General features: G+C 41.5%; 1 long non-coding RNA gene across 1 annotated transcript; it reads right to left on the minus strand.

Annotated features, from left to right (window-relative positions):
* Positions 1-2,398: 2,398 nt before the first annotated feature.
* Positions 2,399-29,870, minus strand: LOC144283912 (uncharacterized). Its single transcript, XR_013352408.1, has 2 exons — positions 29,752-29,870; positions 2,399-2,890 (listed from the first exon to the last, which is right to left on the minus strand). It is a non-coding gene; the product is annotated as an uncharacterized LOC144283912 (long non-coding RNA).
* Between the last annotated feature and the right edge of the window lie 42,219 nt (positions 29,871-72,089).

Raw genomic sequence — 72,089 nt, forward strand, 5'->3', positions numbered from 1 at the left:
TCGTTGTGCCCGACCCTGTGTTCTGAGGGACCTCCTTGTCTTGCAGCAGCAAGACTTTTTCTTTCCCCCCTCATTCCATGGCAGGCCCACCCCTCTCCATCAGGGACTATTTCTTTAAACATGTTGGTTTGGAAAAGGTGATGGGGATAAGGAAGGTCCAACACCCACACAAGGACCCTTCTGTTTCTTGCAGAGGACCACGTATTACTGGAGGCCCAGTCTTACTCTCAAATACCTAAGTGATTTATCAAAGACCCAGCATACTGATGGCATCACCTATATCCTATTTCTTTGTATCGACGAAGAGATGACAGTTTACAATAACTGACTTGGGCTCCTAACAATAGTAAAGAGTGAATATAAGGCTTCTAGACTAGTAGTGATTCGAACAGCCTCTCACAGTGACTGTTTTAAAAGTCCTGAAAACTTTGTATGGTGTTCAGTCAGTTCGAAATCAGGAAAAAGCAATTGTATCATTTAAGCCAGTACTCTTGGAGGCAGAGGACACCTTGGGATAAGATGAAAATAGAATGCAGAAGAATTCTTTACAGACTGAGTGTGCATGTTCATCCAAAACCCGTCCTTGCTCCCACAAACAATGCTGCTATCAGCAACAAACCCAAAGTATACAAATAATTACACCTTCTGAAACAGGAAATGTCTAGATCCGGCAGTGAGTTGGCATCAGACCATCAAATTAAATTTTGGAAGATAATGAAGTGGCTTAATGCTTTGAAAGGGCATTTGCAGTCGGCATTTTGTTGGATACACGGGGTAAATGCAAACCCAGGTAGTTGGGACAAAGCCTGTCCACTGGCAAGGGCATGAACACGTACAGGGCCTGGGTCCTCTGCTGTTCAGTCCCTAGGGTGCTGCTCTGTGACCTTTGCATATTACTCCCTATCTCAGAGTTTGAGTCTTCACATGTGTGAAATAAGAAGATGGATTGGAACATCCCTTAGCTCTTCCAATTTGGAGATTCTTTGATTTTGTATCTGATGAATAAGATTCAGCAAATGTTCGTTCTATGGTCTGGTCTCCCTTGGACTCAATGACCTGTTTTGTTCCTGCCCATGAGGCATGTGCATTTAATACTCTAAACCACCCTATGGAGTGGAGTCTCCAAAGGCAGAAATGGCAGTTCAAACAAAATAATGTTAGGGTCAAAATGAGGATGTGAGAAAACTACAGTTCAGACTCAAAGATCAGAGCTCTTTCTACTAACCAGTGCCACTTTAAAAAAAAAAAAAAAAAAAGCAGAGTATTTTATAAGGTGAAAAATGTGGGGAGGGACCCAAGGAAGAGATGTGGATGGGGACTGCAGCTCTGAGGACATAGCTTGCAAGCCAGACAGATGACATTTCTAACATGAGATTAATTCCACCCGTGTACGAACAGAAATTGTTCTCTCTTTGTCATGTCCCATCTGTCATATTTAAGCATATTACTTACCAGAAGTAAAGAAGAATTACCCCAAAAATCCCAACTGAAAAAGTTACAGGTTTCCTATTAAATACTAAGCCATTTTCCTCTAGAAATGAATGGGATTTGTAACATAAAAATAAGAAAAGTTCACTCCATTCAAACAAAACTATTATGAGGACAAATCTGTCCCTAACAGAATTTCCAGAAAGTAGATAAGGCGTATTTTAGCATCTGGTCTTAAAAGAGGGACTTAGGATTCAATTCAAGTTGCTTCATTACATCTTCCCCCAAGTAATTGTTAGCACCGTATGTAGAACCCAAATCCTAATAGAAAAAAAAAAAAAATTAAGCCATGAAAAAAAGATGTCAGAATTAATACTGATGTATATAAAATGACCAATAACTTTCATTTCACTAAACTTCATAACTCATGAAAGGAAAAATATTCCTTTGTTTAGTGCAAATAAGTATCTCATTTATTTTTTAAAGGAGCCACAGAGGGGAAAAAAATGCAGATGATTTATCTTTCTTCCACCTTAAACAGCTGCTGGCACAGGACAAAAAAAAAAAAAAAAACAAAAAACAGGAAAAGAAAATCTCTGGCTTCCACTGCTGCCTCTGAGGAGCCCCCCAGGGGTCCTTCCTCATGTTACATATCAAAACCCTTGTTTGAAAATTAGAGTAGAGACTGAGTTGAACAGTACACTGAAACAGGGATTTAAGATGTTACAAATAAAACAACTTGTTTATATTGTACAGTGAATGTGTTTTACATACTCTTAGACTTCGGGGGGGGGGGAATCGCTTTCATAAGACATGCTTATTCACACCAAACACATTTATCAATTAAACTGAATATAATCCCCCAAATCAAAATTAAATCTTGCGCTAAGACAGAACACCTTCACCAAATTACACCCACACATATGCACAGAAGAGGAAGATCATTCATTACAACTGACCAACAAACGCATATTTTGCAAGCTTATGTTTTATATGTCTTATCACGAGTAAGTGCACACCTTAAAATCAGATGACTTATCACCATGAGGAAGGTGGTGGTTGAGTTTCTCAAATGCAGGTATCATTATCTCAGGGGTTCGAAGACACGTGGTGGGGGGAAGAAGGACAAATTCATGACATTAATATTGTGCATCTTCCTGGAGCATCAGCTTTTCTGAAAGACATGGGGTAGGTTAGTAAGAATCCTTTCTCTTGCAGGTACCTGAAGGCCCAAACTCACAGTCTTAGGAAGATCTCATCATCCTACATGGCAGCGGGTCCACAAAGCAGGTGGCTCCAAGGTGGGTTAACCCAGAGACTCCGTGATACCACAACAGGTCTCTCCATTCTTTATCATTTTGCTTGGTCATGTTCCCAACAGGGGCCTTCTCCCCTGGCCGGCTCTCTAGTTTTACACGATAACTACCACAGGCCCAGATAGTGCATCCAGATACAAAAATGGCTGGAAAAGAATAGTAAGTCACTATTTTTTTTAAGAACAAGGGCAATTTTTCCAGTACTGCCCGTCCAAGTAACATGGGCACACCCAAGTATATGACTATATATAATGATGAAATTCCCATGAGCCACTTCGATGAATCAGTACTGACCCTGTGCTGGAGACAGAATCATCTTTCCCGTGTACATGGAAAGATACTGCAGGAAAGGACTCTCTCCGAGGGCCGGTACAATAGGAATAGGGCACCCAATAGAGGTTGCTTCGGGATGCTTGGGGTTAGGAGAAATGCCAAGGAAGTGGAAATGGAAATTCCTCCTCAGAGCTTCACAACCAGCCACATCGATAGGAACTCAGCAAGCAGGCGCTTCTGGCTGTAAGATGCTTCGTGGGACAGGACTCCGGAAAACACTTTTGGCATCTGCCCCGTGCCTTACCCTTGGCCTTAATTCCAGTCCTGGTTTGCTTCTGTTTCTTGACCCAAGAATCCTGACCACAACAAAATGCTAGGTCAACTCTTAACTTTCCTCTCAAGTCTCCACCAAAAGCAGCACTTGCTCCTTTTTCACTATTCCGTAATGTGTTCTACCTACGTATTCCATTCACAGCATCATCCCCTAGATTTTAGGAAAATGTGAGATGCCTAAAGAATGAATATATACATTATTAATAATCCCAAGAGAAGACCTATGTAGTGGAAAAAGCACAGCCTTCGGAATAAAAAAAAAAACTGGATTCACTGACTGGCTGTTTCATTTGCTGGAAACATAACCTCCTGTGAATACATTAACCTTTCTGGTCCTCAATATTCAAATCTTAAAATGGAATAGTAACAGAGGGCTTGCTTTTGTAAAGATTAAATTACAAGACATGGAAAGGACTAGTAATACATGGGGGTCGAAAATATTTTTGGGATACATATAAACACTCAGCTGTTGAAGAGGAAAGCAGCCAATGTTTTAGGTGTAGGTATAAACACTCATATTATCATTATATACCATCTGGCATAGAGTGTGGCTTTTCAGTTTGCAAAGCATTTTCACCTACACTGTTTCATTTAATGCCAAAAGATGCAAGATGTTCATTTTACAAATGAGGAAATGAGTTTTAGAGAAGTTAAATGTCTCAGCTAAAGTGTTGCAAAAGAAAAAAAAAAAAGAGTGTCTCCCCCCCCCCCAAAAAAAAAGCACTGAGTACTTTCTATTGCCTTGGTCCAGCTATTAAAATTCCCACAATAGCAAGTTATTTCTCTCAAACCGGAATATGAGGTCTTTGAAAATAGAGGTCATTTATGTCTGCGTGTCACAGGCACATAAAGAGTTCTCAATAATGATTCAATATGTGAATGAATAAAATAAAATTTTAAACAGGGAACAAAGTCAGATTTCAATATAGTAGGTAAAGGCCCTCACTCTGAAACCAGGACATGCAGGGTCCTACCCTTCCTTCACCTCCTACCAGCCATAGAACCCTGGCTAAGTTACCTCACCTAATTTGTACTTTGTTTTGTCTTTGGGAAAGTGTAAATAATAACCACATAGGTGTAGGAGAAGGAAAAAGAATTCATGGCTAAAATATGGTTAGCACTTAGAGTCTGGGACACAAAAAACACTCAGCAGAATAGGGGTATTACTCTATTACTACTACTATTCTCATCATCATCAATGAATTATACACCGTCTTAATCCGCATGGGCTGCCATAACAAAGTACCATAAAGTGGGTGACTGAAACAACAGAAATGCATTTCTCACAGTTCTAGCACCTGCAAGACTGAAATCTGGGTTCTAGAATTACCAGGTTCTGGGGAGGGCTCTCTTTCTGGCTTGTACATGGCCAGCTTCTTGCTGTGTCCTCACAAAGCAGAAAGAGGAGGAGAAAGAGCACAAGCTCTGTGATGGCTCTTCTTATAAGGGTGCTAACTTCCAACCTCACGACATCATTAGAGCCTAACCACATTCAAAAGCTGATCCCCAAACACCATCATATTGGGACTTCAACATAGGAATTTTGTGGAGACCCAAACGTTGAGTCCATGACACACAGCAATAGGCATCTCTCCCCCAAAAAAGCAAAGGCTAAAAGTCTAGCTATCCAGGAAGGACCTAGCAGATAGGTCAGAAAGACAAGAGGTTCATCCTTGGAAGGTCCCCAAGAGCCAGGAAGGGTACATGGAGTAGATGCAGTGTATTCAGACCACTAGTCCAAAGCCTATAGACCCAAGTTATCAGCAAAGGCAGCCCAAGCTAAGACAGCGGGCAGACTGCCACCTGTACGACTCCCCAGTGAGCACCTTCATACATATCCTTATGTGTAACTTCTTATAGAGATGATCACCTGGACTCCAAGGACACAGAACATTCAGGAACTCACAGAGGAAGCAGATTATCACATAGTGTCTTTGTTCAATAGACCAGCTGTCCTCTCTGACCCCACACAGCATCTTAGACCTTGAAGAACACTGAAGCCATTTGGCAAGAGGTTCCCTCCAGGTCTCTGCAAGTTTCCTCATTATGAATAAGCTACTGCCCATCCTCCTCCTCCTGCTCCCAATCATCTTGAGGCATGGCTTAGCTTGTAGTTTTTCCAAATCTGTCCGCAGACTCTGAGTTTCACTGCAAAGAATGCAAAGATCTTCATGGTTGACTCACAGCAAGAATTTGTCATAGCCCCAGCTTATCATGGAGGGGGAGAAAGCTCCACCAATCAACAAGACGACCAAAGATATTTTTTTCAGGCTGGTACTATAACCCGAAGAGAATACCTCCAGGCAAGGCAATCTTCAAGGATACTCCAAAATTTCCTGCAAATGATCAAAGACACAGACTATTGGCTTAGAATTGGTGCTGATGCTGAAACACCGCACACCACAGCCTCTGACAGCCTCGCGCACCAGCACATGTGCTCAGTGGAGACAAGGGGGTTATCTTCCAAAACAACTTTAAACAAACAACGATTTTACTGTTTTCCTTCCTGATTTAGTCATATAATGACTTGCATGGGTGAGGTTTGTGATCATTGTTTTTGATGAATGGTACTTGGTAAATAAACTTGGAATCAGAGAAGATTCAGTCTTGTGAAGCTCAAATGGAACTCAAGATGAAAAAGAATGGAAGATTAAAAAAAAAAAGATCACAAGGGAATAAAGATGCTCTGACCTGCCCAAGAAGGAAAATAAGAAACATCTGAAGCTTTTCCATGATACTCTCATAATAGAACTAGTGAATTTAATCTTCTGAAACTGAATAATCAAGTTACCTGCTCAATGGAATCAATCTCCTAGCAAGATACAGCTTCTAGCTACCTTCGTGTTAAGAGAATATTCCTAACATATACATATTACTCTTCTCTAGTTTGATTTTTTTGCTTTTAACTCCATAGTCTCATGCTTAGATCTACTGCACATCAACGAAGCTGAGAATCAAAATGCAAAACTTAAGTACAAACTATGCAGACAAAACACATAATGAATTGTCCATTCTTCTTATGTTATACTTGTTCTTGCTGATTTTCTCAAGTTTCTGTATTTCCTATGTCTCTTATTTATAGTAAGACTAAATATACCCAAATAAACATATTTTAATGAACACAAGAAGTAACCCAGGAAAAAAAAAAAAAAGTATACCATACCCAGAAAGAAAAGGCTACACTGGTTTTAAAGTGTCCTAATTCTCTTACCATGTACTTGAGATCAATACATGTCCAATCATTTACATAGCCTGCGGCATTCCTCAAATGACACTAAGATGTCCTGAATCGTTACTGGTCATAATAGGAGTAGAATAAGAGAGAGAGAGATTCAGTAGCTCTGTTTGCAAATGAGAATAAAGAAAGAGAGGGAGTCCCAAAGTGTCTTGAAGCATTCTGACGTAGAAATTCATGCAAGAGAAACATGAAAGAACAGAGTGTCCACCTGTTCTTCTGCAGGAGGCATTTGATAACCGCCAACAAGTCTGAGATCTCATTTACGGTCACACAGAGAAGCAAGAGATCTCACTTATGGTCACACAGAGAACCGTGACCCAACTAATCCCTTTCCCCCCCTTTTTGTCACTGCTTCTAATAGGTAGAAAGGCATCACGGATAACAATGCTTTCGCTCTCAGTGAACAGACTTAGGCAACGTTGTCGAATGTCAACTCGGTGACATCAAGCCACGGCAGGTGTGGGAAATGCAGAGAAAACCATTAAGAGTTTGCTATTTTAAGATTTTAGTGGCTCAGCATTCTGTGGCTGCAACACAAGTCAGTAATGACAACACAACGTAGACAGTATTGGAGGCCGAGGACAAATGTGAAGGAACAAGTCATTGTGAGGTTGAATCACTGGTTCTAATTTCACCCCTGTAATTCTGCATTCACATGTGACTTTGGGTTTGGCCACGTGGCTGTGCCTGATGAGTTACTACTGATGGGAACAGAGATTTAAACTGTGTTTGCAAGGCTGGGATGGCCCTCCTGCACTTCTTGCATCATCACTTTAGTCCAGGCTGATGAACAAGACCTAAGAGTGTGGGTCTGGGCCAGAGCAGGAGTCACACCTGGAGCTGGGATCACAACAGCCTCCACATCCCCCAGAGGAGTGGCCCAGTTGAACTGAATACCTGCTTACTCCCTTATGTCACTGAGTCTTCATGAGTATTTGCTATACACCCATGTGAATGATGGAGCCATTGGTATTGGGGGTGGGGGGAAGGGTAGTACAGTAACAAAACCCAAAATATGCTTTGGGGCTGGGTGAGTTAAAGGCCCATTCCAGAGAACTAGAAAATGATTCTCTGTGTCAGGTGGTGGGAAGAAAAATGGGCAAAACTCTCAGTGTTGCTAATTGGAAGATGAAAAATATTAACGAATACGTGGCTCTGGACGTGTTTCAAGGTCATATGTTTTACGTGAGAGCTGATTGTGATTAGCTACATCTGATAACTCACCATAAGAATAGACCATCCCAGAAAAAAGTCATCTCGCTGGCAAATGTGAAAAGAAAGTAGAGAACCCATATATATTCCAAAACTTTCTTCTTAAGAGATCGACATTGTGATTATGGAAAGACCACGTCAGGATAGAGACCAAATGAGGGGCCTGGTCTGCACACCCCGCAGTTAGAACGTCTGAAAGAAGTGAGCACCTCCTCCTATCGTTGGGCAACACACAGCAAAAGGTCTCACTGAACATCACAGAATAGCCTCGGAGAAACCAAAGTGTGGCTGCAGTCAATCACCACAACAAAGGGAAAAAAAAAAAGCATAACTTTCTGCCCTCTGGTTATTCTTGCAGCCATATTATTACCTGCTTATATAGTACACGCGTATACGTATGGACGACATATATAGGGTAAGTGTGTATGCCAACATGAGGCACTCTCATTGTTCCCTTCTATTTAGGACATTGTTGGGAAAATATACAATACCCTTCCCTACTATTTAACAACTTTCTTACATATATTTAAGTGTAAACTTGCGGTTTTCGATACCAAATAAACATGGGGATATTTTACAGTGGAAACATTCACTCCTGTGTTGTATTTCTTAATTTTTTTTAATTTTTATTTATTTATGGTAGTCACAGAGAGAGAAAGAGAGAGAGGCAGAGACATAGGCAGATGGAGAAGCAGGCTCCATGCACCGGAAGCCCGATGTGGGATTCGATCCCGGGTCTCCAGGATCGCGCCCTGGGCCAAAGGCAGGCGCCAAACCGCTGCGCCACCCAGGGATCCCCTGTGTTGTATTTCTTAATGGAAGTAATCCACGCTAATAATTGGCATGCAGTCATGTTTACGTCATTGGAACAGACCAGAATGAAAGCTATGCATTAATTTTGCTTCAAAGAGAATGATAAAGCATTATTAGCTCATAAAGGCAACCTACCTATCCACAGGTTTTTTAAGCACATGTTTGTGTCATACAAAATAAAAGATAATTTAGGGTGAAGACATTATAATGACATAATGCTCTGAGGTTAAAAAAAAAACAAAACAAAATGGCTGTATAAAAGCAAGCACGTAGGCCCATCTGGCACACTTATCCTGCTAAATGACAAGAGTTTGCCGAATATAATCACTTACAAGTAAAAAGTTACCTTGACCTTTACCTGTTTAATATTTCATGTTAAGAGCAGACCACCAATAAATGTAGGATAATTGCAGTATTCTCAAAGTTGAGAAAGATGATAGAACTAAATATAACCCAAACCACTTGGAAAAATTCTGGTGCCCATCATACACGTCCATACATGAATCACAGGAAATAACGACCAGGGACCCTTGGACGAGGCCATTGTACACATTCAGAGTAGGTGCTACACTGTCACTTGGGTCGAGGCAACAGGTGTCTCCATGTAGGCATAAGAAAATAGCATGGCGCACTCACTGCGGCTCTGGAGCTAAGGCCCAAGAACACTGAAGGAGGTTGCAGTGATTTTTCCATATTTAAAGAGGGACTTAGAATGCTACAATTTCAACCTCTGCAGGAAGAGCTTGGTTGATGCCCTCTTCTCTCTGGGATCACCTACATCAGCAGAAAATCCATTTGGTTCACTTTTGGAGGAGATTTCTAAGAAATGGATTTTCATTTCTGATTGAAGGAAGAATTTTTGCCATTCATCTTAACTACCTTTGTATCTACCAAAACCACACAAAAATATCTCAAATATTCCAAGTCGGGGCTTTTTAATAATAAAATTATCTAGGGCAGTATGTTTTAAATTATGTTATTAACTTTTTCAAAATACTGTAATATTGTAAGTTGATTTGTTGCTAGAATTTCCAGAGACTGACATATTATTACCAAATCAGCTTTTTGCAGAGACTACACAGGCACACCCTTGTCACACACACAGCCCTTGTTTTACTCCTCTATCAAGCCATCTGTCTCAAACAAAAAAGAGAAACTGACATTTTTAATTTTTGTTTTTTGCATTTTCTCTACTTCCCACTTTTTTTTTTCTTTTGGTTTTAACCTTTTCCATTCATGTTTGAAAAACTACTGCTTTGCTGGAGATTATCTCTGACGACAAAACAAACTGAGAAGTGTTAGTTTATATCCCTTGATAGAACTTCCTAAGTAAAATTGCAATCTTAAGGGATCGCTCAAAAATGTATGTAACATGGATTTTTATTATTTTCAGAGTAAAATTCCATTTATCTATAATCTTTATAGCTAATTATTTTTATTATTTTAGAGATTTACTTATTCATGAGACACACACAGAGGCAGAGACACAGGCAAATGGAGAAGCAGGGCCCCTGAAGGGAGCCTAATGTGGGACCTGATCCCAGATCCCAGAACCAAGCCCTAAGCCGAAGGTGAATGCCTAACCACTAAGCCACCCAGGCATCCCTAGCTAATTATTTCTAGATAAAAAGTTAATATATTTAATTTTTTAAATCCAAAAAAACCCAATATTATGAATATATTTATTTCAAAACATTACTACGTACATCTCTTCCATAGTTAATATAATTGTACCAAATAGCTGTCTTGCAAAAAAACAAAACCAAAAAAAAAAAAAAAAACACCCCAGCAACAAGGGATATTTTACATACACCATATTTAATATAGGAAATTGCTATAGAATTTTGGATAAACTGGAAAGTAAAGGATGAGGTTGAGATTATCCAGAGAACAGTGATGTCGAGAGGCCGCACTAGCCTGTATTGACCATACTAACCAGCAATCCTATTTGTGGGAAATTATCCAAAGGACTTGGAATCGCAATCTCAAGGAGATACCTGCACTCACACGTTCACTGAAGCATTACTCACAGCCTAGATATGCAGTCAGCCTGACTGTCCATCGATGGAGGAATAGAAAAAGAAAATGTGGCATACAGATACAGGGGAACATTCAGCCTTAATAAAATGGTAGAAATCAGCCATTTGCAACAACATGGATGGATCTAGAGGACATTAACTGAAACAAGCCAGACATAGAGGGCAAATACCATACGATCTCATTGGTATATATAATCTAAGATAATTAAATGCATGAAAGTAGAGAGTGGAATGGTGGTTGCTGGGGGCTTGGGGAAGGGGAAATGAGATGGTGAAGGTCAAAGGGTACAAAGTCTCAGTTCCACAAGGGAAGTAGGTTCTGGAGATGCACCACAAACCACAGTGCTTCAGCCAAGACCACCCTACTGCCTACTGAAAATTCACTTACAATGGTATATTTTATGTTGGTTCATACAAAAAAGAGAAGTGTCATTGGAGAGCAAGGACAAGAAAGGTGCATCAGTCACAAGTTAGTTTATTGGGCATAGTGATGGCATTTAATAAAGAAAGTATATGTTAAATCCATTGGGGTCATTTCGTAACTGAGGCTCAACCAAGTTAAACTATAGGTCCAAGGTCATTAAAATCTCATAACGGAGGCACAAATCCACATCTATCTGCGTCCAAAGATTGGCATCTAATCCTAGTTCTTTTCCTAAGAGTTATGGTCCCCTCGCTCAGGCGTTGGTTTTCCAGTTTACAAGAAAGACTTCGGATGATTACTGGATATGAGCCTTTTAATGCCTAGTTGATTGCTTCTATCCTTCAGAGGCAAAAGAGATATGTTTTTAAGATTTGGGAAAGAGGAAAATAGATTTGTTTTTATTTTCTTAAGCATGCTTACTTTTACTTATTTCACTTGTTTACTAATTTAAAAAAACATTAAACAAAACCATTTATTATTTAAACAACACAATGTGATGATTTTGAATATGAGTGAATGTGCTTCATTAAAAGAAAAAACTTTATTCCTTTATAAAATGGCAATTTAGAAATCTGGATCTAAATTCAGTTTGTTTTGATATTTACTTTCCTGGTTATCGTAAATGAAAAAGCACTGTTACTTCAAAAGTGGAAGGAAGGGATCACTGGCTACACTTACTCTCCTAATCTCCCAAACACACAAAAGTTTAGAAGTATGGCTATGAAGTTATCATCCTCCCTCTGGTATATCAATTTTTCTAATAAATTAGTTGGAAGTTGCACTTTAGGTTTGTAAGTGTGTATAAAACATACTGTGGTAAACATAAACAAAGGTAAGTCCTTTGATCATAGATTTCCTTAATATTATGTAGTGAAATGACACTTGACCTGTCTTCTTCCTCAGAAACCATCATCTCCATCAAACCAGGAAAAAAACAACATCAGACGAATCCCAATTTTTTGGGGGGCGGGGGATTCTAGAAAGTACACAGCATGCCTTAAAACGCTCAAGGTCATCAAAACCAAAGAAAGTCTGAGAAATTATCAGAGCCAAAAAGATCCCAAGCAGACACGAAAACTAAATTAGTGTGGTATTTTGGACGGCTGCCTGGAGCAGAAAAGAGCATGAAGTAAAAAACAGGGAAATATGAAAAAAGGATGGACCTTAATTAACAATAATGCATCAATATTGATTCGTTAATTGTAACAAATGTACCACACTCATCTAAGATGTTACTGATGGGGGAAACGCTCTGCAGGATACACGGAGACCTTCTGTACCAACTTGGCATTTTTTCCATAAATCCAAAATCGTAAAAAATAAGAATACTTAATATGCTTCATCATTTCAAAGATTTTGAAGTTTATCCCTATTTTCCCCCCATATATGACAAAAGCTTTGACAGCAGACATTTTCTGAAATAAAAATCATGAAATAGTGGATACAACTAAGAAAAGAAAAGGAAAAAGGATACAATTATCAAAAAAGGAAAAAGAGGGATCCCTGGGTGGCGCAGCGGTTTGGCGCCTGCCTTTGGCCCAGGGCGCGATCCTGGAGACCCGGGATCGAATCCCACGCCGGGCTCCCGGTGCATGGAGCCTGCTTCTCCCTCTGCCTGTGTCTCTGCCTCTCTCTCTCTCTCTCTCTGTGACTATCATAAATAAAAAAAAAAAAAAAAAAGGAAAAAGAAAAATCCCAAACCCTCTTTCCAAATTAATAGTCCCTCCCTCCGCAGCAGGTGTGCGATGTTCGGATGTGAAAGCATCCCCTACCTTGAAGGTCAAATGACGTCTGAGGTTTAGGATGAGCTCCTGCTATCTTCCTGACGTGCATCTGCGCTTGCCTCACTGCTGGTATCCTTGTTCCATAAATTCCACGTGGGAACACTTTTGTTTATTAGTTTTGAAGTCTTCCGAGGGCTGGTTTGGCTAAAATCGGGTCATTTACAGATCCACAGTACCAGACATCGACGACCCAACGTAAAAGCCGACCCATTGCCTGAGGCGCCCTGACCACTGTCCCCTAACGTGGAACCCTCTCTTCTGCGGGATGGCTCGGTCCTCACCACTAGACACAAGTCAGCTGGCCGTGCAACCAGGTGAAGGCACCCATGACCAAAGAAAACTAGTAGAAATTGTTCTATTTAGAAAAAAAATAATAATAATAATATGGGAATTAAGTTCTAATATTTTCTTTCTGTATCCAACAGATATTCCCGGGCAGTTCATTTTGGGGATCACCCTCCATATCCCTCGCTTCCGTTGGGTGTCATGATGACCAATAACATTCAAATACCTCTTTATTAGGCCAGCCTCGGCCTTATCTCCAAACTCTATGGAGTCTCGGGCTAAATCGCTTCCCGTCATCATCCTTCTCCCCAGTAGGTGTTAGACACATTTAGACATCAGGATAATTTAAAATAGAAGTAGGCAAGGATTTCTTTACTGAAAATAAACCAGTTAGAAAGAAACCAAGCAATTATATTAGAGCACAGAGTGTGTGTGTGGAGGTACATGTGTGTTTGCACACAAGTGAACAGGTGTATGTGTGGACATAGGTGGGTTCTGTGTGCTTCTGCGTGCACGTGTACTGTGTGCACGCACCTGTGTGTATGTGCACGTGTGACTGTGAGCCAGTCACGAGGGCCTTCCAGGGCACGCTCCACCTGCACCAGCAGAGGGGTTTGGAGCAGAGGATGGAGGGATGGAGGGACTGGACTCAGGTTGTGCAAGGATCACTGGGGCCACTCCGTGCAGAATGGGCTCCCCGAGGGATGAAGACAGGCAGAGGGGCCTGCTGCAGACGCGTGTAATGGCCCTAGTCTGGGAGCACCACGGCTTGGCCCAGGGAGGCTGAGAAGGATGGGAGAGGCTGAGCCAGAGTCCCAGGTGGAAGTCCTTGATTCGGTCACATATTAAGCGGGAGACCCTGGGTGGGGCACTGAAATGCAGTTTTCTTATCTACTCAATCTGCTTCAGGGCAGCACTACTGGATAAACTGAGGTGCCCGGTCACAAAAAACATTCCCTAAACTCTCAACATCTCTGTAATTAAGCATCTCGCTCAGGGTAGGACTTTTTGAACAGCAAGTCACATTAGTGGGTCATGACATTTGTTCAGTGGGTCTCATTCAGCATTTAAATAAAAAAATAACAGAATAAAAGAGAAGGGATTGCACTATTTGGAAAACACTGCTATAGATGGAAGAACAGGGTTAGAAATCAGACAGCCCGACACGCCACACTCTAGGCTGACGTTCTACAAGTCCATTTAGGCTTCGGCTCCAGGATCCTTATCCAAAAAGTTGACATGGTTTTTTTTTAAAAAAAAAAAAAAAAAAAAAGTTCTAACTCATGGGATTTTGTAATTAAATGAATGCACATAAAGTGCTCGGCAATATATTTGGCATATACTGAGCCCTCAGTAAAATAATTACATGTGATTATTAATTATGGGATAACATGTAAAGAAACACTTTGTAAATGATAATTTGTCAAGTTAGCACCTATTGTCCTTAGGTGATTTGAATAAACACGTGCATGATTTAGAAATACACGCTTTCAAGGATCTATACTTACCCAGTTCTCTTTAGTCACCCAGACCCTAAAGAATAGAAACATGCCTCACAGCATCGGTGGGGTTCCCATCTGTCTCTTATCTATCTTGCCATCTTGGTAACACTTGCAATTACGAATCCCAAGTGGAAACCAAAGAAAAGAACTCTGAGAGAACATTCCACAACAGGCAGTTATTCAAAGGATCCTAATTCCCCTGCCATTCTCCTCACCTACTGACACTCCCAGAGTCTGCTGAGCCTCCCGGTGCCAGATTCCCTCAAGCAGGTGAGCTCTCCGAGGCCTGGACCCCCCATGCACCAAGTCCAAATAGGACGCCGGGACTGCTTCATTTGACGGTGAGCTGAGCGTGGGACGGTCTTCCTTCTTAAGTGGTTGGTTCCAGGACAGCAAGGGGATTCCTATTTACCTTTTTAGTTAATTCTGGTCATGCCCCAGCTTTCTATCCTGTTAAATCCTACACGGAATGGTACCGTCTCCGTGGGAATTTTAACATGCACTCTTTCATCAGGCTGGACCCTCCCTGGTTCCCAAGGAGCTCTCGGGTCCTCTGGGTCCCTTTCTTTTGTTAACTGATGGGGTTGCAAAAGCAGTGGGCAAGTTCAAGGTCCTCTGTGCCATGAATGCAATTCCTGTTTTCCATTCTAGGAGTGATCTTTGATCCTTCTTCTCCTGGGGCCTTTGCCAATCTCCCAAATCCCCTGTGTCTCCAGAAACAATCCACTAAATGAGGTAGAAAAACAGCCCTTCACTACCTTAGGTCGCGGCCTAGCCCTAAAATGCTTCAATGGCGAATGCAGCCTGAAGTCTTCGCGGATGATTAATCAATTTATTATTTCTGTTGATACTTTCTCAAAGCTCACGATTTATGAGCCTTGCCTTGATTACAGCAATTAGTAAATGAAATTGTGTTTGCATTTCCGCGGGCATGTTTACATCGCACAAGCCCTGCTTTCCTCCAGGGGAGCCCGGCAGTAACAGCTCTAATCAGGGCCAATCCCATCAACACACCATCAACACATCTCTAGAAGAGTAGCACAGGTAATTCACTTTTTTCATGCTTTGGGCAAAATTAAGTTTCATGGCCCATAGCACCATGGATATTTCCCTTAGAAAAACCAGCTTGTAAAAATGACTTACTATATAACACGGTGATAAATAGGAAGCAGCACTCATTCACTTCATGTAGACCAACTAAAAGGATCTTTTAAAGCTCATGTTCCCCTTCGCATCTAAAATATATTACACCAAATAGCGTTAGCACGTACCGTTTTCTGAAACGCGCACAAGGCATATGCCTCTACACGGTGTCTCTTAAGTGGAGAATCTAAGACCATATTTAACAAAAGAAAGGAGAAAACGGACTGTTTTAAGATCTTAGACTCACATTAAGTTCTCACGATTTATTTTTCTCTTTCGTTAGGAGATAATTCCCTGTGCGTTCCATTACTTTTCTACAATTACACCCGATGATCACTTTCTATTTTTGTCTGGGAGACTAACACCCAGAGGTGTCTCTGGGTATTCCCGGACGGTGATATAAAATGTGTCGTCCATCCTTCACGTGCAAAAATAAAAAGAAAGCAAAATTGAAGGACAGTGAGCTTCCCTGGCTCAAGTGAAACATTCCATTCGGGTGTTCCTGTGGGATCGAGCCGTTCTTGGAGGCCCGATGGCTGTGGCAGTAGGAAGAGGTGGCCCTTTCCCAAGGCCAGTCCTGCACCTTCCACTCCACTGCTCACGAGCACTTAGAACACACCGTTCCACCCTAGCACCATCAGATTCTCGGGATACGCACTAGACAACGCTCACTCCCTAGGAGAGACCCACATGTAGTTTTTGTGTCAGTCTCTAAATTTGACTTTTACATTAGTTGGTGTAACTAATAACCAGGCAAATGTCCATCCAACTTGGCTCTACCTTTTGAGTGCATTTGCACGAGGGTTTGTGTGCGCAAACACGTACACACGTGTGCATGTGCATTTGCTTGGTTTCTCTGTGGCTGGTGTATTTGCAGTAGACAAGTCACCGTATAACTGCATTTTAAATTATCTTGAAGTCCAAATGTGTCCCACACGTACTGGGGAGAGGGATGGTGGGGTGCAATCAGCCTGGGATTCAACAGAGTTTGGAGATAATGCAAAGACTGGGTCTAAGAAGAACTACTGGAATTGGATTAGTCATCAAGACACAGAATGAAGGTAGAAGGGGAGAGGACTGGTCCCCGAAAGGCAGTGAACGAGCACATCCACCGGATGCAGGAGGAAAATGTGAGGACGTATTTCCTGCCTTTTTTGCTTAACTAAAATTATCGTCACTCTTTTTCACGTAAGGTCATTCATTGGCGCCCTCGCTTGGGAATAGGAAGGCGGGCTGGTGTGTAGCAGGGAGAGGAAGTGAGGCATCCAGTAGGGTGGGGTTCCACGACAGGCAGTGGAGGCTGGGGGCCCCTCAGGCACCGGGCTTGCGTGCAACGTGTGTGAAGTCACAGCAGCTCGCTTGTTCCTGCACAGCAAGCTCACACCTGTCCTAGAGCCTGTGCACTCACTCTTCCCTCTGTCTGAAATGTTCCTCCCTGCGTACCAGCCAGGCCCTAGCTCAGATCCCCAGGACTCCACGCACGCGTGGCACGCCTCGAGGCCTCTCCCCCTACCACCCCCGCTGCCCAGCCCCGTCAGCTTCTCTCTGCAACACTCCTGGGCACCTCAGACCCTCTGTCTATCCTACATATTTGTCCGTTCTCCCTACTTACAAACAGGACTAAGATACGTTCTCTCCATTTCCTGAACTACATACACTGGGCCCCATGCATAGTGGTTCTTGACATTTTTCTTTTTTTGTAGGAATGAAGTTGTACTTTATACATTGCAAATTAGTGGAAATCCACACTAAAATTTCCTAACCCTTGCCTGCTTGGTTGAACAACTTTTTGGATAGTTCTTCCTCTATATTTCACCGAAGCTTATTAGTATGTAAGTTAACATCTTTTACAGATGTTCAAGTCATCTCTACTCCCAACGCGGGGCTCGAACTCACAACCTTGAGATCAAGCATCTCATGCTCCTAACATAACACCTTTAAAGATAAAATGTATTCTGTGCCTCAAATGTTAGTGCATCCCCGCTGTTACATCCCAGGATGAATACTCCTGACTCCTCAGGCAACACGTTCCCTCTACAAAACCAAGACCGTAGAACAAGGCAACAGTTTGCTTTCCGCGGCTTTCTCACTTTCTCCCAATGCTTCCTGGCAAGACTCCTTTGGCTCTGCAATCTGCCCTTCCTTCCCCATCACTCACCCCCACACGCCTGGATGACAACCTCCAACAGGAGGAGCAATTCGCCTTCCCTTGAAGTGAACAAAGGCTCTCCCGATTGATGAGGAACATGCAGAACAAAGTCCCCCACGTTAGAATCCCCATGCTGGGAAGGAAGCGCAATCCTGCGGCAGCAAAGAGGAATTGACAGTCTCACACTCCGCTCATTCATTTACTCATTTATTCGTTTGTTCAGATGCGTCCACCCTGGCAAGCTCCGGGGCTGTCAGAGAGAACGATAATACGTAGTTCCTGTCGTCGAGAAACCCGCAGCCTGGCCTCCAAGACAGGCCACGTGTTGATCACGAGGATGTCTGAACAATCTCTGAAATACCCAATTCACCCTAACGGTGGGTCCTAAGATCCTATTATGCAGACTTGCTGGTTTAAAGGTAAATGCCACTTGATTACTAGTGGAAACTATCGGGAATTTCCTCCAGTGGTATTGCACACTGATTTTTTCTTCCCCCTTTCTATATAAAAAGCTCCAGCTTCTGCCTTTAGAGAGAACATGAGCCTGGCGACTAAGAATGCTTGACGAATCCAGCGTGCAAAGACAGAGCCAGTCGGCAATGGGGCCAGAGACACAGGAGCGGGAGTCTAGGGATGGCCACCATTGACCAGACCACAAATCCCAAACCTTGAGAAATAGGAAAGAAGGAAATGGGGGAACTGCCGGAGTTTGGGCGAGGAAGGTAATGATATAAAAATTGGTATAGGGATCCCTGGGTGGCGCAGCGGTTTGGCGCCTGCCTTTGGCCCAGGGCGCGATCCTGGAGACCCGGGATCGAATCCCACGTCGGGCTCCCAGTGCATGGAGCCTGCTTCTCCCTCTGCCTATGTTTCTGCCCCTCTCTCTCTCTCTCTCTCACTGTGTGCCTATCATAAATGAATAAAATAAAAATTAAAAAAAAATTGGTATACATGGACTGCCCTGGGCAGGGGGGTTCCATTGGTTATGTGTCTGCCTTTGGCTCAGGTCACGATCTCGGGGTCCTGGGATGGAGCCCTGTTCAGCCGGGGGTCTGCTTCTCCCTCTCCCTCTGCCCCTCCCCCTGTTTGTGCTGTCTCTCCAATAAAAAAATATTTTTAAAAACTTAAACATGGTGTACGTTCTTTGGTATACATCAATGCTTGAGACAAGCTCGCTCATGTTAAATACTAGCCCTGACCTCTGTTGGAGCTGAATTAGTCTGGCTTACACCACTCGGTAACTTATACATACATTTTTCTAAAGACCCCAGAAGCTCTGAGACAGAGTGAGAAACACACTTCTAAGACGACTTGCAAATACACTTGTAAAGTTTTAGAAGGCACGGATTCTTTTCTCTTGAACTGCCCAAAGTATTCAAAAATGTGGAGGAATTAATACTTTATTTTTGGAGTGGAAGTACTGGCTTGAAATGATGCATTAGACCATATGGACCTAACATATATTGAGAACATGCCATCAAAATACAGTGAAATGCACACTCTGTCAAGTACGTACGAAATGGTCTCCGGAATAGATCACCTGTTAGGCCATAAAACAAGTCTCAACTCAACAATCACATCATGTGTGTTTTCTGACCGCAATGGAATAAAACTTGAAATCAAACATAAGAAAAAAAAATCTGGAGAGAACACAAATACGTGCGGGCTAAAAAAACATAATACTAAACAGTGAATGGGTCAATCAGGGAATCAGAAAACACTTGGAGTCAAATCATCATGAAAACACAACAGTCCAAAATCTTTGGGATGCAGAAAAGCTATTCTAAGAGGGAAGATGGTAACAATACGAGCCTACCCTGAGAAGTATGGAAAAACTCAAATAAATAACCTAACCTTCTACCAAAAGGAGCTAGAAAAATAACAAAACCCAAAGCCAGTAGAAGGGAGAAAATAATAAAGATTAGAGCAGATAGAAACAAACTAAAAAAGAAAAAAAAATACAAAAAAAAAAAAAACTCAATAGGACAATGAAAGCAGGAGCTGGTTCTTTGGAAAGATACATAAAATTGATGAACCTTTCTTTAGTCAGAATCACCTCCACACCCCTTGAGGAAAAAAAAGCAGAAAATGGACTCAAATAAGGAAAATCAGAAATGGAGGAGAAAGAGCAACCAATGCAGTAGAAATACAAAGGATCACAAGAGAACGCTACAAATAACTACATGCCAACTACTGGCACAACCTAGAAGAAATAGATAAATTCCTAGGAACCTACAACCCTCCGAAACTGAATCTGAGAGAAATAGAGAATTTAAACAGACCAATTACTGGCAAGGAAGTTAAATCAGTCAACCAAAAACTCCCGACAAACGAAAGTCCAGGACCAGATGGCTTCATGGGCGAATTCTACTAAACCTTAAAAGAAAAAATTAATATGTATCCTTCTCAAACTATTCCAAAAAAATAGAAGAGGAAGGAAACTGTCCAAATTCATCCTACAAGGCCAGCATGGCAAGAAAAACAGAATTAGTACTTCATTTGTAGAGCTGATGATGGTTAAGTTTTCATCAGTGTAGGTAATTCTATTAATATTCCTATTTTCTGACAACTTGGCTCTCAGTGTCGCGTGTGTGTACACACACTTGCATATTGAGACTGATAACCTATCATCCAATATTGAATGAAAACCTGTAATAGAATGAAATAATTCCTGTCTTAGAAAAGACATACTGAACTACACATTCATGGCAACTTCACACTTACCCCAAAGCAGGTTCCAGACCACGCAAGATTTAGGCCGCACAAGTTCAGGGTTTTGGATCAAAGCCACATCCCCTGATGAGTGGCGTCTTTCTGCCCCCACTCGAATTTGGTTTCCTTCTCATATTCTCTCATAGCAACTTCAATTTTCCTTCACTATTCCTGATAGAATTTATGATCATTTTATATTAGGACTATCCCTGGTGAGATATTCTCTACTTCGTCAGGGAAAGGGAAGCAGAATTCCAAGAGTAAAGCTTACACCATCTCCAGCAAATCCTTTGTGCCTCGAGCTACTCAGACACGGTATTCCCGTCTACACATTCAACACCCGTCACTTGCTCGCTCCCGAGTCTTCTCTCTTGATTCTCTGTCCCTAGTCCTCTGGGCCTCAGTGGCCTTCAAAGGTCACCACTGCTTGACTGCCTCCCCGGACACCTGCCCTTCCAACTTTCAACCACATCCTGAATACCCTTCATCTCCTCTCAGGGTTGGAAGACAAGATGTTGGCCTGTTGGCCATGCAACTCCTGCTGGCCATGTGGCACCCCCTTGCCTGGGACCTTCCCCTCAGCTACAAAACCTGTTTAATTAAAAAACAAACAAACAAACAAACCCACAAAACCCTATTTAATAATCCAACTGCCTTCTGTTACAGTCACTTTGCTGTTGCCCCCCAGGGCCGTTTGGGTGACACCATTTCCCATTTCTGCTGGGAGTCAGGCCGGCTGAGGGAGGGCCATCAGCTCAGCAGCAGGTGGCCCCCATAGCAAGGCCGCCCGGTCAGGTGTGCCCCCACGTCTTGTGGCTTCCGCTGTATTTGTAGACCACAAACAGCACCGTCTGCTCCTGGGAGCCCGTGGGGCACGCGGGACCCAGGTGTTGCCAGCAGCCCTACAAGCGGCTCTAAAGCGCTATTTGAACGTGAAGTCACGATCCTGCAGGTGGCATGTGGCGGAGGGCAAACGGAGCAAGAGGCCCAAGCTCTGCTCCGCCCAGAGTACACGGTTTTCTTTCCAAATGCAGGATCTATTTAAGCAAAGGAACGCAATTAAGAGCCCGTGGAGTGTCAGGTTCACCTAACAGAAGAGGAATAGCTCTTGTCTTGCTTTTGCCGCCTGGGCCTCCCCAGGTGTCCTGAAGGGAGAATGATGGCAACAAGTTTAAAGCGCACTCCTGGGATTCTCGGCTCTGTGCCCCGTTGCTAAGTGCCCAGTGCTCGGGGGATTACCCGACCATCTGGGGGAGGTCCTGGGAAACTGGATGCATCTTTGCAGATGCTCCCCTGGATTATGCACCATCTCCCAGGGCAGTGACATGGCCTGGCCTCCCAGAGAAGCCAGGACCTGTCCACAGGAGGGTCAGAGTCGTCCCCTTATCCCTGGAATTTCTCCAAATGTCCGGCTTCCTACTCTGGCTGATGTCCACACGTGGCCGCCAGGCTCTCTGGCTCTGATCTCCCAGTAGGGTCGCCGCCACTGGGCCCCACTGAGATGTTGCCACACTCCTCACTGCTAAGACCCACGCTGCTGGATGAGCTTCGCAAAAAGTGGAATCTGAGCAACTTCAGGACTTTGAGTCTCTCTGTTGGGGGGTTGGCAGGGCATATAGATAAGCCTATAAGGAGTGTTTCAGAATTCTTACTTGCAAGGATCTGCCTTTCCTACCACCAGTAGGCTCCTCTCCTACCACGAGTAGGCTCCTCTCCTACCACCAGTAGGCTCCTCTCCTGTGAACAGACCTAGACCGTCCAACAGGTCAGCAACCATGACTTTCCATTTGGGTGGCTGAATTGGCGCGTTTCTCAGTCACCTGGGGAGCATGAACACCTACGCACGCCTGGATCCCAGCTCAGAACCAGATCTCTGGGTGTAGGAGTTGGCATCGGGGGAGGAGTTGCAGCAGATTCAAAAGAGAAGGAAGATACAGTCGTCTGTGCCTGGGAGGAGTTTAGAGTTGAGCGAGTGGGCACACCCGCACACCCCCACACACACATTGATCAGTGATAATAAAGACCATCACAAAGCATGCTGAGGGTCTGGAGGAGGGAGCAAGCTTCCCTACAGGCAGTGGGGAGTGAGGCACACGCTGAACAGGGTCTTGCCAGTAGCTGCCAGGCAAAGGGAACTACAGGGGTGTGGGCACACAGGTATAAACGAGCTTCCTGCAGGTGGAGAAAAAGGAAATTTTTCAGGATGCTGATACCCAGAATCCTATTTTCTTTTCTTCTTTTTCTCTACTTGTGCCACTCACTGCTAGTCCGGCCAACCAATTGCTTGGGTTTTAAGCGCCTTCAGGATTGGAGATGTCTTTGGTTTATCTGTCCCTTTCTCCCAGGCTGTCTCTCAGCCCCAGTGGAGGGGTTGGCCTGGCCCAGATTGAATCCACGCTGCTGCTGATAGACAAGACTTACTGAATCAACCAGCTGGCTCATATTTACAAGTAATTCCTTTTCACCAAGCTCTGGAGGAACAGGTTGTGCTGAGCCGCCTGTTAACCTGCCCACATTTGTTTTGTGCAGCCCACTAATTTTCCTTTGAACTAGAGTGTCTCCACAGGCCTTCCCACATACCCATCAGCTAAATATCCCCGTCCCTGTCTTCACGGGATCCCTGAGTGCTGCAGAGCCCCAGTGTGTGCCTGTTGACCCCAGATACGGAAATGGGAAAAACAAAAAATGCTCAAGCTATTCAAAGACACAAACTTTAAGAACTGGTCAAACATCCAAACCAAGATGGAAGAAAAACAGCAAAAACCTTCTGAAAATTTTCCTTATATTCTTACATTCGTTCAACAAATATTTATGGAGCTATTAAGATGTGCTGAGCACTATTCTAAGCTGAGAGAGAACACTGAACAAAGCATTTCAAACACACTGCCTTCGAGAAGACTATACTGAGCCAAGGAAGAAAATAACCAAAACCCAAGGCAGGAGGTGCAGTTCTTATGGGGAGAAGCGCCGTGGAGAGGGCAGGAGTGAGGGAAGGCTTGCTATTCTCCATCGGTGGTCAAGGAAAGCCTTGCTCAAAAGTGAACATTTGACTAAAGACGTGTACAAGGGAGGGAGCAAAGGAGAAGCCATATGAGCACTGGAGATGACAGAAACTGGGGTGAAGAGGACCTGAGATGAGAGCACACTTGGGGTGTTCAATAGCAGCAAGGAGGCCAGTGTGGCTGGAGCCACATGAGCTGGGGGGAAAGTCATTGGCAATGTAGTCCCAGCAGTGACGGGGCCACATCATTATGGACTTTATAAGGCATCTCTACCCTGGCAGTCATATAATTCCTTCTAATAATGTGTCAGTGTCCACCTTTCCAAGGGCAGAGACCAACCTTGAGAGCTGCTTTAATCCCCATCCCAGATACCTAAGCACAGTGACCATTTAATAGTACATACTTACTTAAAATTTATAAATTTGGGGGTTACGAGTGGCAATGGTGATCCAAAGGCCAATAAATCTTCAAGGTACACCAACCTCAAAGAAAGGATCTCCAAGATTTGAAAGAGTAGCCCTAGACTCGAAAAAGCCATGTCGATTAAGCTGAACACTCAACCAGGCTTGAATTTCAGGACTTTTGAGGGTCCTGTTGATGCAGGATTTGTTCTGTATCCAGATCCTGTCTAAATAATTCTTTGTAGTCTACTGGCAATCTCTGGGGTCTTGGAGAAAAGAAAGCAACACTGCAAAGAGGTCCTCCTAGGCAACTCCCTCAGTCAGACACAGCAAATGGCTTCTGCATCCCCACATGCATTGTATCCAAAGCAAGAACAGACTGGCAATGAGATGAGAACTTGAGGACAAAGCAGCGAAGAAGAGACTATTTTGGGAGACAGGCCTTTTGATGCACCTCAAAATACATACACATTCAGTCAAGGGGGGAAGATCTTGCCATGGAGTTCAACCATGTTTTTCTTTCAAACAAAGATGAAGTGTAGGCATACTAAACAAGATGAGAGATCTTTGGTGCACAGGCTGAGGGGAAAGACAGCTGACCTGCTCGGTTATGAAGATGTAAGCAGGAACTGAATGACTTTTCTGTAGCTCAAGAAGAGAAGAACAAAGTCTTGGGAAAGAGACCGGTCACACCATCCATGGAGAGGTAGGAGATTTAGGGAAGATACTTGGCCAGGGAGATCCCAAGAAAATAACACTTAATAAAAATCTCATTTCTAATATTTGATCAGAAAGTACAATCCCAGGACAGCAAATATATGGGAGAATGGGCATGAGTTAGGAAAGGATGTCGAGGAAATATGTGATGTGTAATTGAATAATTACATTCATGAAGATTAAAAAAAAAAAAAAACAGCCAGCATTCAGCCCCATGGTGTGTCTTTGGGCATAGTTTCATGAGACAGCATGCTGCCAGATAGTCCATTTATGGGAGAAATGGGGAGGAAATTTATCTGCCAGCAATCTCCCATCTCAATCCCCTATTGGTCAAGATGTGTCCCAAATTGTTTTACATTGTTCTATGACGTGGTCAGTCATGTGCAGCCACAAGGAGTCAGAGGAGAAGCTCAGAGAAACAAAGTCTGTTCTACTCACAGGTCCTAGATACAGGAGGCCCAGCATAGCCCTCGGGACCACGTGGGGAAGCACGAAGGAGGCTATTAGGAGGCAAGAGACAGGCAAGGAGAGGGCTTAGGCCATGACTTTCATTGGGGTTTCCACGCAAAAGGCAAGGCAAGGTGGAGTAAGGAGTTAAGGATTGGCCAGCTTACCTAATTATGGCAGGCTTTCAGCGATAGAGGCATTCTCCTGTCACCTGGTGTCTGGAGGCCCTTGGATGATTAAGACAGAATGATGCTGACTCCTGGGGTACACAGACCAGAGACAGAAGAAATGGCTCCGCACAGGTTACTTCTTCAAAGGCATGCTCCCAGCTGAGCCCTTGTTAGCTCTAGGAATTGGCTATCCCAGGAGCTGGCAGTCAGAAAGGTTTTCTTATGATGCCCAAACATTACAATATACAGAAAATACAAAATATATACACAACACACAATTAAAGCTGAATCTTTCCCCCTTCCAGCACGTGTCACCTGCTGGCTTCAGCAGCCCCAGTCCACCCTCGACTGCGATGCTTCCTCAGGGGAATGGTTACACAATGAGAGATTCCAGACGGAAAGCCAACTCCTTTCGCCTGCCCTTTAGACCAAACTTGTCAGCTGTTGGTCAGAGCCCACCCTTCTCCAGACAGGAAATTTCTCCTTTGAGAACTAAGAGTTCTAACTGGGAAGAACTTATGTTAATCTGGAAGAGAAATGGGAAACATAAACCCAAGAGTTGGTCACGGGGGGTGATAGTTGAATGACTTACATCCCGACAGGCTGTACCGTAACAGCCCACAGCACCATACTCCACAATTCCTGTACCAAGCATATACCCCAGAGCACAGTTCTCCATCCCCACAAACTTTGTCCCCGAGCTAACCTCCAACTGAGCATCCTAGGTCATCAGCAGCTTCTGCGTGGGAGCACGTAATAGGACTAGGGAAATCGACAGTCATGAGCCCAACAGGATAACTTCCTCACCTAAAAGTCAATCTCTTGGTTTAAGGCCGTGACATGCCAGGCATGATATTGATGGTGAAGGCCCTCCATACACCTTTGGGTGTCGATACTTCCAGATTATATTGCTGGCAGTGACGGCAGTTCAGTATCTAAAACACGTAGCAATTCTGGTACAAAATGCTGCCCCGCCTAAGATAAAACGAGCTGAATGCAAGACTGACCTACCACTAAGAGGTTGGAAAGTCTCCCTGCAAAAGGAGGCTTCACACTGGTTTCTGCTTCTAGAAGGATCAGCCTTGTGAGGTACCCATCGTCTTGCACTTGTATATAGTTTCCATCCCTGTTACTGAGGCCGCTCTATCCATGGACTCAATGCATAAATCTTGAGGCTGAGAGACATGAGAAGTCCATACACATCATACCCACCACCAGGAGCTCACTCACACATCTCTTCTCCAGATATTTTTGTTCCCAACATACCAATCAGGTTCCATCCAGGCTCCTGATGGTCTGACCGGTCCCTTGGCGACTGCCCAGGAGTTGACATCTGTACATAAGATCACCTTTCATTCTATACACTAACACTGAGACTGAAGAAAGAGAAATTAAGGAGTCAATCCCATTTACAATTGCACCCAAAAGCATAAGATACCTAGGAATAAACCTAACCAAAGAGGTAAAGGATCTATACCCTAAAAACTATAGAACACTTCTGAAAGAAATTGAGGAAGACACAAAGAGATGGAAAAATATTCCACGCTCATGGATTGGCAGAATTAATATTGTGAAAATGTCAATGTTACCCAGGGCAATGTACACGTTTAATGCAATCCCTATCAAAATACCATGGACTTTCTTCAGAGAGTTAGAACAAATTATTTTAAGATTTGTGTGGAACCAGAAAAGACCCCGAATAGCCAGGGGAATTTTAAAAAAGAAAACCATATCTGGGGGCATCACAATGCCAGATTTCAGGTTGTACTACAAAGCTGTGGTCATCAAGACAGTGTGGTACTGGCACAAAAACAGACACATAGATCAGTGGAACAGAAGAGAGAATCCAGAAGTGGACCCTGAACTTTATGGTCAACTAATATTCGATAAAGGAGGAAAGACTATCCACTGGAAGAAAGACAGTCTCTTCAATAAATGGTGCTGGGAAAATTGGACATCCACATGCAGAAGAATGAAACTGGACCACTCTCACCATACACAAAGATAAACTCAAAATGGATGAAAGATCTAAATGTGAGACAAGATTCCATCAAAATCCTAGAGGAGAACACAGGCAACACCCTTTTTGAACTCAGCCACAGTAATTTCTTGCAAGATACATCCATGAAGGCAAAAGAAACAAAAGCAAAAATGAACAATTGGGACTTCATCAAGATAAGAAGCTTCTGCACAGCAAAGGATACAGTCAACAAAAAACTAAAAGACAACCTACAGAATGGGAGAAGATTTTTTCAAATGACATATCAGATAAAGGGCTAGTTTCCAAGATCTATAAAGAACTTATTAAACTCAACACCAAAGAAACAAACAATCCAATCATGAAATGGGCAAAAGACATGAAGAGAAATCTCACAGAGGAAGACATAGACATGGCCAACAAGCACGTGAGAAAATGCTCCGCATCACTTGCCATCAGGGAAATACAAATCAAAACCACCATGAGATCCCACCTCACACCAGTGAGAATGGGGAACATTAACAATACAGGAAACAACAAATGTTGGAGAGGATGTGGAGAAAGGGGAACCCTCTTGCAGTGTTGGTGGGAATGTGAACTGGTGCAGCCACTCTGGAAAACTGTGTGGAGGTTCCTCAGAGAGTTAAAAATAGACCTGCCCTACGACCCAGCAATTGCACTGCTGGGATTTACCCCAAAGATACAGATGCAGGGAAATGCCGGGACACCTGCACCCCGATGTTTCTAGCAGCAATGTCCACAATAGCCACACTGTGGAAGGAGCTTCGGTGTCCATCGAAAGATGATGGATAAAGAAGATGTGGCCTATGTATACAATGGAATATTCCTCAGCCATTAGAAACGACAAATACCCACCATTTGCTTCGACGTGGATGGAACTGGAGGGTATGATGCTGAGTGAAGTAAGTCAATCGGAGAAGGACAAACATTATATGTTCTCATTCATTTGGGGAATATAAATAATAGTGAAAGGGAATATAAGGGAAGGGAGAAGAAATGTGTGGGAAATATCAGAAAGGGAGACAGAACATAAAGACTCCTGACTCTGGGAAATGAACTAGGGGTGGTAGAAGGGGAGGAGGGCGGGGGGTGGGGGTGACTGGGTGATGGGCACTGAGGGGGGCACTTGACGGGATGAGCACTGGGTGTTATTCTGTATGTTGGTAAATTGAACACCAATAAAAAATAATTTTATTATTAAAAAAAAAAAAAAAGATCGCCTTTCCCTCTATCAGCATAGATAACGCAAAGCCCTCCTCACTGGAAAGACTTTCCTTTCTGCTGAATTTCTAGAGCCTCCCTAAACTGCAGATAAAATGTGCCACTAGTACATTTGAAGCCAGCTAAATCTACAGGTTGAACTGTGTCCCCCAAAACATGTTACAGTTCTAACTCCCAATACCTGCGAAGGTGATCTTATTTAGAAATAGGGACATGGCAGGGGTAATCAACTGGAGATAAGGTCCTTAGGGTGGGCCCTAATCTGACTGATGTCCTTTAAAAGAAGAGAAAATTTGGAAAGAGACAGACACACAGGGAGGCAATGGCCACATGATGACAGAGGCAGAGATGGGCAGCATCTACAAGCCGAGGAACACTAGGACTGCTTACAAACACCAGGAGCTGGAAGAGGCAAGGAAAGATTACCCCACTGGATCTTTTAAACATATTTTTTGGAAGGTTTTATTTATTTGAGAGAGAGAGGGAGAGCACAAGCAGGGGAGGGGTAAAGGTAGAGGGAGAAGCAGGTTTCCCATTGAGCAGGGAGTCCACTAAAGGGCTCAATCCCAGAACCCTGAGATCATGACCTGAGCCAAAGGCAGATGCTCAATCCATGGAGCCACCCAGGGTCCCTTGTCCCCTGGATCCTATAGAGAGACCATGACCCTGCAGACCCCTGGATTTAGACTTCTAGACTCCAGACCTGTCAGAGAGTAAACTATTGCTTGAAGGCACCCAGTTGGGGAAGTCACTTACAGAAGCTCTAGGAAAAAAAGACATATGTGATGCCAATCCCCTAGGACCCAGACTCAAGTCCTTTTCTCTTCTCTGTTAGTCCTGGTTTGAGGGAGAAGAATAATTTAAACAGAATGCTGGCACGACATCACGCCTCCTGAACCTGCTCAAATCCGATCCTGAACGTACCACTTAAATCACACAACGGAGACCACTTAAATCACACAACGGAGACCCGCCAGGCCCTCCCCAACTTCGGCTCACTGGTTTCAACACCACACAGAGTATTATGATAGGCTTGGATCACATAATCATGCTGTGTGCCATGCCTCAGTCTATACTACAGTCGGAATAATAAAGCAAGCTGTTTCTCAAATTGAGAGTGTTTTAGCCTGAGAAGGGACTAACCTTGCTCGTGAACTCTAGGGAGACCAAGCTCCACATACCTCCCAGGGACTGATAGGCTTCACTCAACAGCCTCATGCCCCACAGTGAACCCAAGCAGGGAGAGGCATGCTGACGTCACGGCTTACGTGATAAAGGACGCAAATCACAGCCAGTTGTAGCTACAGGGTCCCCAGTTCTGTGCCCTAGAATCCGGGGGCCTTTGGGTCACCTGACAAAGGGATTAGAGCAGTCCTCCCAAACGTGATAGATACCCTGCTGCGAGATTCAAAGAGGCTGTCACCCATACAGCGGGCCAACAAGATGTTCTCCAGAAGGTCATGGTGATGAGGTGCGCTGCGGTATTGACTACAGGTTGTACCACTCGCCCCGCCGTGCGAAGACAAATCACTTTTCATTAGGCCTAGTGAATGGCATCGAGATGGAAACATCGTCCCGTCCATAGCTGCACACCAAGCCGACAGGCTATGTCTGCTCCAGCCAAAATACCACATCTGGCATTCAGCACGAGCTCCAACTCACGGGACCACCCCTTTTGGTTTAGGGCTGTCCACGTCTATTGTTCATGAAATTTATGTCACATATCATTTGTTCAGGAAATTTCTGTGGTACGACATCCTAAAGTCTGACATGTCCATCTTCTCCTTTTTGAGCCATTTTAATGTATCAGGGACCATACCATTGAACTTGTAGGACAAGCTCCAAGGGTTTCTAACAAAATTTTAAATCCTCAGTCATAGTGCATACCCCTCTGAATCCCCCATAAGTTCACATTTCTTCCCTACTGAACACACAGGAGGTCCAGTCTTACCTGTGACAACCCCCCTCAGATCTACCACCACGTATTATCCAGGTCCTGAGTACCTTTGGCCAACTAACCTATTTCTTTCTGAAGCAGGGATTGTATTTCCTTCTGGGTATCAATCAATGAGGTGAGGGTGCAATCTCTATCTTGTGAGGCCCCTCCTTTAGGAGGTATCACCACCTCTTCTCCAGGAGACATGAGGCTGTTTCTTTCCGGTAACTTAAAAGATCTGCTTCTGTCAACTGGAAGGATTCAGGGGAATCCAAGTATTCAAAATGCTCAATCTCATCCCTCAAGTGGCTTTGAGGATCTTTTGAGGGACGTGACATTGACACAGGAGCCTCCTACATCTGTGTGTTTAGATCCAGATCCTTTAGCACTGTGATCAGATGCTGGGTCTGGATTTTTAGCAGTGTCCTGTGGCTGCAGGATTGAAGTCTTCCAGAGAGGATATTCAGGTGCTCTCACTTTCAGATCATGTCCTAATTAGGCAATGAGTTGGCATAATTCCATTATTTTCTTTCTGCATTACCTCTAAGGCCATTGTGAAAAGTGACTTCATTCTGAATTTAATAAACAGAATAAATGAACAAAGGGAAAAACAGAGGTGAACCAAGGAGCCGACTCTTAACCACAGAAATAAAATGATGGTGACCAGAGAGGAGGTACGTGGAGGATGGTGATGGGATGAATGAAGGAATCTGTTGTGATGAGCACAGGGTGTTATATAGAAGTGTTGAATCACTATTGTACACCTGAAACTAATATTACACTCTGTTATAACTGGGATTTAGACTAAAACTTAAAAAAAAAAAAAAGATCCATCAGAAAGGTTATTTCAGTAATTCCTGAGTACATATAAAGCTCTCCCTAATGGTTAGAGAAGAGGTTTGTTTATTTATTTATTTATTTATTTATTTATTTATTTATTTATTTATTTATTTATTTATGATTTTACTTATTCATGAGAGACAGAGAGAGAGGGGGTCAGAGACAAAGGAGAAGCAGGCTCCTTGCAGGAAGCCCGATGTGGGACTCGACCCCGGGATTCCAGGGCCCATGCCCTGGGCTAAAGGCAGATGCTCAACTGCCGAGCCACCCAGGCGTCTCAAGAAGAGGTTTAAATCCTCTTAACGGCTCTGTTTTTTAACCAATTAAAGATATCATCCTGTAAGTTGAATATTATTTTATTTCCTGTTAAGGTATGGTCTAAAATAAATGGCTCTTCAGGTTAAACTGATTGTTCTAACCATAATTTTATCTCATCAGTTGATTCAAAAAACTAGTGAATCCGCTATTCTGTGTTCTCATCTAAATAAAACTCAAGCTCTATTAAAAAATAAATGGAAAAAAATTACAAGATATACCAACATGTTACTTCTAGTTACTTCTGAGTGTTATAATTATAGATATTTGTCATTTTTTACTTATAATTAATTAAAAGAAGTAACACATGCATACAACAATTTATTTATAAATTACTTTAGTTTTCCTCATACTTAGAATCATTCCTTTCCAGTCCTTATTCCTTTTACTTCTTGGGTTATCATTCTGGCTAGGATGTCTGTCTAATTTAACATTGAACTCAGGTAGTGACAACATGCACCCTTGTAGTTTATATAATCTTACAGGGAATATTTTCAGGGTTTTAGTCATTCGTCTTCTATTTCTTAGACTGCTCATAGATTGTTTATGGACAACAGAGGTCATTTTTTTAATTTAAATTCAATTTGCCAACATATAGAATTAAAACCCAGCGCTCATCCCATTAAGTGCCCTCCTTAATGCCCATCATCCAGTCAACCTTCTGCAACCCTTTGCTTCCCCAGAATTAGGAGTCTTTCATGGTTTGTCTCCCTCTCTAATTTTCCCCAGTTTCCCTCATTTCCCTAATGGTCCCTTTCACTATTTCTTATATTCCACATAAGAGTGAAATCATATGATAACTGTTCTTTCTCTGATTAACTTATTTCACTCAGCATAATACCCTCCAGTTCCATCCACATTGATGTAAATGCTAGGTATGCATGCTTTCTGATGCCTGAGTAGTATTCCATATATATCACATCTTCTTTATCCATTCGTCTGTCAAAGAACATCTCAGCTCCTTCCACAGTGTGGGTATAATGGACATTGGTGCCATGAACACTGGGGTGTAGGTGTCCTGCCATTTTACTACAAATGTAACATTGAGGTAAATACCCAGTAGGACAACTGCTGGGTCATAGGGTAGCTCTATTTTTAACTCCTTGAGGAATCTCCATGCTATTTTCCAGAGTGGCTGCACCAGTCTGCATTCCCACCAACATTGTAAGAGGGTGCCCCTTTCTCCACATCCTCACCAACATTTGTTGTTTCCTGTCTTAATCTTAGCCATTCTCACCAGTGTAAGGTGGTATCTCTTTGTGATTCTGATATGTATTTCCCTGATGACAAGTGACATGAAGCATTTTTTTTCATATGCTTGTTGGCCATGTGTAGGTCTACTTTGGAGAAATGTCTGTTCATGTCTTCTGCCCATTTTTTGACTGGATTCTTTATTCTTTGGGTGTTGAGTTTGATAAGTTCTTTATGGATCTTGGATACTAGCCCTTTATTATTTGCAAATATCTTCTCCAAATTCTGTAGGTCGTCTTTAATTTTGTTGACTTTTCCTGTGCAGAAGCTTTTTGATGAAGTCCCAATAGTTCTTTTTTTTTTTTTCCCCCTTGCCTTTATAGACGTGCCTTGTAAGAAGTTGCTGTGGCCAAGGTCAGAAAGGTTGCTGCCTGTGTTCTCCTCTAGGACTTTGATGGATTCTTGTCTCCCATTTAGATCTTTTATCCATTTTGAGTTTATCTCTGTGTCTGGTGTAAGAGAATGGTCCTGTTTCATTCTTCTGCATGTGGCTGTCCAGTTTTTCCAGCACCATTTATTGAAGAGACTGCCTTTTTTCTATTGGATATTCTTTACTGCTTTGTCAAATATTAGTTGACCACAGAGTTGAGGGCCCATTTCTTGATTCTCTCTTCTGTTCCATTGACCTATGTGTCTGTTTTTGCGCCAGTACCACACTGTCTTGATGATCACAGCTTTGTAATACAGCTTGAAATCCGGCATTGTGATGCCCCCGGCTTTGGTTTTCTTTTTCAACATTCCTCTAGCTATTTGGGGTCTTTTCTGATTCCATACAAATTTTAGGATTATTTGTTCCAACTCTGTGAAGAAAGTCCATGGTATTTTGATAGGGATTGCACTGAACATGTAGATTGCTCTGGGTAGCACTGACATTTTCACAATATTTATTCTTCCAATCTAGGAGCATGGAATGCTTTCCCATCTCTTTGTGTCTTTCTCAGTTTCTTTCTTAAGAATTCTGTAGTTTTTACAGTACATATACTTTACCTTTTGGTTAGGTTTGTTCCTAGGTATCTTATAGGTTTTGGTGCAATTGTAAACAGGATTCTTTAATTTCTCTTTCTACAATCTCATTGTTAGTGTATAGAAATGTAACTGAATTCTCTGCATTGATTTTGTATCCTGCCACATTGCCGAATTGCTGTAGGAGTTCTAGCAATTTGAGAGTGGAGGCTTTTAGATTCAAATGGAGATTAATTTTTATCAGTTTTATTTATTAAACTAATTACATAATTTCCTTAAGTTTTCATAACTTTTCTTAAGTTAACCTTTCACCAAAGGAATAAACCTAACTCAGTAATGATATGTTAACATTTTTGTACAGTTAGATTTTGACAGCTTGTGTATACGTGTTAATGAGTGAGAATGACCTATAATTTTCCTTTCTTGTGATACTCCTGTCAAAATTATTCTAGTAGCATATCATATCAGGGATATCATCTCCTTATCTATACTCCAAGATAGTTTAAGAGTGGATTTTTTTTGCTTAAATGTTTGATAAAACTTGCCTTTAAAGACCCCCAAAAAACGGCATCCCCCCACAAACTGTATAATCATCATTGCTCACATACTTAGATACACACTGTAGCTATTTGTTTTCCCAGGACTCACCCCTTACTCTAGCTGACTACAGGTGGAAGGTAAGAAACTGTGCTGCCCCACATGCCAAGAGTTGTGCCCTCACTGCTGTGCCAGTACTGCTCTCAGACAGAAGGCAATACAGCTGCAAGGTCCCACTTTGAGGGCCTGTTTTCCAGAATCAGTCAGGCAAAGTTCCCTAAAATAGCCTGAGGCAAAGCTTACAAGCTAATGCTTTATGAGGAGGCACAACCCTGGGGAGTAACAGGGAGGGACGGTAGGAGGAAAACCCTCATGATGCCTGACCAAGCTACCCAAGGCTTCTGAAGGAAACTCTGCTTGTCACATGGCCTTGAAGGCTATTTTCAGATGATTCTACAGAAACAACATGCCTTGGGATAATCCATAAAGGGGAAGGGAAGAAGAGGGAATTAATCTGCTGGCATCTTCAATCTTCTATCTCTTCGATAAAATTTTACCTCATGGAAAATAAGCTTCCCACACATGCTTTCACATTGTAATATATGAACAACTGATTTCTTGCCTTGTGGTAGGCACTTTACCAGAGACAGGGATGGGCAAGAGAAGCCACCTCAACAGATGTTACCATGTGGATTGTCCCACATGGATTTAATCTCAGTGGCCAAATCCGAGGTGGAGCAAGTGCATGTTCAAGGGCTCAGAAAAGACAGGAGACCATCAGAATCTGAGGCAGGGTCTTACAGAGCTCTGGACAGCTGCAGAAAATAGGTATGTTAAGATAGAGAAGTATCTAACATTTCACTGTTGCCCATACAATGTAATGCTGCGTCCCTTCCCACCACTACAGATCTTCGGCACCCAGTTCCACTATATGGAGGGTTTTCCCCCCACAACAAGCAATTCTCAGACACCAACTGGGTGTCCCACATTTACCACAATTCTGACACTATCTACCCAGAGAAACCATTGGATTAAGTGAAGTGCTCAGTTCCATAAGATCGTCTCCACCTTAATGCCAATTACTAATCTAGGTTGTCACCTGTGCTTCTGACTGCCCATAAATCAGGTTCCCATGATCCCTTCCTCAGGTTTGATTAATCTGTTAGAGTAGCTCACCGGACTCAGAAAACCCATTTACTCACCAGACTACTGATTTATTAGGAAAGATATTAAAGTAGAAGAATCAACATCTAGATGAAGAGATACAGAGGGCAAGAACTCTAACAAAGGAGCTTCTATCTTCCTGGAGTTTGGGTCAAGTACAGCCGCACATGGATGTTTTCTGACTGACCAACTGTAAGCTCTCTGAACCCCTTCCTTTGGGTTTCTAGGAGAGCTTCATTACAGAAGCAAAATGTATTAACTCATTGGTCATTTGTGACTGATTCAACTTCCAGCCTATCTCCTCCCTGAAGGTCAGTGGGTGGGACTGAAATTTGCAACCCTCTTACACAAGGTTGGTTCCCTTAGCAACCAGTCCCCACCCCAGGTTATCTAGGAGCTTTCTAAAAGTCACCTGATCAACCTAACAAAAGAAATCCTCAGAGGTCTAGGAGCTCTGTGCCAGAAACAGGGAAGAGGATCAAATATATATTTCTCATAAAAAAAAAAAAATCACAATATCACAATGTCAAAGTAAAACCACTACATTGTGAGAATAGTATTTGTAGGGAATCAAAGCAAAAGGACAGTTTCCACACCGGGGAAGTGTGAGGCAGAGAAATAAGAACATACCCTAGAGGAAGGACCTGATTAGGCTAAGAGTCTGGTGGTCAAGATCAGAATGTGATGTCTTCATGAGGATATAAATCCTTGGAACCTCAGAGAAGGCTTGGAGGAAGCCTTGGACTTTCTAGATGCTGAAGGATGGAGAACTCAGTCCAGTTCTAGTTAAACTTTCAAGGGCACATGACGCCAGCTCACATACGCATTTCACACACTAGCCCCTTAACAGCTTGTGTAGGTCACCAGGCAAGGGTGGAGTAAGCCAGGTTCATGTTGGGACTTGGTGGTTATCTGGGAAAGTTCATTCCCACCTAACTGAGACTTATCCCAAATAACTTGTGAGGGAATTGATCTAGATGCTACAAGACCTTCCAGTTCTGTAACTGTAGCTCTGATCCACTGAGAATTTTGGCAATCACATTTAAGTAGGGACTGATGTAGGAACAAAGGCAGAAGAAAAATTATTGAATGTCCTTACTATTCACAGCCCATTGACAAATCCTTGAAATGAAATCCTGGACATCCTCAAGGGACTCAACTTCCTTGATGTTAATACTTTGCTGAAGGTAAGAGGCAATCTTAAGCCAATCCCCAGGATCCTTTTGAGTCTACTTTAACATATAAAAATTCCTTTAGAAATTTCCTTTATCTCTAACTCCCCAAGGTGAATGTTGGCGATCATCCCCAAGCACATGGCCCACTGATATGTATCTGAAAGGTCTCATGACTCAGGTTTTATTCGATAGTAGTGAATGATCTCTTCCCAATAATAGCACGCCCCCTCGGGATCCTGGGAACCTTGCTTCCAAGTTGCTTAGAGACTTATGCTCTCCCAAATCCCCTCCCAATTTGAAAGTATATCATCAGTCACTCCTTGTGCAGCTTTCTACCCCCAGCCCTGTCCTCATGTGTTAATAAAATCACTTTTTGCACCAAGAATTTTGGCAAAGAATGCAACAAACTTGCCTTTGTGGTTCCCTTATAACCACTTAGGGGTTATAAGGCCAAGAATTCTTATTTGGCCCTTGGCTTTGAACCCTCCTATCTTTTCTTACATAAGGGATTAAAAAACAAAACAAAACAAAAATGCTCTAAGAGTCACTTTGCCATTGGGTCCAATCTCTTTGCTCCAAATCCCAGCTTCTTATCATGGAGGCTAGTAATAGAACTTCCTCCACAGCACACCACACTGTTATCTGGATCTGAAGCAGCTAGTTCTATTCAAAGAATGGATCATGACTTAATTAGCTGCATTAGTATGAATTACACGGTGTTTTAATTTAATCTCTGGGAGCCACTACAGGTATTATAACAAATTTGATCAAAGTTCAATCTTAGAGAAAGAAAACACATATATTGCTGAACGAGATTTCTATATTAAAGTGGCTGAAAGTCAGTGTAAGAAAAGACAATCATAACAAATGTCATGAATATGCTGACCTCATTTCTGATAAAAGCCCATATAATTTCAATGGGAAACCACTTCGAGGCTCTGAGAATTGCAATTAAGGTAAATGTACCTTGAGGTAGGAAGTCCCTCTTTGTTCAGGCTGAGAACTGGATATTGATGGCTTCCATTTGTATTAGCACCAAACACTACCTTCTAATTAATGCAAAGAAGTTTCTCATTGCCTACCACCATTCCCCAGCAAATTTGGCTTCGATATTTAAATGCCTAAAATGTTCAAGAGCATTCTGGGTTCTTAATTACTTCCCCTTGCCTTTTGGCCCACTTCTAAATAGACCGAGGAGGGTCGTCAAAGTTTAACTCTTCTTCAGGTGGCATTCCCCTAAGTGGTTATAAGGGAACCACAAAGGCAGGTTTGTTGCATTCTTTGCCGAAATTCTTGGCAAAAGTTTCAAAATTTTAATTAACCTCCATAATTTTTGTGCTTAATCTTTCCCTTTCTCTTAATATGGATAGAGTTGACTTTGAGTGGATTTTTGCTTATGGAAACTGATTTGGAATGGCTTCCTATTTTAAGTTTCAAAGAAACAGGCAAGGTGATAAAAGAGGACAAAAGAAACCAAAGAAGATCAGCTGTGGCTTTGTGTTCAGCAAAAAAAAACAGTTTGTCCTTCCTGCTGTACTTTGCTGTCTTAAAGCAACCATATTTTATGGGTTGACTAAATCCCTGGAACATTCTATATTCAAGCATAAAGTGACAGTGCTATGAATTTTCTTGCAGAGCCTGGAAAGTTCAGGAAACAAACTTATTAACCTGAACACAGGTCAATCAACTATTAAAAATTGTGGTGATGCAGTGGGCACAACTCAACCACTCACTCAAGTGCTTCCATTCTCTCCTGTTCCAACTGCTGTGTTGATTTGCAAATGACCACTTCTCTGCAAATAAGTGATTGCATTTATGTGATACCTGAGGAAAAAAGAATCTTTAATTGCCTCTCAGATATAACAAAGTTATAAATACATTTTGTGAGCCTTTATTTGCTGTGAAAACCAATAAAAACACTTTTTCTAAGGACTATAATTGGTCCTATTAAAAATATGCCGCAAAATTCATATACTTTGCTAATGGAGAAAGTTTTTATGTGTAGACTCTGATCTGATATCCTAACAGGTAGACTATTCCGAAGATAAGGCGTAATTCTGTATCTCTGTCACATGAATTTTTGGAGATATTTGATCTCACGGAATCTTACCTGGGGCCATTTTCCCCACTCTTTTCTTCATGATAATATCTGAAATTGTTCATGCCACTATAAGCTCGGTCATAAAAGCAGCCAAAACGATAATACACAGGTACAATGCGAAGCATGGAGGAGGCTTCTAGGCTCTGAAGATTTATTCTGTGCACTTGAGCTTCACTCATTCTTCAGGGATGTGTTTGAGTTGCTACATAATAGAACACTCCCAACTTCAGAGGCACAAACAACTTTCTAGTTGTGCACATGCATTCCGTGGTTTGGGATTTCAGAAAGGCACCAGCAACAGTGGCTTGTCTTCACGGTGTCTGGAACCTCAGCAGGGAAACCTCCAAAGCTGAGGATGAGGACCAGAGTCCTCTGAAGACTGGCTTAGCATTTGGTGCTCAGAGTACATACCCAATGTACAGACTCATCTAAGCAAAATTATACTTCACCTCTTGGAGGAGTGGCAAGCAAACGTCAAAAAACAAAAAACAAAAATATGTGGATATAGGAAATATTGTTGTGGTCATCTCTGGAAATCACAATTTGCCACAGTATGTGGAACCTTGGGTGGACTTCCTCATTGATCAATCTTGTGGTTTTCCAGAATATGGAAAAATTTACTGGAGCAGATAAGTCAGTCCTCTCCTAAGGAAATCTGGGCAGCTAACACAGGTGGAAGCCCAGCAGAAACCCTCTCTGACAGTCACTAGGAAGATGGCTAGCTAGCTACCTGTGGGATGCTGGATGAGCTAACTCATCTGTGCCTCACCTTTCTTATCTGCGAAATGAGAATAGGTAACATAGGATTTCGGCGAAGATTACAAAAAGTAGCTTTAAAAAGTTTTGGGCACTATTAAACACGCACAGTATTTTATATATAACTAGTAACATCATAAAAGTGGAATATTTTCACTGTTTTCCCCCCAGTGACTTCCGAAACCCCCTACACATTGGTCTTCCTAACTGGACTCCATGCAGTTGCTTGCAACATATACCTGAGGTGTATCTCTACTACAAAGACTCTCAGCCAAGAGAAAATTCTGGAAGTGGAGGCAGTCGCATTCAGCAGAAGGATGGCTAACAGTCCAGCTAACATCTTTTGTTATGGCCTAAACCTAGTGGATACAATCTGCTTTTCAAAATCTCTTGTTACACCTCTCTGATCTGGAGGCTGAACAGGTGATTTCCTCAGGGGGCAGAAACAAACGCACATGAATCCACAGGGATAAGAACATACTGGAGCCAGGGTTTGCCCTGAATGATTCAGGGGTCTATAACCCGGGATTTCTGGTGCCCTGAAGTCTGGGTTTAAAGGACGTGCACGATCCAGGAATAGAAGAGAAATCTGAGGCCACTGTAGGGGGAGGCATGAAGACACAGAGATACTTGGGGGGGGGGGGGACAGACAATCACAAGAACAAGACTTCTCCCCCCACTTCCCAAGGTAAACTACAGGAGTATGTTTCTGCCTCAAATTTACCTCTGGATAAAGGAAAAAACATATACACACACATATATTATTTACATATAAATAAATATATAAATATATATATAAATATATATAAATAAATATATATAAATATGTATATAAATGTATATAAATATAAATATGTATATAAATTTATATATATATATATATATAAAACCCCTGGAAATTCCTGCACATGAATCCACACTTAATACAGTACCTTCCCTTAAAAAAAAAAAAAAAAAAGAGCAAAGAAAAGTACAGTTTTATGTGAGCCTCCAAGTGATAAGCTATCAAGAAGCCAGCAGAAGCAAAGCTTTTCTGGAGAAATTCACTTTCAAATCAGGTGGCAGGAGACTGTGCTTCTAATATGAAGGAGGGAGTTCTAGCAAAACAACCTGCCTTCAGATAGCAACTGTAAACTCTGGGAAAAATGAAAAACAAACAGAAAACCTTTCTGAGTGAATTCAGGCCTGCACACAAGCAGGCAGATGGTTTGGGAGTGTGGAGATTGGAAGGAAGCAACTGTCTCTAGGTGAGCCCCCCTTGTTTGCAGCTCTCCCCTGACCGCTGGCTCAGGCAGGTGGCAGGGATGGGAAGGTTCTGCTGGACAAGCTGTCCTAGTCCTGGTTGAGGGAACCAGGACAGGGACCCTGGGACCACAGGGCTGCAGAAAGGAGAGCGCCATAAGGTTGAAGTCCCAGTTCTGGCCATAAACCCCGGGACCCCTGCAGCCCACCTATGAAGCCTGGTGTTCAGGGCAGGTGGGAAAGTGCAGAGGCCTGAGTGGCTGCCTGCCACGTACACAATGGAGCTTGGAATTTGGGTAGAGCCCATTCTGCTGTGTGTAGACACAAATCTTCCATATTTTTAGAAAGAACAAAGGAATCCAAATCTCTGCAACCTAACATTCGCAGGGCAGAGGAATCCACCACTCCTCAAGATATAGGGGCAGGAAAAGGTTTTCAATATACTTCCAGAGAAAAACGCAATCCATGGTGTGGTAACCTGCATGTCACAATGGCCAGGCGAAGACTTTCCAACAGCGATTACAATCATGGTGAGTGGGGCAAAGGGAAATAGCACATAAGTATATAAATAAGACATTAGTAAAGCTCAGAGATAGATCATATAAATATGCTTGAGTATCAATACACACGGATGTACACACAGAACTGAAAATACACAGTACCTGAATTTTTATTTAAAAAATTACTGAATGCATCTACAAGTGAATAGAGATGATAATGAGAGTCAATAAATTTGAAGGGGGATATATACAACCATGCAGTCTAAAGAGGAAAAAAATACAAAAAAATAATAAAAGAGCCTCAGAAACTTGTCACCACCACAAAAATTACAATGAAAGCACAATCAGCGCATCAGGAAAGAAGGCAGAGAAAGAGGAAGAACAATTATGGGAAAATAGTGACTTTAAACTTCTAAATTGGTGGCACGTATTTTAGATTCAATCGTGTCAGCAAAACCCAAAGGGGAGAAATACAAATAGCCCCACTCCAAGGCACATAAGAGGCCACGTACTGCAGATGACAGATGAGGGGAGAGCCATGGAGGCAGCAAGAGGAGACACCATTCTCACGGGATACCTGTTGTGAGTGACGGGACTCTCCTCAAACTGTGGGGCCCAGGAGTAAACCACAACGCCTCACATCTGCTCTACAAGAAGAATTAAAGGAAGCTCTCCAAGTTGAAGAAAAAGGATGACACGGGGAAACTCAACTCTGCAGGAATATCACCGAAAAGTTCAAGGATAAAAATGTAAATCCTAGAAATGCAAAACATACCCTAAACATATCAATTATAAACATGCATTAATATGCATACATGATTGTTTATTAATATGGCTTGTTTATATGTATTGCTAACACAATTATATAATATAAAAATAAACAGATTACTTTATCTTAAAATATTTAAATACACATACCTTTTAAAGCAAAAAGTATAATCATGTCATGAGGCTTTAATGTGTATAAATGCGATAGGTAGGAAATCTACGTTTAATGAATGACGGGAAAAGGAGTCGAATGAGGAAAATACAATGGGACAATACAAAGAGTACATCAATACATAGAAAAAATGCACTAAATATAAAATAGTATGTAAATACGTATGTGAATACAATTTTTTTGGTGTACATATATTATTTCAATGAAGTAAAATAGGATGATCACGTTGGATATAAAAAGCAAGAACTACATTGTGCCTATAAAAAATGCACTTTAAATAAAAAGATGCATAGTGGTTGAAAGTAAGCCGATACAAACGATACACCAGACAAACAGTATGAATAGGGAGGCTGCTTTATTCATATTTGATAATGTAGACTCTAGCAGAAGTTAGGGTCTTCCCAAATGCACTGATGACTGCATGATGATGTTGTCGTCAATTCATCACGAAGGCATAAGCACCATAAATGTGTCTGCACCAAAGAGCTTCAAATTATGTAAAGAATAAACTGACAGAAAAGACCTACAATATTCCATAATTAAAACTGGAGATTTTAAGATTCTCTCAGCAATTTATTGAAAAGTTAGGAAAATCAGTAGAGACAGAATATATAAAAAGCACAATTAACTACCTTAACTGCCATCTAGAAGAACCACTGAAGAATTGAAGAATAGGGACACCTGGGTGGCTCAGCAGTTGAGCGTCTGCCTTCAGCCCAGGGCGTGACCCCGGGGGGTCCTGAGATCGAATCCCACATCAGGCTCCCTGCATGGAACCTATGTCTCCCTCTGCCAGTGTCTCTGCCTGGGTCTCTCATGAATAAATAAATCTTAAACAAAATTTAAAAAAGAATTGAAGAATAAACATTTCAAGTGTGTAGACATGCTCACAAAGGCAGACCCATTAGATGGGCCACAAAATAAGTCTAAGTACATTTTAACAAACTGAAATTATACAAAGTGCATTCTCAAGTGTTAACAGAATTAAGATAAAAATCAATACCAATAAGATACATAGGAAAACCTCAAACTTTTGGAAATTAGACAATACATTCCTAAATCATCCATGAGCCAAAGGGGGAAAAAAAAATCACAAAGGAAATTGGAAAAAAAAAATGTTTACACTAACTAATAAAAAAAATTAATTTACATTAACATTTCTTCGAAACAGCTAGAGTAGTGCTTAAAGGGAAATGTAGTTTTAAATTTTATTAGAAAGTCAGATATGGGGCAGCCTGGGTGGCTCAGCAGTTTAGCACCACCTTCTGCCCAGAGCATGATCCTGGAGACCCAGGATCGAGTCCCACATTGGGCTCCCTGCATGGCGCCTGCTTCTCCCTCTACCCGTGTCTCTGCCTCTCTGTGTATCTCATGAATAAATAAAATCTTAAAAAAAAAAAAAAAGAAAGTAGGATATGGATCTGAGACTTTCTCTAAGTTACCGCCTCAAGATTAGAAAATTAAATATGAAGAAAGAAGATGGAAAAAATACCACAATGAGCAGAAATCAGTGAAATAGAAGACGAGTAAAAGAGAAAAGAAACAATGTCAATACCTGGTTATGGAAGATGATCAACAAAATTGGTATAGATTGGACTAACCTGAGTAAGAAAACAAATATTAGAAAAAAAAAAAAAAGGATAACTTCTCATGACAGATCATACAGAAGCTGAAAGGATAGCAAGAGAATTTATTATTACAAGTTTATGCCAACAAATTCAACATCTCAGATGAAGTGGATATATTACTTGAAATGTACAATCTAGCCAAATTGGCACAAGATAATCTATGGAAGAAACTGAATTTATTGTAAAAACTTGCCCCATGAAAAAAGCCATCAGTTAAAAAAAAAAAAAAAAAAGCCATCAGTACAGACATCTTTATTGGTGAATTGTGGTGCACATTATGAGTCTTCCAGGGCTCATAGAGAGAAACCTAGTGTCCTTTGGGTTTCTAGAAGTAAAAAATCTTCCACAAACATAAGTAGAGAGAACACAACAAAATAGTAAGAGGAAAATCTAAAGATAATAGAACTTCTTTTAAAAATATGAGGTTGCCTATCATCAAAATAGGAGTCAACAGGACTTTGGCATTCAGCCAAGCAATAGGGGTTGTATTTACCTGTAAGTCAGTGTCAAGTAGGAAACTGCACAAAATATTACAGACATCGAGAAAAGACTGAGTAGAACCATCATTCCCCAGCGATGGAAAATAAACAAATCATGCATTTACACCAATTGACGGTTTGGAAGGCAGTTTCTGGGGTAAAGATTGGGAAAACACCAAAAGAGTCAGATGGAGAATTTGCAGTGCGAAGCACAGAAGAGCCCAAGAGGTCTTCAGCGACAGCTCTGGGTACATGTGGAGGGGCTCGTGAGTCTGTGGTGAAGTTCTAATGGTGCACGTTTAAGAAGAAAATATCTACAGGGGAGAAAGAACCCTAAGAAGCATTATTCTAGAGCTCACAAGGGCTCCGCCCGTGGCAAAAACGCTTTGAGATGCGTAGGGCCGAATCTTCACAAGGATGCTCCTCACCACAGGAATAAGTTTATGCTAGACTGAAAGCTTCTCTGGAGCCACCCTAAAAAAAGCTTAACAGGAAGTCTTGAAAGATTCCAGTGACCAAGGGCACGCTAGAACAAAATCTTACGGCACATTAATGAAACAAAATCCAGTAACAAACAACATAAAATTTTCCAGGTCTGGCATCCAATCAAAATTTATGAGGTATGCAAAGCTGAAGAATAATATAACTCATGAGCACTAGTAAAGTCAACTATAGAAAGAGACCCATAAATGACAGAGATGATAGATCTAGCAGAAAATAAAACCTACTAATTAGAAATAGGCTCCTTATGTTTGAGAAGGCTGAGGAAAAACAGGAGTGTGGTGAGGAGACAAAATATATAAAAAAGAACTGAATAAATTTTCTAAGATATGATAACTTCAACACCAGGAATAAACTACACCACAGATGAGCAGATTAGACATCCCAGAAGAAACGACTGGAAAATTTGAAGACACAGCCATAAAAACTATTAAAAATAAAGCACTGAAAGAAAAAAAAAGTTTAAAAAAATCGTACAACAGACCTTGGTGTACCTTCGTGTATATTAGATTTATATATAACTGAGGGAAAACAAATATTTTAAGAATATTGCCAACTTTTTCCAAACTTATATAGAATCTAAACCCAAAGATTCAGCAAATTCAGCAAATCCAAAGCAGAACAAACATGCAAAGACCACTCCATGGCAATCCTGATCATGTCGCTGCACGCCAAGGGTAAAGAGGAAAATGTTATAAACGTCTAATGGGGGGCTGGGGAGGATGAGTGCATCACGCATCACAGGTGATTCATCACATACCACAGCCAGCAATCGAGGGCGAAACACTCATACCCTGGAAAGAGAAACGAAATGGTCAACCGAGAACCCTTTGTCCAGTGAACAAGCTTTCAAACTAAAAGCCAGACAATATTTATTTTCAGCCAAAAAAAAAAATTTTATATAGGAGATCATTGCTTTTCTGCCCTGAAATAAGTGTTAAGTGAAGTTCATCAAGAAACAGGAGAATTACAGCCACTGGAAATGTACGTAGATACAAAGGAATGAGAAGACATGGGGAGCTGACCCTCTAACATCCCCAGATCTCTACGTCCTTCCTCCCATGTTTAGGTCTTTCAAAGGCAGGACTTCCAGCTATGGCTGCACGAACAGGCTGAGGGATAGCCGACATGCATGGAGAAGTGTTTATTTGTGACATGCCAGCAGCATTTGGGTAAGCAAGGGGGAGGTCCATGAGCAGCTCACCCAGCAAACTACTTGATGGAGATGGCATCTGAGGGGAGCAGAGCTGGTGACCAAGAGAAGCAGCTTTACTGCATAGGGGCCAACATGACTTGAGGTGGGGACCAAACTCTCACAGCGGCAACATCGCCAAGATTATTAATTCTGTGAGAGATGAACGGGAAACATTTGCCTCTCTGCTGGCCTGAGGTCTGGTTCAGTTGCAGGAGTGAAGGGAACCCAGAGATGTAACAGAGAGAATCTGGAAGTGAGAGAGCCATGAAGCCCTCCACGCACTCCTGGCTGTCGGGGGAACACCTTGCGTGTGCAGGAGTGCTCGGGGGTACTGTACAGAGTTAACTATAGTGTACCCCTCCACCCCAACCTGTGCTCCCAGATCCATCTGCAGGGCCCTAAAACTCACAGGCTCCATATGATGAACCACAAGCCCTGCCCAAAACACAAAGCTATAAAGTCACAGCAGTGGATCCCTGGGTGGCTCAGTGGTTTGGCGCCTGCCTTTGGCCCAGGGTGCAATCCTGGAGTCCCGGGATCGAGTCCCACGTCAGGCTCCTGGCATGGAGCCTGCTTCTCTCTCCTCCTGTGTCTCTGCCCCTATAATTAATTAATTAATAAATAAATAAATAAATAAATAAATAAATAAATAAATAAATAATAAATATTAAAATAATAATAAAATAAAATAAAATAGTCACAGCATTAAGCCCTGGAAAGCAGGACTAAAAAATAAGAGTAAAAACTCAAAAGAGAACACAGACATTAGCAATGGCACGTACTTCTGGAAGACACAAGCTTTCAATATAAGCTAATAACAATAATAAATAGTCAAGAAAAAAATATAAAGACTCAAGATGCTGCAATACATTATCTGAAGTGACTGGTTTTCAAAAAAAATTTAGAAGATAGCCAAAGACAGGAACCTAGCAGTTCCAGAGCTTTCTTTGCTTTGTGTTTACATTAGTAATTTTCTTTTTTTAAAGCAGTTACCTGGGACCATTTATTGTAGGAGCAAGCATACCAGACTCTCAGCAGGCCCAGCGAGCATGGCATTCCCCCCCCACCCCCGCCCCGCAATGATGGATGGAATAGTCATCCTTGAGCTGTGCAAAGTCAAAAGCAGAAGGATTTTGGAGAGGTCTTACATAGCCTCTCCCAATTTTTAGTGAGGAAAGAAAGGTCACATTATAATACGTTCTTTCTTAAAGGTAGAAACATTTGTAATATATTTTAGGAAAATTTCTACCCAAAATGGTGGGGCCCTTTGAAAAGATTTAACACTTTCCGGGTAAAGTGAGACAATGTAGAAAAGTTATGTTGAGTGAAACGCTCCATTGTCCAGTATTGTTGGACTGATGCAAGCATTAATTGCTAATTGCTCAATAGAGAAGTTTGAATTAATAACTACTTCTAATATAGAACATGGGGAAACAAAGTCTTCCTTTCCCAATGATAAGCTGATAATGGCAAGAAATGGTTATTTGCTCTTGTCTTCCCACACCTCTCCCCGTGGGGAACCCAGCCTAATGCTTTAGAGTAAAATGTAATCAGTGAACTGAAGGAGAGTTCACTGAACCTACCCAAACGTGTAGTCTCTCATTTTCCGGTGCGGATAATGGTCAACATAACACAGAAAATGTCAATGCAACGCTTGTGATTAAATGTTCATTTTCCTGATCAATTTAAGAAGATCAAGAAGGGAATTTAGGATGATGATCCAGAGTATCCATGAAATAAGACTCCTCTGATTCCTCTTAGCCTGGGTAGAGGTTGGAGCTGCAAGGATTTGTTCGATAAAAGAGTAAGTGTAGTAGATGGGGGTAGGGGATACATGGTAGGAGGGAGGGAGGGAGGGAGGGAGGGAGGGAGAGAGGAGGAGAGAGATGCTGTCGGAAGAAGCACAATCAAGACTATGTCAAGTGCTCTTAGAAGCCATAAATAAGGGTGTTTTCAGGGCTATGATTTAATTGTATCAGCATAAAAGCAAGAGACTGACTATAATGCATCAATAGAGAATGAGATCGGTTAACCCAAGAGACAGGAGAAAAACAATGCTGTGGCGTTCACAAGGAAGCAGGAAATGCGCTGACAAGGGTACGGAGAAGAGGCACGATTGTGCATACAGTACAATGTCCTCCATGTACAAAGGGGGAAGGGGCGCCACACCCTGTCATGTCATTTTGACTCTTAAACACGTGAGCGCGCTGCAAACTCAACACATCACACCCACTCACACAGAGGTCCTCAGGTGGAAGGTACACCTCCCCGATTAGTACATGTGCTCCTTTGCTTTGCACATGTCCCACTTCTCACGTTTCAGCCTGAATCATGAATGCAAGATGGTCCATGGATGCAAGATGGCCTTCAACTCTTAAGGCCCCAGACCCAGCAAGGCGCCCAGAACAGCAGGAAAGAAGTAGTCACAACACACACGGTGAACGGTTTCCTGCTTGCATTTGTGGGCGGTGCACTGGCGTGTAGGAGTCTGTGAGTGTATGAGCCAGGAAAACAGAATACATATCATCTCAGCCCCTTCCCCTGCCCCCCGCCCCCCAACAGGGAGACTGGCTTTCCTGACTCGTGTGAAAAATTGGCACAACAAATCTAGAGCCCAAACCAAAGACACTGACAGGCCAGGTTGATTTACTTGGCAAAGGCAGAGAGTTTCCAGAGAAAGGTGTATAATTCATCCAGAAGTTGAGGAGACCAATGAGAAAGAGAAGAGTAAGCACAATTGGTTGTTTGCATAAAACAGGGAGAAGTATTTGAGGGATTACTACCAGACTGCTTGTTTTCCTTTTCTTGCTTTTTTTTGGGTTGACAGATTGGTGGTTGACTAGGTTTATTATTTTTTTTCTTTTTCTTTGAATATATTATTGTATAGACATGAACCCTAAGAAGGGATGAATGTCCAGCATACATACATATATGACCTGTAATAGGTGTGATATATATATTACAATGACCACATGAGAAAATACTAGATGCTTCCACAAAGCACTATCACATAATATTTTCTCATTTGTCATTGTAACAAGTTTTAAAGAAAACACTTATTTTTAAAAGGAAGTAAGGACAAAGTAGTTCAGTGACTTGTTCATTATAACACAGCTAATATCGGAAAGAGATAGAAATTAGTTCATGTATCCATGCATTCATTCATGCATGCATTCATTCATTCAAGAGCTTAGGGCCAAATTCTTTGGTTTGCTTTGAAGAGACAAAGTCTAGTCTCTGCCTTCAGGGAGCTCACGTCCTACCAGCGGGTGACGAAGGTCAGACAGGAAGGTGGTCAGTGCCATGGAAGAAGTGTACCAGTGTACCAGGCAGGAGGAAAGCACGAAGGCCTCACGTTCAGTGCTGCCAGATGGGCTACACAAGATTCGATGAACAAGGCCACCCGGAGCTGACCCGGAAAGCCATGCAGGCACCCCCGAGCTAGATGGGACAAATGGGAGAGGGAGAGGAGAGGAGGAGGGTATCTCTGGCCAAGGAGCCTCCTGAGTGTAAAGGGGCCGCCTGCTTCCAGGGAGTCTCACACAGCCCGCCACACTGAGAAGGGACAAAGGGCCGTGCTCTTCGGGTAGAAGGGAGTCAAGTCCCAAAAACCCTTCTGTCCCCAAGCCTGATTTCTACCATGGTCTCCAAACTTCAATGCACATAATATCACCGGGGTGATCACTGCCAAGTATCTGGGGCCACCTGGGGAGGTTCTGACTTCGATTCACACAGTATCAGCTAGAACAGAAGCCAAACTTCCAAAATCTTTGGGCCATGGAGAGATTGTGTGGTGCAGGAGGACGGCAGGTGATAGAGCACCGGGCACATCTGCCAGCACTGGCTTGACCACCGTGAGGTCCCTTCACATCTTCGGGCGTGTGTTTCAACATCTGCAAAGCGACCATGTGCACCAAGTGAGTTCCCAAAACCTGATTTTTGTTTTCATAGATGTTGTCGTTCAGACAGTTCTGACATGGAACAGGAATAAATCAGTAGCTAGTGTTGGGATTATTTAGATGTGAAAAGAACGAGGTCTCCTATTTCCTCTGCTGCTCGCCCAGGATACTTCTTGGGTTTTCCCCACACCCAACAATTCCCCAGCTCTCCAGACACAAGCTGGGTGTCCCGTAATTACACTCTGACGCTATCAGTCTGGCTGTCTATCTGCAGATCCCACATGTCAAGGGCTCAGTCCCACATGATGGCACCCACTTCAGGCGTCAAGCACCAGCACCTATAGTTGTCACCTATAGTTCTAACAAACTGTCTAGAAGTCAGAGTTCCCATGACCCGTCCTCAGTTTCAATGATCTGTAAGGACAGGTCACAGAACTCAGACTGCTTAGGTTTTCCACTCTATTATGTAATAAGGGATATGCTAAAGACTATAGATGCGCAGCCACATGAAGAGGTACATAGGGTGAGGTCTAGAAGGGTCCAGAGTGGGAGCTTTTGACTCCATGGAGTTGGGTGGGGGCTAGCTATCCTTCCAAAGCATGGGTGGGTCACCAAACCAAAAGCTTGCAGAACCCTGTATTTCAGGGATTTCTATGGAAGCTTCTTCACATAGGCATGATAGATTAGTAACTCAATCTCTAGTCCCTTCCACTCCCCAAGGACAGGAATGGAGTTGAGTATTCTAAGCTTCTAATTATACTTGATCTTTATTGTGACCAGCCCCATTCTAGGAGTCCATCAAGAGTCACCTCATTAGAACAAATGATGCTCCCATCACACAGAAAATAAGGGATTTAGGAGCTCTGTGTAAGACAACACTCAAAATTATAAAAGTTTCAGGAGTTCTGTGTCAGGAACCAGAGTCAAAGACCAAATAGTAGCAGTAACTAGGAACAGAAATCAATATACATCTCATTAGCTCACAGGAGGGAATTCTGGAACCCCACATAATCTCCATCCCTTTGATGGGACAACACCCGAGGCACTCAGGCAACGTGCCATAGCCCAGCTGTTCCATGTAAAGTCTTGGCATGACAGCGCACGTTGGTGTGGAGGGAGGACAGGAGTCTCCTATTAATCCCCCCACCATTGGCATGAGGACAGGGTTTAGAATACAGTGAATGATATAAAAGTCCCATATAAAGAAGGCATGGCTAAAAATTTCTCCACAACCTTGATGGGACACTACACAGAGTAAGTAAGGTTGACGGCACTGCAATTTCCCCCCATGAGTTAGCACATGTATCCTTTAGCCTCATAACTGAAAACAAAGAACTTCCCCCCCAGAGTCAGCCACCATGTTGGTTTTGTTGGATGTTGCATTTCCATCACACCGTACAGTGTTGGGCATTTTGGTTTTGCTCAAGAATATTTTCTGAATGGCAAGACGCGTGGAGAAGAAAATCAAAAGTGAACGTGTTCAACTAAACTGCATGAAAGAGAAGCAAAAAGTGGAAGCCTAAGTTCATTATATCAGACAATCACCATTTTTATGTGGGGAGAAAGGAGTCTGGGAAGGGGGGAAAAAAACAGTAGGTACATAAAGTCCTGACACTGTTGACCTAGCTAGAGTGTGGATAGCTAGGCCATCCAAAAACTTGCAGTGAGGTTAGATTGGACTGTGCCTCACACAATCTATCTGAAAATAGCCTGGGGAAACGCCACAAGAAAAATGGGCATAACATGTGTGCATCTCATTCACATGCATCTCTAAGTGAAAGTCCTGATAAATGATCACGTCTCTGACCTGTTTCAGATTTTCTCATCGAAAGTGATGAATTGGGGAAAGAAAGCAGCTCAGACATGGTTGGAATTACTTGGTACCTAAGCTGCATATTTTAGAGTTGATATTTACTTTGACCTACAAAGGGCAGCCTTGACCATTCTTACCCATTAGCACACCTCCTTCAGGGGCTCAGATATAGATCTTGATTTTTTTTTTTTTTTGGAGGAAACAGGTAAAAATTTATCTGGCTGCCCCTAAAATATATGAAGAGTCTGGACAAAAGAGAAATGACTTACACCACCAGCAGCAGGGGGACTTGATACCATGAAGGGGTTAAGAGATGTATTAATACAGAGAACAGCACCGAGTTGCAAGGCAAGTTTCCCTGAGTGATCCATCACTGGCCACGCATATGGCTCATAAAACTGCACAGGTAACCAAAGAGTACCCATTAGCACAAGCAGATGGTGAAGGATTGACAGCTCAAAGTTAGTAGAAAGCTCACAATTTGATACGTGTTGGCTTCTACCTAAGTGTGCAATGCCCAAAGGAGTTTACAGGGATTACACAGTAATTATTGAGTAATACATTTGAATCGCACAATCTTGATGCGCTCACATTATATTAGCCATGGTTTCCACGAAGCCAGCACAGAGTTGGTGCTTAATGTACATTGATGATTAAATGAATAAAGATGAAGGACTTAAAACTGGAAAAGAAAAATGAAGCACAATATGAAGAAATATTGAAATTTAACCATAAGATAAAGGAGATCACAGCTATCTTCTATAAACAATTAATAGCTGTGTTAATCTAATACTGTTGTCTGCTTCAGAGTTATTTAAGATTTTACTTCTAAGTAACCTCTACACCCAGTGTGGGGCTTGAATCCACAACCCCGAGATCTAGAGTCACAGGTTCCAAGGATGGAGCCAGCCAGGTGACCCTGGTCTGTTTCATAGTTTTATTTAATTATTATTTATTTTTTGTTTCATAATTTTAAGGCAATTAAAACCTGGACCATTTTCTGCCCATAAGCCTGAGTCTTTTAAATTACTTTAGCCACTTGACTTAAGCTCCTGTTTGTCTCACTGTCCTTCAGCAATTTGTCCATCCAGTCACTCGTATGTGTAACCATTCATTCACTTACACTTGTAATGCACTTTTCATACCTGTCTGTCTGCAGCTTTCTATCTCCCTCCCCTGTCTGAGGCCTCTGGAACCCTTGGAAAGTGAGCAGCTGCTCCCTCTTCATTGTGCACCTGCAATAAAACCCCTCACTACCATCCTCTGCCCCTCAAACCAAGAGGTCGCCCGGCCAACCACATGACATGATGCGCAAAACGCTGCTAAACTCAGAAATGTCCCCTTGCTGGCATCTTCTGAGCCCCTCAGAAGAGCTTCGGAGAGTCTGTTTCCTCGGACCACGTGAAACATGATAATCACAGTATCCATGAAGCCCCAGCCACAGAAAAATGGGAGAAAAGGCCTTTACGTCAAATTTGGAAAAAGCAAGCAAGCCAATTGCAGTCAGCCAGAATCATCAGTAAGCAATTTGGAACATGAGATCATTCTCTCATTTTTAACGTTGCTGAGAGAAAGAAAACAATTGGCCATTAGTGCTAATTGGCAATCCCAGAGCACAAGGGCAGCCTCCCTCCCAGGACAGTAGTGGGGACAAGGCAGGATTACCCCTCCCGCCCGGAGGCCTCTTCCCCCTTCCCTTGCTGGCTTTTACTTCTAAATATTAAGCTGGTGGGTGTCTCCTGTTTACTTACTCTTCTGGCTTTCAGTATCTATACCCACCCTGGGTTTGCAAAAGAAAAAAAAAAAAAAAGTTATTTCCTGCAGAAAACTTGTAAAGGCACTATCCCCACGTGCCTTCTTAGAAACAGAATATTTCATTTCCAAAGCGACTGTTCCCATCTAAGAAAAAGTATCAAGGGTCTCCCTTTCTTTGTATTAATTCTTAAACTTTGTTTTATCTTTCTGAGATTCCAGGGCTTTCAAGAATGTACCATGTGAGGAGATTTGCACTTCTTATCTTTTGCTTTAATACGTGTGCCTCGCTTGGTCTGAGAAGCAGAGAATACTCCTTTACTTGCCACGTCATCCAAATTCAACATCCCGATGCTTCAGTGCACAAGAAAATCGGTGTGCTCACGCCATAGGCTGAGAAGCAAATTTGACCTCCCTTGAAAAGAAAGGATTTAACCAGATTTTGTGAATTTTCTCAAGATCCTGCAGATCAGTCTGTGGAAAGCTTGTTAGATCTTCTACGAAGAGGGCAGCACCCTGATAAAGGACCACAGAATGGGATGGGATTTCTGTCTCTAAGTAACTGATACTCCTACTAGCTTATATACCAATAACCTTATACCCGGGGAGGGAGGGGGCGGGGGAAGCAATAAACGCTATAGTGGAAGTATGACTTGAGGAAGAGGTTAGTGGTCAAAAGCCCCGGAACCCTTCCCACAGGAAATGATATCTGAGCTGCATCTCAAATCAAAGCCACAATCATTATAGGCAGAGACTTTGGAGTCAAGCATCCATGTAGGATTGACTTTAATCGTCTCATATGCCTGGAATCTGGATGTCGGCAGGAGGGGGGGGTGGATGGGGACGAAAGGTTAGGGACATGAGTTAGACCAGAAGGAACAAAATGCCAGAATTATTAGTTGGGACTTTAATGAGTGGGCACGAAAGATTTCTAAGCAAAGAAATAACAATCACGATTGTGTTCTAGGATGATTTTGGAGCCAGAGTGTGTTTCTCTAGATGAGGAATGAATCTCAATTATGTTTAAATCATTGATGTACCTAATTCATAAAGATTTGTCGGATGGGATTGCATTACTAGAGGACTATTTGTGACTATTAATACTCTATATTTACAGAGCACTTCGTAGTTAAAAAATAAATTTTCCATTGAGTGCTCATTGTAGCTTTGCAATTGCCTCAAGAAGTGGGCGGCATCATCCCTGTTTATAAATAAAGAGTAAATTTTCAGTCCTGTAACTTTTCAAATACATCATAATTAGGAGAACAGAGACCAGAATCCAGGATTGTGAAACCAAAATCTGGTGGGATGTCGACAGTTATACGAATTAAATGTCAGTGCAAGGGGAAGGGAAGAGGGGACTTTGGAAATAACAGTGAATAAAAAGGTAAAATTTTAAGAACGTAGGTGCCAACTCAAGAACAATTTAATGATTCTACATTTGTTCTCCTTGGAACACATAATTTCACTTTAAGAGAAAAGAACAGGAGTTGACATAGAAACAGGGCACCTGGGTGGCACAGTCAGTTGAGCGGCCAACACTTGATTTCGGCTCAGGTTGTGATCTGAGGGTGGTGAGCTCGAGCCCCACATCAGGCCCATGCTCAGTGGGGGGGAATCTGCTCAACACATTCTCCTCTCCCTCTACCACTATCCCCATTCACATTCTCTCAAATAAATAAATCTTAAAAAAAAAAAAGAAGAAGAAAAGAAATAAAGAAAAAAGGTAGAAGAACACAGGTAGAAAGATAACAGAAGGAAGCGATCCCAGATTCAGGGTTGGCCAAATTCAGTGCCATTGTGCCATTGTCCCTGAAATAGGGCAGGAGACATAGCACATCTAGGTTATCTGGTTTTACCCATTTCCTTATCAGACTCTAGTGGTATCTGTCTGAAGACGCTCCCTTATACTACACTCACCTAAAATTCTAGGGGTCTGGGTGCTTATGTCCACGATCACCATAGTTTTCACAAAAGCCACTGTAGTTACTTGACTAGTAAACTCAGGATTTAGAATCAGAATGAATTTCTGAAGGACAACAATGGAGAGGAGTAAGAATTTCAAGATGTGCTCCCTGAGATTGCCGGCCCCTTGTGTACATGCATCGTCTCCAGTTATTCAATCAAACACTAATCTAGAATATTCCAGATGGAGGGGCCCCTGGGTGGCTCAGTCGGTTAAGCATCTGCCTTTCACTCAGGTCATGATCCCAGGGCCCTGAGATTGAGCCTCAAGTAGGGCTCCCTGCTCAGTGGGGCGTCTGCTGCTCCCCCATCCACGCCCCCTGCTTGTGCTCTGTCTCTATCACATAAATAACACATTTTAATTAAAAAAATTAGAATATTCCAGATGCAATTAAGGTCCTGAATCAACTAATCCTGAGATAGGGAGATGATCTGGGTAGTCCTGACTAATCGCCGGAGTCTTCTAGAAGCCAAGAGGCCCCTCCTCTTGCCGTATCTTCCTATTTGACAACACCCATACCCATATCCAGAGCCGGGCCCTCTGCCCTGTCCCGTTGCTACACCTTAGTTCACAGTAAGGCAATTTCACAGTCATGTGGGTCTGACCCAGAGGCAGGGGAACAGAATGACATCCAGGGCAGGACCGGGGCTGCAGGTTCGGTCTGCCATCAGTCTGCTTTCTTGAATTCCAAAACTGGGTTTCTGGAGGCCACTCCGTATCCCCCAAGATCCCCAAGTTCCTCCTTTTTGTGGTTTTCTTCATTGAGTTTCAGTTTCTACACTGGGACCTCTGATGTCATCTGCTAACAGATTATCTTCCAAGATCCCCACACATGACCTTTATGGCTCTAACGATGTGGTGCAGTTTATCTCTCGTTGTAAGAATGCCACTAAACTTAGGAGGGTATGTATGTCTACCGGTTAGTGCTTTTTGTTCTTACTAGTGTCAGTTGGCTTCTCAACATGATATCAGTTGGGATTGAGAATAAAAAAAATAAAAGTTTCAATTAAAACATCCTTTTGGGGCAGCCCAGGTGGCTCAGCAGTTTAGCGCCTGCCTTCAGCCCAGAGCGTGATCCCGGAGACCCGGGATCGAGGCAGACCATCAGGCTCCCTGCATGGAGCCTGCTTCTCCCTCTGCCTGGGTCTCTGCCTCCCTCTCTCTCACATTAATAAATAAAATCTTAAATAAATAAATTAAGCACCCTTTTACATTTGTGAAGGACAAAAAACCCCACAGGTCGTTAGATCCAAATCAGAAGTACCATTCTTGGTGGCAACACTAAGAGGTATCAACTACAAAAGACATTATGCCCCAAGCTGAAGTTCAGTTCAATTTAAGTGCTAAAATACACACACAAGCTCAAGTAAAAGGAGATCTTATTAATCTTTTTTATCAAAACCAAAAGATGTCCCATATTGGAGAATATTCAAGGCTTAGAAACAAGATTTTTATGACCTCACATTACTAATGTCCTTAAATTTTCTTAAGGGACTTGAATTTCAGTTAGGTTATCAATCTAAAAAACTTCTTCCAGCTGACTTTTACATGGTGCCTTGAATTAGACGATACCGAGTCATAGTGACATTTGTAAATATGTACACATGGTTTAATTTTCTTTCCAAAGTTAGCAACATGAAAATCAGCCCATTGAAAAATAACTAACTTGCTTTTATCAGCACATTTTTAAATAACAGCTAATCCAAGAGTAGACCTTCATTTTCTCTGAACAAAAACTACTTGCTTCATTAAACAATATGTTGACAGCTAATATGATAAATTTAAATAACAAATATGAATTTTACAAGCCCATTAACTGATAACAAAAGATGCAAAAGGGCATACTTTTGAAAAGGGTGATTACCTCATGTAGATAATTTTTGTCAAATTTACTTGAAATACACATAAAAGAGCATTGATGTTGCATAAATTACATAGTAATCCACTTTTTTTTTTTTTTGAGAGTGAGCAAGCACACCCAAGAGTACAAGCTTGGGGTGGAGAGTAGAGGAAAGGGGCAGAGGGAGAGGCAGAGAAAATCTAAAGCAGACTCCTGGATCCCTGGGTGGCGTAGCGGTTTGGCGCCTGCCTTTGGCCCAGGGCGCGATCCTGGAGACCCGGGATCGAACCCCACATCAGGCTCCCGGTGCATGGAGCCTGCTTCTCCCTCTGCCTGTGTCTCTGCCTCTCTCTCTCTCTCTCTCTCTCTCTGACTATCATAAATAAGTAAAAAAATTTAAAAAAATAAAAATAAAAAAAAAATAAAGCAGACTCCATGCCCAGCATTGAACCTGATGCAGGGCTTGATCTCACAACCCAGAGGACCATGACCTCAGCCAAAACCAAGAGTCAGACACTTAACCGACTAAGCCACCCAGGTGCCCCTAGTTTCTATTATGATACTGCTTGTAACTACACTTATAAAAAAAATTAAATATGAATAGCAGTGAAGAACAGAAAAGATAGGTGAAATAAATTGATGTTAAATGTATGGCCATGGTATTGAAAGAGAATTTAGTCCTAAAATAACATTTTATTAAACCAAGAAAGGAATAAAACATATATACTAACTCCTCAATTGAAACCCATACATCCTATTTTTGGAGATGCCTTCCTCTACTGCTTCGAGAATAAATTCTTCATTTTTTAGCAAGATATAAGCTCTTTGCCTCCCAATAGAATTTCAGTGAAAGTTGTGCACACACTGTGTTATTCTATAACAGGGAAATTTCTCGTTCGTGAGGCACCATCAATCTGGTAATAGATGAAGATGCTCCAAATAAAATTTTTCACTTATGAAGAACATCCTACTGACTTTCTTCCTTCTCTTTACCACCAATGCTGAAACGTTGCTGGCATAGAACATCCCCTGTGACTTCTCAGCTCTGTGGTGCCCAGATCAATCAGTAGCTGATGGTGGTGAAATTCTTATAGAAGATTATTTCTTTTCTGTAATAATACATGAAACCCATCTCCGCATGTATCTTCCCAATTTCAACAAAGCCAACTAGGTGCAGGGTTTGAAGAGGCCCTAGCCTACAGGAACTTCCTTCATGGGGTGCCTTTGTCTAGCAATGTCCGAGGGATAAACGGTGTTTAGGACAGATGCCGAGTCAACCGGGGAAGACATAAAAAGTGAAACTGATGACGGTAATGTGTTCTTCCAGACTGTCTAGCAGATTCTGAGCACAGCAGGAGATCAAGTCCCAAATGAAAAGTGTGAGGAGCACTGAGTGGTGTCTTGTTTGGGAAGAGTAAGATCTGCCAGGCATGTCAGATTGAGTTCCTCAAATGGTCCATGAAGAACACCTGCTCAGGAAGTGGTCCATTTCAAAAAGTAAATCTGCATCCCTGAAAACAAGGCCATATAACAGGGAGTCCATCAATAGTGAGGTGCAGCACACTTTGACCCAATACTCAGCAGTGCTAACAGCTTCTCCAGCATGACATCTTTCTCATATCAGCAGTGGAGCTAAGCTTTCTTCTAAACACCCAGAGAATTATTTGTTTACAACATAATACCTATCATCTTGACTCTTATATTCAAAATTTATTACTATTAGATGATAACTTTAAGTCTTTTTTTTTTCTTCCCCCCCCCCCCCCGATTTGGGTTGTATTCCCCATAATGCATTACAGGCAGCACCGCTGGTTAGTTTTTTAAGTAAGGTAACAGATGACTCCCATAATTCCTTACGTTTTCAAAGTCCAAATATAAACCTCTGTCGTTGCAGCTTTAGTTCAGCTCATTCAGGCCCCAAGGTATTTTGAGTCTATCACAAAGGGTCCCCCTTAGGGCACTATGGTAGTAGGTGCCTTTACTGGCATGAGTAAACCTCCAAGTATTACTCATCCTCTGAGATTCCTATTGTTTACTCAAGACAATGCCATTGAAGTATCTATGGATTTTAGAGGTTTTGTAGAAAAAAATAATTTATTCAAAAAGCAGGAAAGAGCACCACAAAGCACATATTTAAAGATAGTACATACAAAACCAACACTGCATGCAAAAACAGTCTTTTCCAAGGAAGGAGACTGTGCAACATGATGGCACATTTACTCAAACGCTTTCTTCTCTTTAGGTCATGGAGAAGACGCATAGAGGGGCGTCTTGGTTGTTGGGTAGCCCGGGAAGGGCCCGGCTCCGCGGAGTCATGGACCGACCCACCCTCCTCCACATCCAGAGGCTTCCTATTCAGCCAGTGGCTGGAAGGAGCATATGCTCATCCCCTCCACTCCCTTCCACAGACCAGAAACCAGCTTTAGGAAGACCGCCTGATGGAGGCTCAGATGTGTACAATAACTAGGACTAGGAAGAAAACAAGTCTGAGGAACAGCTGCACAGTCACTGACACTTTAGTGATTTCCCTGTTCTCCCTTATTCTACATTTTAACATCCCTGTCCCTGGCACAGCTGCCTATTCTTTTTGCCTCAGGAATATGGGAGGGCCCATGTACAAAAACAGAAATAATACATTCTGTAGGAGTTAGGGATCTCACTTTCAAATTGTTCAACAATTCCTTTCTTCAATCTTCATATTTTCTGGTAAAACTGTTTTAAAGAAAAGACTTATTTACGAGAGAGAGAGAGAGAGAGAGAGGGAGCGCAGAGGGAGAAAGAACATCAAGCAGAATCCAAGTTGAGTGCAGAGCCTGATGCAGGGCTTGATCCCAGGACCCCGAGGTCATGCCCTGAGCCGAAGGCAAATGTTTAACTGACTGAGCCCCCCAGGTGCCCCAGAACTGACTTCTGTATCAACAGTCACAATCCTCTCTCTGGAGAAAAAGTTTGCTGCTACTCAAGATTTCCCATAGGTGTAAATTTCTCTTTTGAAACAAAGAACATTTTTTTCTTTGCATTTATCTGCTTGAAATACACCTTTGTTCTGACAGTTGCCCCCCACTTAACCTGCTGAACCGGATGGCTCTGCAGCCAGGTCTCGCAGGACGTTGGATACTTCGATGCAAACTCTCCCCGTTCTTCTCAAGTCAGAAGGACTTCAACTCAGGTTAGAGTCTCACTTGCTGAGTCATAAAGCTGTCCTCAACATAACGTAGGAGCCATTTGATAGCTGTATTTGTAACCCGACAGATGTCTAGGTAGTTAAAGGCCTCTGGAGGATGGCGCCATGCAATTTGGAACTCTTTGAAAGTGGTCCAGTGTTTTTCACTGTTGCTATCACTCAGTCCCCAAGGGACCCTGGCAGATGCAGCAGATGCCCACTGGAGTTTCTTCTGTCTTGTTCATTCTTTATATCCTCTCCTAACACCCAATCATTTTTTTATTAACCGAAGTCCCTTGGCAATACAAGTTGAAATGACATCTTGAACATAATTCCTTCTAAAGAGGTCAAAAGGATTCACGCATGAGATATTTTCAATATGTTACAGAGGCACAGAAGAGGATACTGCTTCCTAACACTGAAGCAGAATTTTGAGAATTCAGAAGGATAATCGCACTATCATCATCTAACAGTTGAAATTTAACACTATGTAATATGTGGGTACTAATATTAAAATTGACGTATGCCATTTCACTGCTCAAGATGAGAATTTGTAGGAATAAGTCATTTGGATTTCGTAGCAGGGGCAACTGAAGATTGCTACTCCTCCAAATTAATTATCCTCTACATGCTTTGCTTCCACACATGCTTGCTGTGCCACGTGAGCTGTCACTCACCCACTGAGCATCCCTTCTTACCTTATTCCAAAATCCTCTCTTCCACTTTGTTCCTCATTCCAACCACACACACCAACCCACCCACCACCCTCTGTTAGACACACTCCATGGAACTGGCATACAATTGAGATGAGGACACAGATCAGAAGCCACGAACCCCAGGCCATAATCTGTGGCGGGTTTTATTAACCAACAACTTATTTGTGATATGATTTGTACTTGTTAACTGGCCAAGATGCAACACTCAATCCGGGAATTACAATTTCTGAGTGTAATGAGAACCTGATAATACGTTAACTGTAACAGAAGGGAAAAATATTATTGCAGGATCATAAAACCAACTATGGGAGTATGAACCCTCCAGAGAGGCCAAAACTTCTTGGCTACCTTCAGTGACAGAACAATTTTTTTAGAACAAGAGGAGATCCATTTCCTCTCACTGAGGAGTCAAGAGACCAGTTTTATTTTGAACTATTTATCTCTCTCTCACACACACACACACACACAATTTTCAAATTCATAGGTCATATTTCCCTGTAAACAAGCATCTAATTCACCTGTTTAGTGTATAAACTCTTCAACATTGAAGTGAGCAGTGCATATTAAACTGTACATTGTCTCAGAACCTTAATGTATACTCGACAGATTTTGAGATTTGGTAGATTTTTAGGACACTTTTTCTTCATCATTTCCCAACTCTCTCTAGCACTAAAATGAAGCTATACCAGGGAAGGACTTTATTGTGGTGATAATTATCATTCATTCATGCATCTCTGGGACCCAGAATAAGGCCTGGCACATTGCAGGTGTGCAGCAAACTGTTGTACCTTTCAATAAAGACCTTGAGGGCATTATGCTAAGTGGATAACCCACACAAAGAAAGAAATATTGCATGTCACTTATAAGAGGAATCTTAAAAACCAAACAAACAAGCCAAATTCACACACACACACACACACACACACACACACACACACCAACAGTAAAAAAGTGGTTACCAGGGGCTGGAGGCAATTGGGAGATATTGGTAAAACGGGACTCACTTCCAGCTATAAGGTCTGAAGGTAAAACATTGGGACTCTAAGTGAATAACACTGACACATAACTAAAACTTGCTAAGAATAGAACTTAGATCTTCTCTCTCCCTCTCACACACACACACACACACACACACACACTTACAAATTTAGTATGAAGGCGGATGGACTGGTTCTGCTGTCATGAATGTTTGTTGCAGACCTCAGTGGAAATCACAAACATGCGCATTCAAGTGTTTGCCAGGAAATCATACATCTTTTCATTTGATCAGATAAAAATTCATCCTGCATATTTTTTTTTATTTTATTGGGGCTAGCATAGATATTTAAAAGGAAAATCTGTGCACTTAACTGATCTGTCACTCTTAGCAAGAGAAGAGAAACAGCCAAAAATTATTTTGACATTGATGGAATTCTTTGTTTTCCTAGGAATGATTTGGCATGTGGTTACCAAAAGGATAAGGTGATCCACTAAAAATGGTCACATCGATTCCTTAACTGTAGTTTAGCCAAATGCCAAAGGAAGAGGAAAAACTATAAAGTTGATGCCATGTATTTCTGGGCAACCTTCTTTATCTTGTGTTGCCCTTAACCACAATTTATGAAGGAAAGTTAAAAATTAAAAATGGAATTTTTTCCAGTCTCCCAGACTTAAAGATACTATCATTCTTTCCAGGAGATGCCTTCCCTAATTCCTTCCATATGGTTTCTAAATTTTAATCCTGTGTTTAGCCATACGAAATTATACAATAAAGTAAATTTGATAATATTGCACCTCTATTTTTCACCATATCTCTACATATGCCGTTGCTTTTTCTGAACCAAACTAAGGAAGGGTAAGCGGCCACCTGATGCCTGAGCTTTGAGTCTTTGTGCTCAAAGTTACTTAGGGTGGCTGCATTTCATTTTAAACACCCTCTGGAATAATACAGTTGAGAAAGAACTTCACACAATAATTTTTTTCTTAGAATAGTCCAAGTGTTGGGCAGCCTGGGTGGCTCAGTGGTTTGGTGCCGCCTTCGGCCTGGAGCGTGATCCTGGAGACCCAGGATTGAGTCCCATGTCAGGCTCCCTGCACAGAGCCTGCTTTTCCCTCTGCCTGTGTCTCTGCCTCTGTGTCTCTCATGAATAAATAAATAAAATTTTAAAAAATAGTCCAAGTATTAAACTAATGAGAATTAAATTCTCCTTCCTAAGCCTTCATAGATTTTTGCCCATGTTTTACTATATCAGGCAGTGTGAGAAAGGGGGGATTTCAAGGTGACTTTCCAGATAGCTTCAAGTACATCCCTATCTTCTGTGGAAAAAATAGTAATGAGATGACACTATTTTAGAGATTTTTTTTAGTTATGTATGTATATAAACCAAGATGGAAAGGCTTACCACACTGCCAGCACGCTGCCTGGAATTCCCACTTTCTCAAAAGTCTATATGCCTGCACTGAACACGAAGCCCTTTCCTGTTTGTCTACCTGTAAATGCCTACTCAACTTTTGCACGTTCAACTCAAGCCTTAGAAAGCTCAAAGCTCTGTGCTGCTCCTCCCCCCATCAGCGTCCAGATAAACTTACCCACTCTGGTCTTTGTACCCACACTGTATCCCACACAGACCTCAATTAGAATGTGATAATACTCTACCAGATTCTGAGACTTTAAGGAAAAGAACCATCCTTGCATAAACAAAGTGGAGCATCATTTGAGCACATGATATACACTCAATAAGTATTTGTTGAATGAATCGATGAATCACTAAGTCATGAAATTCAAATGAGGCACCAGTTCATCCAGTCCCCTAAAGATCTTCCTGAATCATCTGAAATTAGTTGAGTTAACTTAACGAAGTGTCCTTTGAGCTTGCCAATATCTGTTGGGATATTTTGACAGAAAACAATAGAAACAAACTCCGGCTAATAGTATGAAAGCATACTAACTGGTAGGATAGGTCTAACTAAGAGAACCCAAGGAAGGCTGACAACCTAGGATTTAGTAAATGCCAAACAAAGTCAGAGAGCTCCTGGGGTGTTCACTGGATGCCACTTTTAGGACAAATAAGTTCCTACAGTTTTCTGACCTTGGCATCCCTCTCAAAATTGAAATTCCAGGAGAGCACCAGATCTTGGCCTAATTTGGGTCAGATGCCAACCCTCTACAAAGGAGTCAGTCAACTTCCTTGGCTGTGCCATCTGCATTTTTATGATGGGGGAAGGATTTGCATTGAAAGAAAAATTAGTCTGCTGTTATAAAAAGGCAGCAAAACAGATACTGGACAAGAAAAAAAAAATAGATGTCCTCTACACTAATCATCTGGGCACTGGCCCTAGCCAGCTTTGACTTGTGTCCTCTATCTTGATCTTTGCTCTGATAGAACTTTATGGCTTATTCTTTCATTCCACAAATACATATTAGGAAGCTACTGGGCCAGGAATCACTCAAGCAGTGAGGATACAGCAGTGGATAAATCTGACACTTCCCCCTGCTCTCATGTATCTTACATTTTAATCAAAGGAGACAGACAATAAACTAATATGCAACATGCCATGAGGCAATTAGTGAAATGGAGAAAAATGAATTACAGAGAAAAAGTAAATAATGCAGTTGCTGAGAATGGATGTAACTGCCACTTCATATAGGATGCTCAGAGAAGGAACGATGTCTCTGATAAGGGGACATTTGAGAAAGAACCTCCAAGAACAGATGGCAAGCCATGCTGCTATCTGGGGATAAGAGCGGGAACATTTTTGATAGAGATGGGGATATTGTTGGAAATTTAAAGTAATAGTAAGGAGGTTAGTGTACCTGGAACGAGGTGAGGAAAAGTTGTAGGAGAAGAACCACAGGGGTAATAGCAAGACCACATTACACACTTATAACTGAATAACTACAATTATAATAATTGTTATGACCATTAATATACTATAATTATTATGTGTATTGTATTATAATTTTATTAATGAATACTATTCTTGATGACCTTTGCAAAATACATTGATTATAAATGATATTTCTTTGAAGGTTTTTGAAATGGCTCTAATTTATATTTTAAAATGTTCTGATTTGTGCATAACAATGTAGGAAAGAACAGAAACATGGAGCCCTGTTGCTGTTACAATCCTAGTTAGTTATAATTTTGCCTTAGAGAAGATTAAAAGAACAGATTACTGTATATATTTGCAGAGGTTGGATTAATATAATTAGTAATGAGTTGATTGTGGGCTATGAGGGAAAGTGTCTAGCTCGATCAAATGTAATGATGGAGTTTGCATTTATTAGAAAAGAGAAGATTTGTAAGGTGGAAATTTGAAGGCATAGTGTGAGCAGGAATCAGGAATGCAGCTGCAGACATGCTGATTTATAAATGCTTATTGTCAATCCAAGGAAAGATATCCAGTAGATAGTCAGATGTGGGTGTTCATTTTGGGAGAAAGATCTGACTTAAGGATGTAAATTTAGAAATTATGTAGGTAAGGATTGTTTTTAGACATTTTATTTCTGTCTATAGCTAATAATCAGTTATTTCCTTCAACCATAGGCTTTAAAACATTTATTAAAAACATAAATTTTAGAGGTTGGGAACCTTAGTAGGACCCATTAAAGGTGATTAAGAGATAGGTCCAATGTTGTCATTAAGAAAAGGACGTCCCAGAAGTCAAATAATCCAAGAAAAAATGAGAACTAATGAGAATGTACATACAGCTCAGCCACTGTGAAAACAGGCACTTTAAAAAATATTTTAGAGAAATTGCAATCCTGCAACTCTACTTCTAGGTTCTACCCAAGAAATTAAAATCTATGTTCACACAAAGACATAGACACAAAGGTTCACCACATCATTATGAATAATAGCCCAAAGAGGGAACAATCAAAGCGCCCACCAACTAATGAGCTGATGGACACAATGCGGTCTACATGACCCTGGACTGTACCACATGGCAGTGACAAAAAAGAGAAGCAACACATGCTACAGCATGGTTGAGCCTCTAAGCTATAGTAAGTGAAAACCACTAATTGAAAGAAACAGGACAAAAAAGAGACCACATATTCTATGATTTTATTTATATGAAATGTTGGGGGGAAGAAAAGGCAAGTGCACATAGACAGTTTAATGGCTGCCAGACTCCAAGGATGGGGATGGGAATGGAGAATAAACACTAAAAGGCAGGAGAGACTCATCTATATGATGGTAACATTCTAATATTACATTGTGGTGATGGCTGCCGAGCTCAATAAGTTTACCTAAAAAAAAAAAAAAAAAAAAAGTCACTGAATTGTTCACTTAACATGGTATGCAGATAATATCTCAATAAAGGCGTTAAGAAAAAAATAATTCACCAAATCAAGTGACCTTGGGATTTTGCCACCTGAGGATACAAGTACAATTTTCAAGAGCGCTTGTGTGGTCTGGTGGGTCCACTGAAAAGATAATGGGAGGGCAGCCAATGAGACACTGAAATCATACTTCCAACTAATCCAATTACTAAAGATTGTTTCCCTATAGCTGCTTAACAAAAACTAAATAAAAGTCACTTTAGCAGTATCCACAGTGTCCCAAATTTTTCATGCACCATGCCCAACAATCTAAAATCACGAGGCATGCCAAGATGCAATATCAAGGAGAGATAACTTTATATTAATAATTATGTAATTAATTGATAATCATTTAATAAAAAAATTAGAAATGGACTCTGGAGTTAGGGATATTTATTTGTACTTAAAATAATGGTGACTAATATCTTCAGAAATTTAGAAAGATGAAATCTTGAATTCTAATCATTTGGAATTTTATAGACTCCAGAGAACTATGATTTATAAAAGAAGATAGTGGGAATTATAGAATTGAATAGTAAAAGAATTAATAATTCAATTATGTTAAAAGGTAGATTGAACACACAGAGGATTAATATCAGTCAGTAGTCAATATCTGGATCCTTCAACAGGTAAGGGAAAAAAAAAGATGGAAATAAAACAGAGTCCTACTGGACATGATAAAATTCTGCAACATCTATGTATTATTGGAATCCTAATCAGAAGAGAAGAGAAACAGGACAGAAGCATTATATTAAAAGATAAGTGAAAATTTCCCCAAACTGAAGAAAAACACAGACTCCCTCAGATTTAGGAAGCAACATGATCACCAGGAAAAAAAGAAAAAAAATCTCACCAAGAAATATTATAGGTACAACTGCTGAAATCTGAAGAGAAAGTAATCTAAAGAATTCAGAAGAAAAACAGCTCATTGCCAAAAAAAAAAAAAAAAAAAAAAAGGCAACAATTAGGCTTATAGCTGATTTCTTAACAGAAATGGTAGAAATGGAATTCAGTGAAATGACATTCAACTTCTGGAAGAAAATAATTGCATATATATATATATATATCAAGCAAACGTATTGTACAAAACAAGGGGAAAAAAATTTTAAGCATAGAATTATAGGGTCAGCACTAACAGATATCTATTAGATGAAATACTCTAATCCAGTTTCAAATGGAAACAAGATGAATGCAAAAGGAAGCAGAGAATTTTAATAATGAAGATAGACCAGTGAATAATAATGATAAAAGGAAATACATAAAGCTAAATATTGATAGTATAAAACAAAATGAAAACAATGATAATAATGAATGTTAAGTAAATGTAGAATTTAAATACATAGCAAACATGAACATAAGAAACACTTAAAGCACCTTTACTTGTCCAGGAATGGTCAGCGGTCACGTTTCTATTATGTAAGGCAAGACTGAACATTGTCATCTATGGGGTAACCACTGAAATGATAATTCTTTACTCTCCGTGTGTTCAGGCTGGCATTACAAGATAATACCACAGCCTGGGAGACTTAAACAACATAAATTTTTTTCTCACAGTTCTAGAGGCTGGAAACTCAAGATCAAGGCTTGGCTGGGCTGGTGTCTGATGAGAGCCGTCTTCCTGGTTTGCAAGCAGCTGCCTTCTTGCTGTGTCCTCAGGTGCAAACAGGGACACAGAGAAAGTCCTGGTGTCTCTCTCCTTATAAGGACACTGATTCTATCAGAGTAGGTCCCCCTTTGTGCCCTCAAATGACCTTACTTACCTCCTTAAAGTCTAAATATCTCTAAATAGTCATGTTGGAGGTTAGGGCTTCAACATTTATTTTAAGCATTTATTTATTTAACATTCTTCAGTAATCATAATAACTGAATCATGTTAAATGGATTAAAAATATTTTATTAATCCAAAAGAAGAGAAAGGAGAGGAAATGAAATATAGATTTGGTAAATAGAAAAATAATAGAATGGCATTAGAAATGAAATATATCACTCAAATCTAATTTCTCTAAATACTCAAAAGACAAAGATTAAAAGAATTTTAGAAATAACAAATCCCAACTATGCTGAAAAACAATTTAAAAAGGATACAGAAAATAAGATAGAAATTTAGATCATAAAATAATATTTTTAAAAATGATGGTATGGAAGATTGACTATATTGACCTCAAGAAATGAAAAACAGAACTACCCTATGATCCAGTAAGCATACTACTGGGTATTTTCCAAACAAACAAATACAAAAACACTAGTTCAAAAGGACACATGCACCCCAGTGTTTATAGCAGAATTATTTACAATAGCCAACTTAGGGAAGCAGCCCACATGCCCATTGGCTGGCGAATGGATAAAGATGTGGCATATATTATAAACAATGGAGTATTACTCAGCCATAAAAAAGAAAGAAATCTTGCCATTCACAATGACATGGGTAGAGCTAGAGAGTATAATGTCAAGTAAAATAGGTCAGAGAAAGACCAATACCATATGATTTCACTCCTATGTAGAATTTAAGAAAACCAAACAAGTAATGAGAGAAAAAAGGAAAAAAAAATACAAACCAAGAAAAATGACTCTAAACTGTAGAGAACTAACTGATGATTTCCAGGGAGGAGGTGGGTGAGGGATGGGGGAAATAGGTGGAAAAAAAAAAAAATTGGTGCTTAAGACTGAGTTGTGTCCCCCCCTCAAGTTCATGTATGGAAGACTTAATCCCCAGTGTGGTTGTATTTAGAGCAAGAAAGTAATTAAGGTTAAATGAGGCCATAGGGTGAAGCCCTGATCTAATAGGATTAGGTCCTTCTAAGAAGAGGCGGAGAGATTTCTCTACCATCTGAGGACACAATGAGGAGGTAGCCAAATGCAAGCAAGAAAAGGTTCTTAACAGAAACTAAATCCTCTAGCACCTTGATCCTGAACTTTCTGGCCCCCAGGAAGTCTCCCCCCGACCCCCGTGAGAAAATAAATTTCTGTTTTTTAAACCACCCAGTCAATATTTTTTATGGTGGGCCAAGCGGACCAAGGCAAAAGATAAGCTATATTGACAGCAAACAAAGTAGATTATGGCAGAAACAATATTGGTGATAACAAATGGGGTAATTCTAAAATTATAAAAATCCGTAATTTGTTTGCATTTAGTAATGTAGATTCGACATCTAGAAGGTAAAATTTAGAATCCAAATTTTTTTGTATCTTTCACAGTAATTGGCAAAACAGGAGACAAGCTTATCAGTAAAGAAACAGAGGACTTGAAACACATAATTAATAAATCTGTCTTAAATAACATCTGTAAAACACTGCCTCTGATGGCTACAGAATATAGGTTTTGTTTTTTTTGTTTTTTTTGTTTTTTTTGTTTTTTTTTTAAATTTTTTCTTTATTTATGATGGTCACACAGAGAGAGAGAGAGGCAGAGACACAGGCAGAGGGAGAAGCAGGCTCCATGCACTGGGAGCCCGATATGGGATTCGATCCCGGGTCTCCAGGATCGCGCCCTGGGCCAAAGGCAGGCGCCAAACCGCTGCGCCACCCAGGGATCCCAGAATATAGGTTTTGAATGCACAGAAAAACATTATCCAAAAGTGCTATTATGTAGGAACTTAATGCAAATTCAAAATGTCAAAGGACTCTCCTCACACGGGGCATGCTCTTTAATCAAGTGAAATATTAGAAAATATTAAAATATTTAAAAAGTAACTGAAAATATCCCAAGTATTTTGAAATATAGAAATACACATTAAGGGGAAATAAAATGTTGTCAAAGGGGGAACCTATATGGGAATGGAAAAATATTAAGAAATAATCATGAAAATGAGTCATGCTAGGAGATGCAGTGAAAGCTATGAATCAGAGTCAATATATGCCCGAATACCTATGGGAGAAAAAAACTGAAGACCAATGAGAAACACCACCACAAGTAGAAGGTAGTAAATAATTAAGAGCCAAAAATGAAGTGGGCGAGAAATAGCTGAGAAAGGCTTCAGTGCCCAATGGTGGCATTTTGAAAGACTAATAAAATTGATAAAATAACGTCTTAGTAAGACTGATAAGGATGAAAATGGAAAGTACAAAGGATTAATACCAGAAATAAAAATGCTCTAGTTTCTACCTACACAATAACCTTTTGTAAAAACATTTAGGAACAACTCTATGTTGATAAATAAAACATTTCAGGGAAATTGACAACCACTACCTTAGAAAAACACAAATAACCAAACATGCTATTTAAAAGTTTTTTAATGAGGGTGTCTGGTCCGTTGGATAAACGTCTGCCTTCGGCTCAGGTCATGATCCCAAAGTCCTGAGATGGGGCGGCTCCCTGCTTAGCGGGGAGTCTGCTTCTCCCTCTCCCTGCCACTACCCCTGCTTGTGTGCTGTCAAATTATAAAGTCTTAAGAAAATAAAAGCAATAAAAAATAAGTTTAATGAAATTTTATTAAAAAGTTATAAATTTTTCAAAAAGGAACACTATACTAAAAAAAGGGCTTCATCTGTGAATTCTTCTAAAACTTCAAGGAAGCAATAAAGCCAAGTATTTACAGACCAAAAGAAAAAAAAAAAAAAGGAGTAACTTGGACTGTTAATTTATTAGATTTATTAGAAGGTCAGAAAAGCTTATTGCTAACATCTGATGAGGACGCAACATGGGAAAATTCAAGAGCAGATTTCTCACATAAACATGAGCAAATGTCCTCTACAAAACATTAGCAATAAAATCAGGAGATACATTGAAACATAATGCATGTCTGCTGCTGGGGAGAATGGAGTGGATTACGGCAAATCCAACCTTAAGAGAAAATCATAGAAAATACACCCCTATTTAAAGGCACCAGAGAAATACTAAAAAGCGAGATCTAGAGGCCTTCAGATTCTAGCTCATGTTCCATAGTCCTGTTTTCCTGAGGTATTCGCCAGCTTCAGGTGCAAAGCAAAAGGACAAGAATCCAAAGCCACTGTTGCAGATTTGAGAAACCAGTTGAGGTTCTGACCATCTTCCAGGGCTAGAAAGATCAAAGTGAGCACGCTTCAGGGACTGGAGAAGCATCAAGCGAGGAAAGGCCCACATCTACTGATTCTGAAGCGGCGTGGGAAGAAGGCTAAAATTGTAAGCAGTTAAGCCTCTGAAAAGCAAGCAGAGTTTTTCAGCTGCCACAATTTGGAACATAAAAAAATTCGAGCTCAGGAGAAGCTCTGCAAGCACACCAGGCTCTCAGCTCCAGCGTGATCCGGGCCTGATAGGATGCAGCAGGGAGAGTCAGAGACAGGCCACCCTTACCAAAATGGTAGCCTGCCCACTAGAGTCCATTTCCTAATTTTGACCCATTCTTTCAGAGGAGAGCACAAATCCTCCAGAGATCCTCTACATTATTTACAAAACCTTTCTCACTCAATAAAAATGAATAAGCATGCCTAGAGAAAAGGGCATGAAACCAACAAAAATGATGATATAAGTAGATCCATATTTCATGCAGATATTGAACTTAAAAGGCACGATGAATATGTCAGAAGGAGTG

This window comes from Canis aureus, chromosome 15 (genome assembly GCF_053574225.1).
Source record: "Canis aureus isolate CA01 chromosome 15, VMU_Caureus_v.1.0, whole genome shotgun sequence".
Classification (NCBI taxonomy): domain Eukaryota; kingdom Metazoa; phylum Chordata; class Mammalia; order Carnivora; family Canidae; genus Canis; species Canis aureus.